The sequence below is a fragment of the Zea mays genome, chromosome 8, assembly GCF_902167145.1.
Source record: "Zea mays cultivar B73 chromosome 8, Zm-B73-REFERENCE-NAM-5.0, whole genome shotgun sequence".
NCBI lineage: Eukaryota > Viridiplantae > Streptophyta > Magnoliopsida > Poales > Poaceae > Zea > Zea mays.
Genome location: NC_050103.1, coordinates 4,866,404 through 4,938,090, shown reverse-complemented (window position 1 = coordinate 4,938,090; position 71,687 = coordinate 4,866,404). Strand labels below are relative to the sequence as shown.

Sequence of the window (71,687 nt, the reverse complement as noted above, 5' to 3'; positions counted from 1 at the left end):
CAAACACATTTAGAGTATAATCCAATTGATTTAGTCCTAGAAACTTACATCTTTCTTGTTCTTCTCCTAGCTTTTCTGTTTCTCCTCCAGCAGAGCTCAGAATGGTACTTTCTCTACAGAAAAAGTTAGAGAGCAAACCAAAGCACCAAACTTGTAGTAAGAGGTGTATGCAACATGGTTGAACACTCAAACCTTACATACTTAACCTTTTTCATCGTTTTACCCAATTTGGCATGTTTGAGGTCGATGTTGTACTCTAAACCATTAAGTCAACTTGACTTGATCTAGATTGACATATCTGAGTTCCAACTCCCTTGTTCATTTCTCGAGCTTGATCTTGAGCCTTATGACTTACACCACATAAATGTAGATGTTACCTCATTGGTTGTAAGTCATGTCCTTATGTAGTGATCCTTGATGCACCATAACTCTTAACTCGATCAACCTTGACTTTGCAAGTCTTCTTCTTCACCCTTGGCTTTGGGTTCCTAGTCTCCTTGACCTTCCCCCGTGCACTCAATACCTCGAAGCTCTTCTTGCATCCATCCTTGGCTTGATCGTTTGTCTCTGAGTTACACACACCGAGTCTCACTTAAGCAATGTCCATCTTACTTGTGATGTCCATTATCTATAGATAATCCAGTCTTTGGACCATCACACTTGTTCACTTGTGTTGAACCCTGTTAGTTTTGCATTAAGCACCTGTTCAACACTTAGCACACTTGTTAGTCCTTTAATTGGGTTGTCATGCAAACCACCAAAACCCACAAGAGAGCTTTCAATCTCCCCCTTTTTAGTGATTGATGGAAACACAATTAAAGCTTACACAATAATAAGATTTAAAGCACAAATTTTGAATTCTAAGTTTATAGAATGCTCCCCTAAATATGTGCTTACATTAAAATATTAACTTTGACCTTAAATGCTAAAATGCACAAATTCTCCCCCTTTGACATCAAACACCAAAACCATATTCAAGCAAGAACATAGGATGATGTCAAGGGACAACAGGGTATTAACAGGGAAAATGCAACACACTAACATTACTCCCCCTTACACATTAAACATATGCAACACAAGCATTGGAGAAAAATTAAGGTACAAATACGCAAAAAGGTCAATACCTCCTTTTGTACCTTTACCATTGTTATGGTGTACTTTCCATCTAAGTAGGCGGAGTTGCTTTTTCATCAATTTAAGATTTCCAGCTTGAAAGCTTTATCTCTAGGGAGCTCCTTCACACTTGTACCTGATCCTTTATCCTGACCTTTTTTTGTTGCTAAGACACCAAACTTAGAACAAGTTATATTATTGTGGCACAAGATGAAGCTTCTATTCTAGTGATTACCAAAAGATACCAATTGAAGCACACTACCAAGGCTACCGATTGAAAGATCATCACTGTCATAGCTCCATGATATTTAAAGATAAGCATCTAGGATCACCAACTATTATAGAGCACGAGCAATCTTTAAATATGCAATTACTCACAACTTTAGATACCAATTACTCGACTTGTGGAGGTACCGAGGTCCTAATTGCTCCATTTCTTGCTCATCTTCCCTTTTCCACCTTGAGACTATATAGGATCACTCAAGAAACAGTTAGTATCAAAAGACACAAGTTATGTGTGCTCCCCCTAAAGTTGTGCATCAAGTATTTGATTGACTTGCACCTTGCACATTCTAGCGTCCTTAGAACTAGAGGGGATCACAACATACCTTGGTCTAGGCATAATATATCAATTGCATCACAAAAACATACCAATTGAATAGATGACATAATACAACTTATGACTAGTGGAAACAATGCATGCCTTAAGATATATAACATTTTAAAAGCAACCTAGGCACGCTTCACACATGATGATCATTGCAACACATATACTAATTGAAAAACAACAAGATCATGCATATAAAGCACAATGTCTAAGCACACCATCATTAAGAAGTATTTTCTTAAGCACACCAAAGGAAACAACATTTTAAAGCATAGAGCACCTAAGCCAAGATACTACCAATTGAAAGGCAAGAACATAGCTATGATCACAATCAACGGAACTTCAAGATATTTAATGAAATTGCATAGTTCCATTCTCCATACCTTTGCCTTTTACCTGAATGCCATGAGATCCATTCTTTTAGGTAGTGTGGAGTGAGAGCACCTGTTGTCACCAATTGAGGGCTCCTTTTGCTCATGCACCTCATAGCTCGAGAGGGTGCATTAGAGACACAACATGGATTTCTTGTTTTGGTATACACAGAGTACCAAGACAAATTAATCATGTGAACATGGACTAAACAAAACTATCATGCTTGCACATAGGTTAATCATTAAAAACCACATAGCATGACTTACAGAAAGATACATGTTTATCCACATACACCAAGAGAGTTAATCATGGTGGATATATCAAATGAAAAGCTACCCATTGAATGATTCAACAGATATAACCTATAAAGCTCACAGTCACGATTGAGCAAGCATGATTATGATCTTGGAAATCATGGATCATTAATTGAAAGATATTCAACACAAGAAATCTCAAAAGCATAACTACTCCAATGATAGGTATAGTGATCCAACTTAAAAGCAATACTGATTAGGAATAATGCACTTAAGATACACGGGTACCGTCCTTTGGAGAGCAAGTTGCAGATTCTCATCAAAGTCCTTTGCTTGATTCACCAATAATGATTAAGGACCTCTACAACTTATTTAACTCGAGATGAACATGGGATTAGTATTGCACAATAATTTAGCCTTGGGTCAATAAATAGACAATAAAATTGATAGCTTAAGCATAGAGTTTAAATTAACCATCTTAAGCTCTCCCAGGGTCGCCAGTCCATCTGGAGGCACCTGCATGGTCTAGTTGGCACAGTTTGGTACCCATCTCGGGATGGGTCCATAACGTTCATCTAAAAGAGCCTTTGGTACCCAAATAGCAATTGTGCTAGTTCTAGGTGATCTCATTACTGATCTAGCACAAGTGTATGATTTAGGTCTCCTAAGCGAATAAGATTGAGATAAATTTACTTGCTTAGGAACCTTACCCTTCTTACATACCTTAGGTAGATGACCATGCTCACCACACATGTAGTAGAAGCATCACTCAACCTGACATGACACTTGTTGTTTGTCTTTTTTCTTAGTGAGGGTCATCTTGGAGGGTGCACGTCTGAAAGGGAAATAGGGTCAAACCTTTTCCTAAATAATTTTGGTGGTTGAATTGCCCAACACAAACAAATTGGACTAACTAGTTTGCTCTAGATTATATGTTCTATAGGTGCCATAGGTTCAACACAAACCAATAAAAAGTCCAAGATAGGGTTCAAAAGAAAGGAGCAAAAGGAATCCGAAGGCAGCCCTGGTCTGGCGCACTGGACTGTCCAGTGTGCCACCGGACAGTGTCCGGTGTGCCAGGGAGATCAACTCTAAACTCCTCAGCTTCGGGTTTCTGGAAATGCCACTCCGCTATAATTCACCGGATTGTCCGGTGTGCCAGGCGGAGCAACGGCTACAGCGCCAACGGTCGTCTGCAAAAGTAAACAGTGAACGCTACAGTGCGTGTCTGCACGCGCAGAGTTAGAGCAGGCGCTAGAAGGCGCACCAGACAGTGAACAGTGACTGTCCGGTGCACAACCGGACTGTCCGGTGGCCCAGTTTGTCAGAGCTCCAACGGTCGAACCCCAACGGTTGGGTGACGTGGCTGGTGCACCGGACAGTGTCCGGTGGCGCACCGGACTGTCCGGTGCGCCCATCGACAGACAGCCTCCCCAACGGCCATTTTGGTGGGTGGGGCTATAAATACCCCCAACCACCACACTTCAAGGCATCCAAGTTTTCAGCCATTGCATTCAATACAAGAGCTCTAGACTTCACTCCAAGACACAAACAAGAGATCAAATCCTCTCCCAAGTCCGGAATCACTCCAAACATTTAGTGACTAGTGTGAGAGAGATAATTGTGTTCATTTGAGTTCTTGTCGCTTGGATCGCTTTTCTTCTTCCCCCATTCTTGTTCTCAAGACACTTGTAATCAAAGCAAGAGACACCAAGTTGTGGTGGTCCTTGTGGGGACTAAGTGTCCCATTTGATTGAGGAGAAAAGGTCACTCAGTCTAGGTGACCGTTTGAGAGAAGGAAATGGTTGAAAGAGACCCGGTCTTTGTGATCACCTCAACGGGGAGTAGGTTTGCAAGAACCGAACCTCGGTAAAACAAATCACCGTGTCACTCTCTTCATTTGCTTGTGATTTGTTTTCGCCCTCTCTTTCGGACTCGATTTTAATTCTAACGCTAACCCCGGCTTGTAGTGTGTGCTTAAGTTTATAATTTTTAGATTCCGCCTATTCACCCCTCTCTAGGCGACTTTCAATTGGTATCAAAGCCTGGTACTTCATTAGAGCTTAACCGCTCGAAGTGATGTCGGGAGATCACGCCAAGAAGGAGGTCGTGACTGGCGAGAAGCCCGCCACAAAGCCACGGGAAGGCTCCATCAAGGGAGTCCGGCTCCAAAGGAAAAGGGGAATCACCTCCCCGCGTCAAGTCGCACCGGAGTGGCGACAAGAAGAAGAAAATGAAGAAGGTGGTCTACTATGAGACCGATTCTTCGTCGCCCTCCACCTCCGGCTCCGACGCGCCATCCATCACTTCTAAGCGCCATGAGCACAAGAAGTTTAGTAAGATCCCCCTACACTACCCTCACATTTCCAAACGCACTCCTTTACTTTCCGTCCCATTAGGCAAACCACCCATTTTTTATGGTGAAGATTATTGTATGTGGAATGATAAAATGAGGCACCATCTAACCTCACTCCACACTAGCATTTGAGATGTTGTTGAGTTTGGAGCACAAGTACCATCTGTAGGGGATGAAGATTATGATTCGGACGAGGTTGCCCAAATCTGGCACTTCAACTCCCAAGCCACTACTATACTCCTTGCCTCTCTAAGTCGAGAGGAGTATAATAATGTGCAAGGGTTAAAGAGCGCAAGGAGATTTGGGACGTGCTCAAGACCGCGCACGAAGGAGATGAGGTGACCAAGATCACCAAGCGGAAAACGATCGAGGGGGAGCTCGGTCGATTCATGCTCAACCAAGGAGAGGAGCCACAAGCCATGTACAACCGGCTCAAGACCTTGGTGAATCAAGTGCGCAACCTCGGGAGCACAAAATGGGATGACCATGAAATGGTCAAGGTTATTCTAAGATCACTTGTTTTCTTAATCCTACACAAGTTCAATTAATTTGTGGTGATTCTAGATACAAGCTAATGTCTCCCGAGGAGGTTATAGGAAAGTTTGTGAGATTTGAATTAATGATCAAAGGCTCCAAACAAATCATCGAGCGAGGCGCCACCTCAACACTAGAGGTGCAACCCGTTGCATTCAAAGCGACGAAGGACAAGAAGGAAGAGTCTACATCAAGTAGGCTTCCCATCAATGCCTCCAAGCTCGACAATGAGGAGATGGCGCTCATCATCAAGAGCTTCCACCAAATCCTCAAGCAAAGGAGGGGGAAGGATTACAAGCCCTGCTCCAAGAAAGTTTGCTACAAGTGTGGTAAGCTCGGTCATTTTATTGCTAAATGCCCATTATCTAGTGATAGTGACAGGGGCGACGATAAGAAGGGAAGGAGGAAGGAAAAGAAGAAGTACTACAAGAAGAAGGGTGGCGATGCCCACGTGTGTCGGGAGTGGGACTCCGATGAGAGCTCCACCGACTCCTCCTCCGACGAGGATGCCACCAACATCACCGTCAACAAAGGCCTCCTCTTCCCCAACGTCGGCCACAAGTGTCTCATGGCAAGGGACGACAAAAAAGGTAAAATCTAGAGCCTCCACTAAGTATGCAACATCTAGTGATAAGGATAACTCTAGTGATGATGAAGATAATTTGCTTGCTCTTTTGCCAACCTAAACATGTAATAAAAGGAAAAATTAAATGAATTGATAGGTGCTATTCATGAGAAGGATGAACTCTTGGATATCCAAGAGGACTTCCTTATTAGGGAAAATAAGAAGCATGTTAAGGTTAAAAATGCTCATGCTCAGGAGTTAGAAAAATGTGAAAAATTGACTAGTGAGCTTAGCATTTGCCATGACACTATCTCCAACCTTAGAAATGAGAATGTTAAATTAATTGCTAAGGTTGAGAAATTAAATGTTTGTGATGATTCTCTTGTCAAACTTAAAAATGATAATGCTAGTTTGATTTCTAAAATTGACAAGTTGAATGAATCACTTTTTAGCCTTAAAATTGAGAATGATAAATTAATTGCTAAAGATTTAAATGTTTGCAATGTTTCTATTTCCAATCTTAAGAATGAGAATGCTATTTTACATGCTAAGATTGATGAATTAAATGCATGCAAACCCTATACATCTAGTGTTGATCATGTCACTATTTGTACTAGATGTAGAGACATTAATGTTGATGCTATTCATGAACACCTAGCTTTAATTAAACAACAAAATTATCACATAGCTCAACTTAGTGCTAAATCCAATGAGCATGACTTAGAAAATGAAAAATTTAAATTTGCTAGAAGCATGCTCTATAATGGGAGACGCTCTGGCAATAAGGATGGCATTGGCTGGGAGACAATGTCAAGCTTAATGCCCCCAAGAAATTATCTAACTTTGTTAAGGGCAAAGCTCCCATGGTTCAGGATAACGAGGGCTATATTTTATATCTTGCTGGTTATCCCGAACATAAGATTAGGAGAATTCATTCTAGGAAGTCTCACTCTGGCTTTCATCATGCTTTTATGTATAAGAGTGAGGCATCTAGTTCTAGGCAATCCACTCATGTTAAATTGCCTAAAAAGAAATATCCTATTGCATCAAATGAACCTAATATTTCATTTAAGACTTTTGATGCATCATATGTTTTAACTAACAAATCAGGCAAGGTAGTTGCCAAATATGTTGGGGGCAAACACAAGGGCTCCAAGACTTGTGTTTGGGTACCCAAGGTGCTTGTTTCTAATATCAAAGGACCCAAAACCGTTTGGGTACCTAATAACAAGGCCTAAACTTGTTTTGTAGGTTTATGCATCCGGGGGCTCAAGTTGGATCATTGATAGCGAGTGCACAAACCACATGACTGGGGAGAAAAGGATGTTCTCCTCCTATGAGAAGAACCAAGATCCCCAAAGAGCTATCACATTCAGGATGGAAATCAAGGTTTGGTCAAAGGACTTGGTAAAATTGCTATATCACCTGACCATTCTATTTCCAATGTTTTTCTTATAGATTCTTTAGATTACAATTTGCTTTCAGTTTCTCAATTATGCAAAATGGGTTACAACTGTCTTTTTACAGTTTTAGGTGTTACTGTCTTTAGAAGAAGTGATGATTCAGTAGCATTTAAGGGAGTGTTAGAGGGTCAGCTATACTTAGTTGATTTCAATAGAGGTGAACTCGACACTTGCTTAATTGTTAAGACTAATATGGGTTGGCTCTGGCATCGCCGACTAGCCCATGTTGGGATGAAGAATCTTCACAAGCTTCTAAAGGGAGAGCACATTTTGGGACTAATCAATGTTCATTTTGAGAAAGACAGGGTTTGTAGCGCATGTCAAGAAGGGAAGCAAGTTGGTGTTCATCATCCACACAAGAACATCATGACGACTGATAGGCTGCTTGAGCTACTCCACATGGACCTATTCGGCTCGATCGCTTACATAAGCATCGGCGGGAGTAAGTATTGTCTTGTAATTGTGGATGATTATTCTCGCTTCACTTGGGTGTTATTTTTGCAGGAAAAATCACAAACCCAAGAGACCTTAAAGGGATTCTTGAGACGGGCTCAAAATGAATTCGGCTTAAGGATCAAGAAGATAAGAAGTGACAATGGGACAGAGTTTAAGAACTCTCAAATTGAAGGCTTCCTTGAGAAGGAGGGCATCAAGCATGAGTTCTCTTCTCCCTACACACCTCAACAAAATGGTGTAGTGGAGAGGAAGAATAGAACTCTACCTGACATGGCGAGGACCATGCTTGATGAGTACAAGACACCGGACCGGTTTTGGGCCGAGGCGATTAACACCGCCTGCTACTCCATCAACCGGCTCTACCTTCACCGAATCCTCAAGAAGACATCATATGAACTCCTCACCGGTAAAAAGCCCAATGTTTAATATTTTAGAGTCTTTGGTAGCAAATGTTTTATTCTTGTTAAAAGAGGTAGAAAATCTAAATTTGCTCCTAAGGCTGTAGAAGGCTTTTTACTTGGTTATGACTCAAACACAAGGGCATATAGAGTCTTTAACAAGTCCACTGGACTAGTTGAAGTTTCTTGTGACATTGTGTTTGATGAGACTAACGGCTCTCAAGTAGAGCAAGTTGATCTTGATGAGCTAGATGATGAAGAGGCTCCGTGCGTCGCGCTAAGGAACATGTCCATTGGGGATGTGTGTCCTAAGGAATCCGAAGAGCCTTCACAAGCACAAGATCAACCATCATCTTCCATACAAGCATCTCCACCAACTCAAGATGAGGAACATGCTCAAGATGATGAAGGAGAAGATCAAGAAGATGAGCCACCTCAAGAGGAGGGCAATGATCAAGGGGGAGATGACAATGATCAAGACAAGGAAGATGAACAGGGTCAAAGGCCGCCACACCCAAGAGTCCAATAGGCGATTCAAAGAGATCACCCCGTGAACACCATCCTCGGCGATATTCATAAGGGGGTAACCACTCGATCTCGAGTTGCTCATTTTTGTGAACATTACTCTTTTGTTTCCTCTATTGAGCCGCATGAGGTAGAGGATGCACTTAAAGATTCGGATTGGGTGTTGGCAATGCAAGAGGAGCTCAACAATTTCATGAGGAATGAGGTATGACATTTGGTTCCACGTCCTAACCAAAATGTTGTAGGTACCAAGTGGGTATTCCGCAACAAGCAAGATGAGCATGGTGTGGTGACAAGGAACAAAGCACGACTTGTGGCCAATGGCTATTCACAAGTCGAAGGTTTGGAGTTTGGTGAAACCTATGCACCCGTAGCTAGGCTTGAGTCAATTCGTATATTACTTGCCTATGCTACTTACCATGGCTTTAAGCTATATCAAATGGACGTGAAGAGTGCCTTCCTCAATGGACCAATCAAGGAAGAGGTCTATGTTGAGCAACCTCCCGGCTTTGAAGATAGTGAGTACCCTAACCATGTGTATAAACTCTCAAAGGCGCTTTATGGGCTCAAGCAAGCCCCAAGAGCATGGTATGAATGCCTAAGAGATTTCTTATCACTAATGGCTTCAAAGTCAGAAAAGTCGATCCTACTCTCTTTACTAAAACCATTGCAAAAGATTTGTTTGTATGCCAAATTTATGTTGATGATATCATATTTGGGTCTACTAACAAATCTACTTGTGAGGAGTTTAGTAGGATCATGGTACAAAAATTCGAGATGTCTATGATGGGGGAGTTGAAGTATTTTCTAGGATTTCAAGTCAAGCAACTCCAAGAGGGCACCTTCATCAGCCAAACAAAGTACATTCAAGACATACACACCAAGTTTGGAATGAAGGATGTCAAACTCATCAAGACACCCATGGGAACCAATGTACATCTTGACCTCGACACGGGAGGTAAATCCGTAGATCAAAAGGTATACCGGTCGATGATAAGATCTTTACTCTACTTATGTGCATCTCGACCGGATATTATGCTTTCCATATGCATGTGTGCAAGGTTCCAAGCCGATCCTAAGGAAGTGAAAGGGAAATGTGCCCTTGGGCCATTTCTAAGTATTTTGGTGATCAAGTGCCAACACAAATGGTTTAAGTGTGAAACTATGCCAAATTGTGGATGAAGTGCAAAGTCAACACAAAGGTATGATTCTAGACTTAGTACATTGGTTTTTGTGTACTAACATATTTGTCTAAGTGCTAGAATCAGAGAAAATACAATTGGAAAAGACTTGGCTCGAGCAGCCAAGACTCTGCTCAGTCTGGGTGCACCGGACTGTCTGGTGGTGCACCGGACTGTCCGGTGGTGCACCGGACACTGTCCGGTGCGCCAGGCTGGCGTCTGGTCAACTAGCTGCTCTCGGGTCTCGACGGCGGCATACAGCTATAAATCACCGGACTATCCGGTGGTGCACCAGACAGTGTCCGGTGAGTTGGCTGCGGCGAAGTCGCCGCTCTCGGGAACCAAGTCAACAGCGTACGGCTATAATTCACCGGACTGTCCGGTGAGGCACCGGACTGTCCGGTGAGCCAACGATCGAGCGCGCCAATGGTCGGCCACGCAATCCGCGCGTGACGCGTGGCCGAGCCAACGGTCGGATGGGAGCACCAGACTGTCCGGTGTGCACCGAACAGTGTCCGGTGCACCAACGGCTCCAAGTCTCCAACGGTCGGCTGCGCTAGAATAGGAAAGAAATCCGCACCGGACAGTGTCCGGTGGTGCACCGGACTGTCCGGTGCGCCAGTCGACAGAAGGCAAGAATTGCCTTCCTGGATTGCTCTCAACGGCTCCTAGCTGCCTTGGGGCTATAAAAGGGACCCCTAGACGCATGGAGGAACACACCAAGCATCCCTTGAGCATTCCTAAGCACCAAGACTTCATTTCCGCGCATTCGATTCTTTGTGATAGCAACTAAAGCTCCATTTGAGTAGAGAACTCTTCGAGTTGTGTTGAGAGCTCAAGTTGTGACTTGTGTGCGTATTGTTGCTCTGATTTTGTGTCTTGTGTGTGTTGCTCATCCCATCCTTACTTCCGTGCTTCTTTGTGATAATCAAATTGTAAGGGCGAGAGGCTCCAAGTTGTGGAGATTCCTCGCAAGCGGGATATAGTGAAACGAAAGCAAAACATCGTGGTATTCAAGTGGGTCTTTGGACCGCTTGAAAGGGGTTGAGTGCAACCCTCGTCCGTTGGGACGCCACAACGTGGAGTAGGCAAGTGTTGGACTTGGCCGAACCACGGGATAAACCACTGTGCCTCTCTGTGTTGATCTCTTTGTGGTTATTGTGTTTTGCAAGAATTCATCTCTAGCCACTTGGCTTAATTGCTCTAACACTTAACCAAGTTTGTGGCTTTAAGTTTAAGTTTTTACAGGATCACCTATTCACCCCCCTCTAGGTGCTCTTAATTGGTATCAGAGCCTTTCTCTTCAAGAAAGGGACTAATCGCCCGAAGGGATGGGTCCTAAGGGAAAGGGGATGGTGATCAACGACAAGGAGAAGAGTCCTTCATCAATGAACCAAAAGACGACAAGCCCACTGACTCGGGCTCAAGTCATAAGAAGAAGGACGGGAAGAAGAAGAGGCGTATCAAGAAGATCGTCTACTACGACGACAGCGACAAGTCTTCTTCTTCCCAAAAGGACGACAACGACAACGACTACGAGAAAAAGAAGACGGTTAACTCGAACTTTTCTTTTGATTACTCTCGTATTCCGCAAAGTTCCAATGCTCATCTGCTTTCCATTCCCCTCGGTAAACCTCCTCACTTTGATGGAGAGGACTACAGATTTTGGAGTCACAAAATGCGTAGCCACTTGTTCTCTCTCCATCCAAGTATATGGGAGATAGTAGAAAATGGAATGCAATTTGATAGTACGGATAGTCCCATGTTCATCAATGAACAAATTCATAAAAATGCACAAGCTACTACTGTTCTTTTAGCATCCTTGTGCAGGGAATAGTACCATAAGGTGAGCGGCTTGGATAACGCCAAGCAGATTTGGGACACCCTCAGGATCTCTCATGAGGGGAATGACGTCACCATGCTCACCAAGATGGAGTTGGTGGAGGGCGAACTAGGAAGGTTCGTGATGATCAGGGGGGAGGAGCCAACTCAAACATATAACAGGCTCAAGACCCTGGTCAACAAAATAAGGAGCTATAGAAGCACGAGATGGACGGACCACGACGTCGTCCGTCTAATGCTAAGGTCTTTCACTGTCCTTGATCCACATCTTGTAAATTCTATTCGTGAAAATCCTAGGTACACCAAGATGTCACCCGAGGAAATACTTGGAAAGTTCGTAAGCGGGCGAATGATGATTAAGGAGGCGAGATACATTGATGAGGCGTTGAATGGCCCAATCCACGAGCCTCAAACCGTTGCTCTCAAAGCAACAAGTAGCAGGGAGGCGCTACTTAGCAAGGTGGCGCAAGTTGAAGCGACGGGGCTCAACGAGGAAGAAATGGCCCTCATCATCAAGCGCTTCAAGACAGCGCTAAAGGGTCGCAAGGAGCAACCCAAAAAGAACAAGACGAAGGGAAATCGCTCCTGCTTCAAGTGCGATAAGGTTGGTCACTTTATTGCTAATTGTCCCGATAATGATAGTGACCAGGATCAAGAAAAGAAGAGGGAAAAGAAGAAGACTTACAAGAAGGCTAAGGGCGAGGCACACCTTGGCAAGGAATGGGACTCGGATTGTTCATCGTCCGACTCCGACAACGAAGGGCTCGCCGCCTCGGCCTTCAACAAATCGTCCCTCTTCCCCAACAAGCATCACACCTGCCTCATGGCAAGGGAAAAGAAGGTAAGCACTCGTAATACTATTACTTACGCTTCGTCAAGTGATGATGAATCTAGTGATGATGAAGTAGACTATGCTAGTCTATTCAAAGGTTTAGATAGAACCAAAATTGATAAAATCAATGAATTAATTGATGCTTTGAATGAGAAGAATAGTTTGTTAGAAAAGCAAGAGGACCTTTTATATGAAGAGCATGATAAATTTGTTAGTGCGCAAAATTCTCTTGCTCTAGAAGTTAAAAGAAATGAAATGCTTTCATGTGAATTGTCTACATGCCATGAATCTATCTCTAGCTTAAAAAGTATCAATGATGACTTGAGTGCTAAGTTAGAAATAGCTAATAAATCAACCTCTTGTGTAGAACATGTTGTGATTTGCAATAGGTGTAAAGATTTTAATGTTGATGTTTGTAGTGAACACCTAGTTTCCATTTCTAAATTAAATGATGAAGTGGCTAGTCTTAATGCTCAACTTAAGACTAGCAAAAATGAATTTGATAAATTAAAATTTGCAATGGATGCCTACACTATTGGTAGACACCCCTCAATTAAGGATGGGCTTGGCTTTAAGAAGTAAGCCAAGAACTTAACAAGTCATAAGGCTCCCATCTCCGCCAAGGAGAAAGGGAAGGCTCCAATGACTAATAGTGCTAAAAAGAACCATGCTTGCATGTATCATGATAGGAGATATTCTAGGAATGTTCATTATGATAGAAGTTATAATGCTTTTGATTCACATACCATGATTGCTTCAAGTTCTTCTATTATGCATGGTAGAAATTTGGCTAGGAAAAATGTTATTCATCATATGCCTAGAAGAAATGTTGTTCATGTACCTAGGAATGTAAGTAATGAACGCTCTACAATTTACCATGCTTGCAATGCTTCCTTTGCAATTTGTAGAAAGGATAAGAAAGTGATTGCTAGGAAATTAGGGGCAAAATGCAAGGGAGATAAGACTTGCATTTGGGTCCCTAAGACTATTGTAACTAACCTTGTAGGACCCAACAAGAGTTGGATACCTAAGACCCAAGCCTAATTTGCCTTGCAGGTTTATGCATCTGGGGGATCAAGCTGGATTATCGACAGCGGATGCACAAACCACATGACGGGGGAGAAGAAGATGTTCACCTCCTACGTCAAGAACAAAGATTGCCAAGATTCAATCATATTCGGTGACGGGAATCAAGGCAAGGTTAAAGGCTTAGGCAAGATAGCCATCTCAAATGAGCACTCTATCTCCAATGTATTTTTGGTAGAGTCGCTAGGTTATAATCTTTTATCGGTTAGTCAATTATGTAATATGGGATACAATTGCTTATTCACAAATGTAGATGTGTCTGTCTTTAGAAGGAGTGATGGTTCATTAGTTTTTAAGGGTGTACTAGACGACAAACTCTATTTAGTTGATTTTGCAAAGGAGGAGGCCGGTCTAGATGCATGCTTAATTGCTAAGACTAGCATGGGCTGGTTGTGGCATCGTCGTCTAGCACATGTAGGGATGAAGAACCTTCACAAACTTCTAAAGGGAGAACATGTGTTAGGTCTAACAAATGTGTATTTCGAAAAAGATAGACCTTGTGCAGCTTGTCAAGCAGGTAAACAAGTGGGAAGTGCGCATCACAACAAGAATGTGATGACCACATCAAGACCCCTGGAGCTGCTGCATATGGACCTCTTCGGACCCGTCGCCTACCTTAGCATCAGGGGAAGTAAGTATGGTTTAGTAATTGTTGATGATTTTTCCCGCTTCACTTGGGTATTCTTTTTGCAGGATAAATCTGAAACCCAAGGGACCCTCAAGCGCTTCCTAAGGAGAGCTCAAAATGAGTTAGAGCTCAAGGTGAAGAAGATAAGGAGCGACAACGGGTCCGAGTTCAAGAACCTTCAAGTGGAGGAGTACCTTGAGGAGGAAGGAATCAAACACGAGTTCTCCGCTCCCTACACACCACAGCAAAATGGTGTGGTAGAGAGGAAGAACAGGACGCTCATAGACATGGCGAGGATGATACATGGAGAATTCAAGACGCCCGAGCGGTTTTGGTCGGAAGCTGTGAACACGACTTGCCACGCCATAAACCGAGTCTACCTTCATCGCCTCCTCAAGAAGACGTCATACGAGCTACTAACCGGTAACAAACCCAATGTTTCGTATTTTCGAGTTTTTGGGAGTAAATGCTACATTCTGGTGAAGAAAGGTAGAAATTCAAAATTTGCTCCCAAAGCTGTAGAAGGATTTTTGTTAGGTTATGACTCAAATACAAAGGCATATAGAGTCTTCAACAAATCATCGGGTTTGGTTGAGGTCTCTAGCGACGTTGTATTTGATGAGACTAATGGCTCTCCAAGAGAGCAAGTTGATCTTGATGATGTAGATGAGGATGATGTTCCAACGGACGCAATTCGTACCATGGCGATTGGAGACGTGCGACTACAGGAACACGAGGAGCAAGATCAACCTTCTTCCTCAACGACGATGCACCCCCAACTCAAGATGATGAACAGGTACCTCAAGAGGAGGCGTGGGATCAAGGGGGAGCACAGGATGTCCAAGATGAGGAGGAAGAAGCACCACAGGCCCCTCCAACTCAAGTTCGAGCGATGATTCAAAGGAACCATCCCGTCGACCAGATTTTGGGTGACATTAGCAAGGGAGTAACCACTCGCTCTAGATTAGCTAATTTCTGTGAGCATTACTCTTTTGTCTCTTCTATTGAGCCTTTCAGGGTAGAAGAGGCCTTGCTAGATCCGGACTGGGTGTTGGCCATGCAGGAAGAGCTCAACAACTTCAAGCGTAATGAAGTTTGGACACTGGTGCCGCGTCCCAAGCAAAATGTTGTGGGAACCAAGTGGGTGTTCCGCAACAAACAGGACGAGCACGGGGTGGTGACGAGGAACAAGGCTCGACTTGTGGCAAAAGTTTATGCCCAAGTCGCAGGTTTGGACTTTGAGGAGACTTTTGCTCCTGTGGCTAGGCTAGAGTCGATTCGTATTTTGTTAGCCTATGCCGCTCACCATTCTTTCAGGTTGTTCCAAATGGACGTGAAGAGCGCTTTCCTCAACGGGCCAATCAAGGAGGAGGTGTACGTGGAGCAACCCCTTGGCTTCGAGGATGAACGGTACCCCGACCACATGTGTAAGCTCTCTAAGACACTCTATGGACTTAAGCAAGCCCCAAGAGCATGGTATGAATGCCTTAGAGACTTTTTAATTGCTAATGCTTTCAAGGTTGAGAAAGCCGATCCAACTCTTTTCACTAAGACATGTGATGGTGACTTATTTGTGTGCCAAATTTATGTCGATGACATAATATTTGGTTCTACTAACCAAAAGTCTTGTGAAGAGTTTAGCAGGATGATGACGCAGAAATTCGAGATGTCGATGATGGGCGAGTTGAACTACTTCCTTGGATTCCAAGTGAAGCAACTCAAGGATGACACTTTCATCTCCCAAACGAAGTATACGCAAGACTTGCTCAAGCGGTTTGGGATGAAGGACGCCAAGCCCGCAAAGACTCCAATGGGAACCGACGGACATGTCGACCTCAACAAAGGAGGTAAGTCCGTTGATCAAAAGGCATACCGGTCTATGATAGGGTCTTTACTTTATTTATGTGCTAGTAGACCGGATATTATGCTTAGCGTATGCATGTGTGCTAGATTTCAATACGACCCAAGGGAGTGTCACCTTATGGCCGTTAAGCGAATTCTTAGATATTTAGTCGCTACGCCTTGCTTCGGGATCTGGTATCCAAAGGGGTCTACCTTTGACTTAATTGGATATTCAGACTTCGATTATGATATCTGCATGGCTACAATCTGAGCAAAGTCCCACTTCTATGTGACAATGAGAGTGCTATCCGCATGGCGGACAATCCTGTTGAACACAGCCGCACAAAGCACATAGACATCCGACATCACTTTTTGAGAGGCCACCAGCAAAAGGGAGATATCGAAGTGTTTTATGTTAGCACCGAGAACCAGCTAGCCGATATCTTTACCAAGCCTTTAGATGAGAAGACCTTTTGCAGGTTGCGTAGTGAGCTAAATGTCTTAGATTCGCGTAACCTGGATTGATATAGAGCATACATGTGTTATATGCCTTGATCATGTTCCTTTATGCACTTTATTGCTTACTTACGGTGCTCAAGTTGTGCAAAGGATCCCCGGACCTCACAAGTCCATGTGCGAATGATGCACATACTTAGGGGGAGAAATGCTACAACTTGACCCTTTGAGACTAACCGTGTGCTTGAGTTTTATTAATTTAGTCTCAAAGGAGGATTGAAAGGGAAAAGGTGCACTTGGACCATGCAAGACTTCCACTGCACTCCGATGAGAGGGTAACTTACTCCAAGTTCATCTTTGTGTTCTTATTGCCTTCTTACTCTTATTTGAAGATTTTGGTGAGGCAATGGGGATTAAGGGCCAAGATTGATCCCGTTTTGGTGCTTGATGCCAAAGGGGGAGAAAATAAGGCCAAAGCAAGAAATGGATCAACTACCACTTGCGAATTTTGAAAATAATAGAATTAGAGTGTTTGGTTTGTCAAAATACTCTTATTGTCTCTTATTGTCAAAAGTTGGTCTCTTGTGGGGAGAATGTTTGATTATGGGAAAAAGGGGGAGTTTTTGGATTCTTGATCAATTTCTCTTGGAATACCTCTCTCTATGTCTCAACAAGTGTGTTTGACTTAGAGATAGGAAATTGAGTTTGATTTACAAAAACAAACCAAGTGGTGGCAAAGAATGATCCAAATATGCCAAATTTGAATCAAAACAAATTTGTGTTCTCATTTGCATTGATGTTGCACCTCTTTTAGTTGCTTTTTGTTGTGTTGGCATAAATCACCAAAAAGGGGGAGATTGAAAGGGAAATGTGCCCTTGGGCCATTTCTAAGTATTTTGGTGATCAAGTGCCAACACAAATGGTTTAAGTGTGAAACTATGCCAAATTGTGGATGAAGTGCAAAGTCAACACAAAGGTATGATTCTAGACTTAGTACATTGGTTTTTGTGTACTAACATATTTGTCTAAGTGCTAGAATCAGAGAAAATACAATTGGAAAAGACTTGGCTCGAGAAGCCAAGACTCTGCTCAGTCTGGGTGCACCGGACTGTCCGGTGGTGCACCGAACAGTGTCCGGTGCAACAGGCTGGCGTCTGGTCAACTAGCTGCTCTCGGGTCTCGACGGCGGCGTACGACTATAAATCACCGGACTGTCCGGTTGTGCACCAGACAGTGTCCGGTGAGTCGGCTGCGGCGAAGTCGCCGCTCTCGGGAACCAAGTCAACAGCGTACGACTATAATTCACCGGACTGTCCGGTGAGCCAACGGTCGGGCGCACCAACGGTCGACCACGCAATCCGCGCGTGACGCGTGGCTGAGCCAACGGTCGGATGGGAGCACCGGACTGTCTGGTGTGCACCGGACAGTGTCCGGTGCGCCAACGGCTCCAAGTCTCCAACGGTCGGCTGCGCCAGAATAGGAAAGAAATCTGCACCGGACTGTCCGGTGCGTCAGTCGACAGAAGGAAAGAATTGCCTTCCTGAATTGCTCTCAACGGCTCCTAGTTGCCTTGGGGCTATAAAAGGGACCCCTAGGCGCATGGAGGAACACACCAAGCATCCCTTGAGCATTTCTAAGCACCAAGACTTCATTTCCACGCATTCGATTCTTTGTGATAGCAACTAGAGCTCCATTTGAGTAGAGAACTCTTCGAGTTGTGTTGAGAGCTCAAGTTGTGACTTGTGTGTGTATTGTTGCTCTGATTTTGTGTCTTGTGTGTGTTGCTCATCCCATCCTTACTTCCGTGCTTCTTTGTGATAATCAAATTGTAAGGGCGAGAGGCTCTAAGTTGTGGAGATTCCTCACAAGCGGGATATAGTGAAACGAAAGCAAAACACCGTGGTATTCAAGTGGGTCTTTGGACCGCTTGAAAGGGGTTGAGTGCAACCCTCGTCTGTTGGGATGCCACAACGTGGAGTAGGCAAGTGTTGGACTTGGCCGAACCACGGGATAAACCACTGTGCCTCTTTGTGTTGATCTCTTTGTGGTTATTGTGTTTTGCAAGAATTCATCTCTAGCCACTTGGCTTCATTGCTCTAACACTTAACCAAGTTTGTGGCTTTAAGTTTAAGTTTTTACAGGATCACCTATTCACCCCCCCTCTAGGTGCTCTCAGGAAGTTCACCTTAGGGCCGTGAAAAGAATCTTGAGATATTTAGTTTATACCCCTAAGTTTAGCCTTTGGTACCCCAAGGGATCCTCTTTTGATTTATTAGGATATTTAGATGCTGATTGGGCAGGGTGTAAAATTGATAGGAAGAGCACATCAGGGACTTGCCAGTTTCTGGGGAGGTCCCTGGTGTCTTGGGCTTCAAAGAAACAAAACTCTGTAGCTCTTTCTACCACTGAAGTCGAGTATATTGCCGCAGGCCATTGTTGCGCGCAATTGCTTTGGATGAGGCAAACCCTCAGGGACTATGGCTACAAATTTAGCAAAGTCCCTCTCCTATGTGATAATGAGAGTGCAATCCGTATGGCGGATAATCCCGTTGAACACAGCCGCACTAAGCACATAGCCATTCGGTATCACTTTTTGAGGGATCACCAACAACGGGGGGATATCGAGATTGCTTATATTAACACCAAAGAACAATTAGCCGATATCTTTACCAAGCCTTTAGATGAGAAAACCTTTACCAAACTTAGGAATGAGCTAAACATTCTTGATTCTCGGAATTTTGATTGATACTTTGCACACATAGCTCATCTATATACCTTTGATCATATCTCTTTTATGTCTATGACTAATGTGTTTTCAAGTATATTCTCATGCTTAGTCATAGAATTGAAAGGGAAATGGAGTATTCGGCAAAGACGACGCTTCCACTCAACTCCATCGGTATTATCTACTCTTTGCTGGTGTTCCGCCATCTCTCCACATTGGTATAATCTTCACTCATATATTGTTTGCCAAAGGGAGAGAATTTACAAAGGGCTCATATTTCACTCAAAAGTATCCGTTTTTGGCGATTAATGCCAAAGGGGGAGAAAGTAGTGGCCCAAAGCAAAAGGACCGCACCACCACGCCAATTTCAAAAAATTTTGAAACAAGTTTAAGTTTTTTGTTTTTCAATTGGTATCCTTGAAATGAATATTTATCTAAAAAATTCTATCTCAATTGGTAAAACCCTCTTGAACACTAAGAGGATAATTTCATTAAGGGGTAGTTTTGTTTAGTCAAAGGAAAAGCATTTGAAACAGAGGGAGAAAATTTCAAAATCTTGAAAAAGCTTCTTACAATCTTACTCATATACCTTTGACCATTTGCAAAAAGGATTTTGAAAAGAATTTTACAAAGGATTTGCAAAAACAAAACTAGTGGTGCAAGCGTGGTCCAAAATTTTAAATAAGAAGAAAACAATCCATGCATATCTAGTAGAAATAATTATATTGGTTTCATTCCAAGCAACCTTTGCACTTACCTTATGCAAACTAGTTCAATTCTGCACTTATACATTTGCTTTGGTTTGTGTTGGCATCAATCACCAAAAGGGGGAGATTGAAAGGGAAATAGGGTCAAACCTTTTCCTAAATAATTTTGGTGGTTGAATTGCCCAACACAAACAAATTGGACTAACTAGTTTGCTCTAGATTATATGTTCTACAGGTGCCATAGGTTCAACACAAACCAATAAAAAGTCCAAGATAGGGTTCAAAAGAAAGGAGCAAAAGGAAACCAAATGCAGCCCTGGTCTGGCACACCGGACTGTGTCCGGTGCACCAGGGAGATCAACTCTAAACTCCTCAGCTTCGGGTTTCTAGAAATGCCACTCCGCTATAATTCATCGGACTGTCCGGTGTACCACCGGACTGTCCGGTGTGCCAGGCGGAGCAACGACTATAGCGCCAATGGTCGTCTGCAAAAGTAAACAGTGAACGCTACAATGAAAGTTCTAGAGACAGACCAAGATTTATAATTAGAACCATCGCCTAGAAGAAGTTCTAGAGTTAGCTCTTGTGACGACATCGTCATCTCCGGACGGCTAAGCCCACACTGGAGAGGCCTAGCTTTGATACCAATTGAAAGTTCCCTATGCCCGAGAATAGGATCTAGATGTCGCCTAGAGGGGGGTGAATAGGCAAATAATAATTATTACTTTATAACTGGAAATTCTTACTCTACTCGAAGGCTGGATCGCAGTGGAATGGAAGACCCTTCGAGTAGGTTGCAGCGGAATTGAAGTTCCTGTCTTAAAATACCCTGCACTTAGAAGATAGCTTGTACCACATATAAATATTGAAGTGCAAGTATAAACAACAAATAAGACAGAGAAACAGCACACAACACAGAGCAGAGCACACAGACACATGGATTTATCCCGAGGTTTGGCCAAGCCTGAAATGCTTGCCTAGTCCTCGTTGGAGTTAGCCACACCTTGGCTTGGAGTCTATTTCAACTCCTTCCTCCGTTTGCTCAGATCTGTTAGTGCGACAGATAGAGCCTTCCACTATGTTGATATCAGTTACAATGATGCCGTGGATGCTTACAATCTTCTCGATAGCACTTCGGCAGAGTAACAATGCGCTCAAGATATTGCTCTAGCTCTCAGCAACACTTCCCCTCTCTCTAAAGGCTTATAACTTCGCCTCTACACAAACTAGAGAGATACACAAGAGAGGGAGAGAGAGAATTGATCCAAATGATGTATGCACTTGTTGGCTACACTTGTGTACTTGTTTGAGGCGCCTAGGGGTCCCTTTTATAGCCCCAAAGGGCCTAGGAGCCGTTGGAGCTTCATTTGGAAGCTCCCAGCCTTCCCTGGTTGCGGGTGCACCGGACAGTGAATAGTAACAGATCTGATTGATAGTTTCCTTCTCTGGAACAGCTAGCCGTTGGTGCACCGGACAGGTTACTATTCACTGTCATGTGCACCGGACAGATCACTATTCAATATCCTGTGCACCGGACACAGCTACTATTCACTGTCCTGTGCACCGGACAGGTCACTATTCACTGTCCTGTGCACCAGACAGAGTTACTATTCACTGTCCTGTGCACCGGACAGCTACTATTCACTGTCCTGTGCACTAGCCAACAACACACTAAGTGATTTTTCCTCCATTCTTTCTCCGTTTGACTTCAACTTTTGGGAGGATTTTCCTGAGACTTAAACAAACACATTTAGAGTATAATCCAAATGATTTAGTCCTAGAAACTTACATCTTTCTTGTTCTTCTCCTAGCTTTTCTGTTTCTCCTCCAGTAGAGCTCAGAATGGTGCTTTCTCTACAGAAAGAGTTAGAGAGCAAACCAAAGCACCAAACTTGTAGTAAGAGGTGTATGCAACATGGTTGAACACTCAAACCTTACATACTTACCCTTTTTCATCGTTTTACCCAATTTGGCATGTTTGAGGTCGATGTTGGACTCTAAACCATTAAGTCAACTTGACTTGATCTAGATTGACATATCTGAGCTCCAACTCCCTTGTTCATTTCTCGAGCTTGATCTTGAACCTTATGACTTACACCACATAACTGTAGATGTTACCTCATTGGTTGTAAGTCATGTCCTTATGTAGTGATCCTTGATGCACCATAACTCTTAACTCGATCAACCTTGACTTTGCAAGTCTTCTTCTTCACCCGTGGCTTTGGGTTCCTAGTCTCCTTAACCTTCTCCCGTGCACTCGATACCTTAAAGCTCTTCTTGCCTCCATCCTTGGCTTGATCGGTTGTCTCTGAGTTACACACACCGAGTCTCACTTAAGCAATGTCCATCTTACTTGTGATGTCCATTATCTATAGATAATCCAGCCTTTAGACCATCACACTTGTTCACTTGTGTTGAACCCTGTTAGCTTTGCATTAAGAACCTGTTCAACACTTAGCACACTTGTTAGTCCTTTAATTGGGTTGTCATCCAAACCACCAAAACCCACAAGAGAGCTTTCAGCTGGCAAGAGCACGACTTTCTAGGTCGTTTCAATACGTGCCGCACAACAGGCTAGCCCACTATGGTTATCTCTACTAACTATTAAGATAGGAGTGTAGACTACCCCCGCCCCCCGCCCGCGAACGCCAGGATTTTCGCATCGCGCCTCTGCCTCTCAGGATTGTCGCGCCTCTGCCATTTTCGCCGCCGGAGGGACGCCATGCCCCGGAAGGACGGGAGCGCTCCAGAGAGGCTGTTCCCCTGGAGGCTGAGGTCGCGCAGCACCGCGAGCGAGGGGAGCGACTGCGGAAGCGTCCCCGCCAGGCCGGCGTTCTTGAGGTCGAGGTTGTCGACACGGCCCTCTTGCCCCAGCTCGGATCTGTCGCCGCTGGAGGGACGCCATGCCTCGAAAGGATGGGAGCGTGCTAGAGAGGTTGTTCCCCTAGAGGCTGAGGTTGCGCAGCGCCGCGAGCGAGGGGAGCGACGGCGGGAGCATCCCCGTCATGCCGGCGTTCTTGAGGTCGAGGTTGTCGACGCGACCCTCTTGCCCCAGCTCGGATCCGCCTAGGCGCGCCACGACACCGTCCTCGCCGGCCCCGCCGGCACGGTGCTCGTCCTCACCGAGCTCGCCACGCTATCCTACACCCCCTCCGGATCCGCCAAGTGATGAAGCATCCCCTCTCTTTGCCGTCCAAGCCGCGGAGCCCCATACTGGCCTCTGACGCCGTCTTCGCACTCTGCGACGTCGGCACGCCGTGGCGCATCCAGTGGAAGCTCTTCTCCTGCCCGCTTGCCATGCTCACAGGGGGCTATGCGCCCGTGGAGTGAGCGGCGTGGGGAGACATCTTCGAGGTCCTCAAGCGTCCCCGGCTCCTGGCTGGGGCGGCGGCCGCTGGGTCATTATGATCGGCAGGCTCAAGTCCTCCTTCGCCATGGACGCATCGTGCTCCACGGTCTTAATACTTCGCCTAGATCTGGCCACCATGGAGTGGGAGGAAGCTGGGCGCATGCCGCCCAATATGTACCGCTGCTTCACTGGCCTTTGCGAGGCTGCCTCGCAGGGAGGCGCCATACCGACCGCTGCTACCGGGGGTAACAATAAGGTCAAAGTTTTCGGAAGCGATGGGAAGGTGTGGTTCGCAGGTAAGCGAGTGCGCGGGAAGCTTGCAATGTGGGAGGAAGATGTGATGGAGAGCAGTGGCAAGTGGGACTGGGTGGATGGTCTTCCTGGCTATAGTGATGTAGAGAGTTTATTTTAGTACAAATAGCAACCGTATGTCCTACCTGATCTAAACCGCAACACTAATTTTATTATGTGATGTTTTCCACTATGCGAGGTTGTTGGTATAGAATTTATGTTGTATATTTGATCAAATAATTTGTGTGCCGTTGCAGCGTATGGCCATTGTACAGGCTCTTTGGCTCGTGTGTTGCGATAGTCGTGATGGCTACTGCGCAAGTCACGAAACATGATGGCACGGTTTTTCGTTGTACCGTAAACACTAATGACTAACCCAATGACTTAGATTACTTGATTTGTTTTGTATGCTTTGTGCTGAAGGTGTTTCTTAATTCTAGCATGGCAGACAGGAAGTGAACGTGGAGTTGAAGAAGGAAGTTGATGTATGGGGTATGATGTTGTTTGTGTGAAGTTTCCGATAGTGAGTATATTGGTAGTTTCTTGTTTTTTTGCTTTCTACATATGACATCTTTGCTATTTTAAATTTTCATGGATGACTGGTAAATATAACTGATAAAATTTTATATGTGTTCATGTCCTTATCTGATTATGCCAGCTCTCTTAATCATGCAAATTCTAAAATGATCATATCATGTTTGTAAATGTATATATTGATTCCGTAGCAACGCACAATCATATATCCAGTGAATACGCAGATAAGACGTGCCTCCGATTTCTCTTAGGGCATCGGTAGAGAGATTCTGATCAGCCGTGATGGCCTGTTCTAGTTGCATAATTGCATTGTTGGACCATGACAAGGCCGCCTTCACCGGTACACAACACTCAGTGCTACAGCTGACTGGCGATCAAGTCCAGACAACAGTAGCGCCCCCTACCCCAGCGCCGAGCCAGGACCGGCGAGGAACACAAGTCAACTAGTCAAGTCGCCGTGCGGCTCACCAGCTGGCAGCCAGCGAGCCAGCAGCGGCACCTGGCGATCCGATCCAACGAGCCGCAGGGCCACGAACACGACCTCACTACCGCATCCTGCCGTCCAACCCATCCAGCTCACTCCGCGACCAATGGCTCGGGCCCCAGGAGTCAGGACGCCCGCGTTAAGCAAACGACCGAGCCCCGCCGCGCCGTCCCGCCAGCGCGCAGTTAAAAACGCGGGTGCACGCAGCGCACCCGTCGCTTCGCTTCCTTGCTGGCTGTGGCTGCTTCGTCCGTCCCACCCAATCGGCCTCTCCCCTCCGCTCCCCAGCAGGAGCAGCCAGCCCAGCCCTGACGCTTCCTCCCCACCCGGCGTGCAATCGCTCCCAGTCCTGACTCGTTCGCTGGACCGAACACCGCCCGGTGGTGCTCTTCCGCCGTGCTTCTCCGGGCTCCTCCTCGCCGCCCGCCGCCCGGCGGCGCCGTCCTGGTGGTTCCGTGGGGCGCCGGTCGGGCGCGATCGGCCGTGCGGCCACCCGGCTCTCAGTCTCAGGAGAGGTGAGCCGATCCCGTCTCTATTCGTCTGGTGCTGGTGGCCTGCTCGGGTGCTGTGTTTCTGTTTGTGTTTCTCTGTTCTAGGCGTCCCTGGCTCTCGGGGCAGACTGCACAGCGTGTGCGGGGTGCGTCCACGGTGGTGGATTCTCTTAGCGCGGAGGAGAGCGCGATGCCTTGGGTTCTGATCATGCTTGTGTTTTTGTCTGTGTTTTGTGGTTAATGCAGATATATTGTAAAATGGAAGTACTGCGTGATATGCACCTGCCACCAGGATTTGGATTCCATCCTTCGGATACTGAACTTGTTTCTCACTACCTGAAGAGGAAAATACTTGGCCAGAAAATTGAGTATGATCCTATACCAGAGGTTGATATATATAAGCATGAACCATGGGATTTACCTGGTAGGTCGAACCATGCTTTCATAGTTTTGGTAGGTCGATTAACCAAAAAAAAAAAACTATTGAGTTTGGCCTTAGATGTGATAACAAGTTGAGTCCTATAAGATCTTGTGAATCGTAGACAGGTAGACGAGAAATGTTTTTAAATAATGTTTAGCACTGATGCAGATTTTTTGTTTTACATTAAAGTGATGCCTGTCAATCTGTATCCTCTTTATCTAGTATCTGTTCTTTAACTCTGTGTATGAAGTTTTCTGCTATTTGCACCACTTATGAATGCAATTCAAATTTTCTCTCTTATTGCATGGCTCATATCCTGATCTTCTGACTTCTGATGGTATTCGCAGCAAAGTGCAATCTTCCAATCGAGGACAACAAGTGGCATTTCTTTGCCTCTCGTGACAGGAAGTACCCTACTGGCTCTAGGTCAAACAGGGCAACACTCGCTGGTTACTGGAAATCAACTGGGAAGGACCGAGCCATAAAGCTGAAGAAGCGAACTCTAGGAACAAAGAAGACTTTAGTCTTTCATGAGGGTCGGCCTCCCTCTGGCAGACGCACTGAGTGGATTATGCATGAGTATTACATAGATGAGAACGAATGTAAAGTCAGCCCTGATATGAAGGTATTGCAATGTTGATTGTAGTACATGTTTCTGAGTTATATAATAATGGTTTCAGAGAATTGTATCTTGAAGGGTATATATTAGATCTTGTTTCTTGGATTTATATGTTATAGGATTTACTGTAGATGTCATAGGTAGGCTGTGCCACATGGGCTGGCACCTGGTCCGATTTACTGTTTGGTGTGCCTTCAAGCCATCTTGCAGACAACTTGCAGTTGCTTGGCTACATGATTATCCTATATTATGTTGCCTAATGTTGAGGTCCAGTATGCTAATGTACCTTTTCTTTTTCTGCAGGATGCTTTTGTCCTCTGCCGTGTTACTAAGAGAAGTGACTGGGAACTGGATAATGAGGTGGGCAACAGGTACCCTCATCTGGAACAACTAGATGCTGCTGCTGCATCAGTTGCCAGCACTGTAAAGCCAGAAGATGCGGTTGCCACAGTTATCTGTCCAGAAGAATCTAATCGTGCTGCTACACCAGTTGGCAGTGATGAACTATCTAATGATGTTGGTCAGGAACCTATCACTCCTGATTCATCACCTCCAAACGGTGGTAAAGAACTGGAAGTATGGCTGGAAGAACTGTTGGATCCTTCACCTTCATTTAACCTTGTAGCTGATACTCGTTCTGCTGATGTGTCTCTGACTGACCAATATGCTGAATCGTCCGTAAGTTTCTGAGGCTCACAGTAGTTTTAGACTTCTTTGAGTAAATCACACTGGCAGTCTGTAATATCCAAATTGTTAGGGTGAACAAAAGGAGAAATTGTTTCTTTTATATATGTGTGTGTATCTCCATTTATCATCACATGTGACTGATCATGTTTAAAAATGAGTAAAACTTCACTAAGACACAACTAAACCATTGCATCATATTGGACTTTTGGTTGTGCATTTAATTATAAAATTTAGAACCTGAGGTTTGAAAATAGTTTAATTCAAAATTTTGAAATTTGAACTCAAGCTATGCATAAAAAAATAGAGGAAAAAAATGTTAATAAAGTCATTTTTCCTTCTATAAATAAATAAACGGGAAGGGAATAAATAATAATAACAAATAAATAATATCATACCAAGTAAAAGAAGCATTAGAACTATATTTGATATTTGAAAGTCTGAGATTCAAACCAACAATTTAAATCCATTTGAACTTTGAAATGAAAAACATAAAAGAAAAAAAAAAGAGAAAAGAGGAAGAAACCTAAATGGGCCTGGCTCCTCAATTCAGCCCACTAGCTCTTGCACGCCAAAACCCTAGCCGCCTTGACTCCTCTCCGCCTCAGCCGCTTCTTTGGCCGTCTCCGCGTGTGCCAGCTCCCTGGTGGACTGACGTGTGGGCCCGAGTACCCAATACTCGTCTTCAACCGTCAAGCACGTATGGTGGAGCTTCGCCGTGAATTTCGGAGCTGCTGGCGGCGCTGACCTGCGACCGGATGCCAGCAACGAATCCTCGCGCCGCTATCCGTTTACCCAGTCGCTCGGGCGCTCAGGCTCTCTGCCCGCGCGACATCGCTTTGACCAGGCGCCACGCCGAACTCCATGGAGGCCGCACCTGCCGCGCGTTTTCTTCTCGCCTCTGCTGACCGCAACGGATTCTTCCCCAAATCGCGCTGGCCGTGGAATTCGGCTCTCGGTTTTCGATCTCGTCCCCGCCACTCTACTATATAAACCGAACCCCGCATCCTTGATAGTGCCGAGCGCCCAATCCACAACTTCGTCGTTGTGCGAATCGAACCATGGCCCCGCTCCTCCTGGGTTGCTGTGCGGATATTGTGTGGTCACGGATGATCACCGGTGTGCAGGCAAGCTTTCCGCGTCGTTGGTGGGCGGGTTATGGCCTCGGGTCACCGGCAATTGCTCACCGGAGCCATATCGCCGCCGCGAATCCACTCACCGCTGGGGGCAGCGGCATCTGTGCTACCAACCGTCAGTAAGTCCGTCCCCATCGTGTTCGCCGCAGTCTCTATTACCTCTACGCCTGTTCGTGTTTAGGATTGGATCTCCGGTGGGCCGATTCACCAGCTCCGGCGATGGCACCGCCGTGGGTGGCTGCGCCGTCGTGCTGGGTGCCGGCCTGGGTAGACGATGACTGACGACGCGTCCTCCATCGATCTTTAAATCAACGGTCCAGTGGATGGCGTGGCTCGGCCACCGTTAGATTTCGATCCAGCGTCTAGGGTTAGATCGGATTGGCGGTGGGATATTGACCGTAGATCCGCGAAGCAACGGTTTAGATTAGATCACGTATACCCTTCGTCCACATAGAATCTCGGCCGTGGATCGCTTGATCGACGGCTCTGGTCGCGCACTGTTTCATTAAATCGAAGAAGTAAATCGGGGCCCTTGGATATCTAATCCGACGGCCTATATCACCCCGTACCCCTTCGCGGCGCATTTTGCACAATAGCCCCTCGGGAATCATAGATTAGAACCCGCTGTCCAGCTCGGGGTGTTTCCTGAGTCTGGGGATTTATTGCACCAGGGCCCCTGGACTTTCTGGTAATGGTGCGCTCAGTCCAGATAATTAGAAAATCAGATAAATTCATTAGGAAAATACTTTTTAGTGTAAAAATAAATGCTAGAACTTGTTTAATTTATATAAAATGCATACTTGGTCCAAATTGACCCATTTCAGTCTCTATAATTTTGTAAAAATGTTGTTTATCATATATTGCCTCTGTTTTTACATGAAAATAATAATAAAATTGATCTCTTAATCAATCCCATATCAAGTACAATAAAATCTTTAGAAATTCATAACTTAAAATCTATGATTACGATTTGATCCGTTCAAGTTGCGTTAGTCTCGTAGCTTCGCGTAGATTATTATTACGCAGTTTATTGTTATGTTTGGTGTGATGTTAATTTTGCCTATACATGTTTGTTTGTATTGCTACGTTTAGCGGTGAGGACACGTGTCATCTGAAGAGCAAGTTGGTACCTGAAATCTCAAGTCCCAGGCAAGTTGTGCCCTTGATCACTTCTTTTTACCCAGCCATGTTCTGATTAATCATAATGATCTGCATAGGTTAATTTTGATGGGACCTAATAGGTTACCCTAGTTTGATTATCTTTATACCTTGTTACCACTGAACTTTTTGGGTAGTACTTGCTAGTGCTTTATGTGGTTTTGGGTATGAAGATACATTACTCATGATTATACTTTTGTTATCCGTTGTTATTTATCGTTCATGATAAGATCATTATGTTAATTGGAACATGGAGCGACCACCCGGGAAAACAGTGCTACCACAAGGGTTTAATGGGACGCCCTTGGCTGATTAATTAGGAAAGCTAGTGGAGGACTACCTTACCCGAAAGGGGCAAGGGCAGTAGGGGAGTGGTCAGTGTAGGGAGGCCCTCGGGAGGATTTTGCTGCGATGGCGGTCCTGCAAGGGATTCCTGCATTGGAGCTTCCTATAAACTGTAGCGGGTTTTCTGAAGCTAGTGGAACTTTGTAAAGGCCTCGTAGTGTTACCCTGCCTCGCCTCCTCGGTAGAGGTGTATGGGAAGTCGCGATCCCTTGGCAGATGGGTAACATGACTTGTGGGTAAAGATGCGCAACCTCTGCAGAGTGTAAAACTGGTATACTAGCCGTGCTCACGGTCATGAGCAGCTCGGACCCTCACATGATTAAATTATGGAACTTAAACTCAATTTGTCATATGCATTGCATCGCAGGTGAGGTTGTTACTTTTGTTCTACTATTTAATTGGGTTGGTATTTACTTATACTTAGTAATTGCTAATAAAATTTTGACCAACTTTAAAAGCAATGCTCAGCTCTAACCATCCTCTTTGGTAAGCCTTACACTTCACGTGAGCTCCCACCTTTGGCGAGTTCATGCACATTATTCCCCACAACTTGTTGAGCGATGAACGTATGTGAGCTCACTCTTGCTGTCTCACACCCCCCACAGGTCAAGAACAGGTAACCGCAAGATGAGGCGCATGGAGGATGCTGTTCGTGAGTGGTCTAGGTCGTCGTCTCCCAGTCAACTTTGGGTTGCTGGACCGTTGTCTCCATATAATGTAATTATTTGTTTATTTTGTACAAAACTTCGATTATATAGTAAAGATGTGACATTCGATTCTGTGCCATGATTCATCATATGTGTGAGACTTGGTCCCAGCACACCTGGTGATTATGTTTACGCCCGGGCTTTGGACCCCTAAAACCCGGGTGTTACAGAAGTGGTATCAGAGGAATGTTGACTGTAGGACGAAACCTAGATAGAACCGGACAACCATTGTCTACTTACCTCTGCTACTCTGATTCTTTCTAAACTTATCTTAATCTTTTCTCATATATTTCCGCTTTACTCTGATTATTCTTATTTTTTCTTTCTAAAAGACAAAAGTGGATTTCACACTTTGAAATCCTGTGCCTAAAGTGACTTTCAGGAATAGGAGACCTAATCTTAGGAACAAAAACAAAACTAATTTTATCTCTATGAACTTGAATGTTTGTTCTTATGATACTTGTCTGATTTGGATCTTTGATTGAGTGTGATGGGTTGTGGAGTAATATCCATAATTACATCTGCATATACACCTAGGCAAAAAAAAGGGTTTATGAGATAATTAAGACAACCTAGATTATCTTCATTGGAATATATCTAGCTTAATAGATTTATCTTATCTTGAAAGATACTCCATTACCTTAGTAGACTCATCTTGAAAAGATTTTTATCTTATCTGACTGACCTCAAAAGATTCTACCTTATTCCTATGGATTCATCTTGCCCTAATAAGCATATTTACCCCACACTAGTGTAACAACCATGATTTAATCCAAAGTAATTAGATATTGTTTAATCTAATGATATCGATCTAATCTAGACTCCATCTAATCTACTATGGTCCAATCTAAAGTGAATTACTTAACGAACTAGTTAATACTAGTGAAATAGATTATACCCCGCTGGCCATGTTTTAACTTAAATTAGTACATCAAACCAAACCACCCATGAACAAATAACTTACCCGCATATTCATGGTGACCATCCATCCCATCTTAGATGTTGTCATAATGCACTTATCTTATGCCACCAACCTGTTAACCATCTGTCCTTACCTACAAGTATCCTAACTACGTACCCCTAATTCGGATAAATACTTCAAGAACGAAGATCGAAGATGATCGACCTCATCAAATCAAGGAAGGATAAGATTCAAGATAGATCTTCAAAGGAATCAGGATTCACAATCTTGGATAGAGTCTTTCCTAGCCCTACCCTTTCTTACCCAAACCTATAAATGCTTTAAAGATATCTTTTATCCTGCATATAAAAGTGGCTATACTCATATATACCCATGCTCTCCTAATCACTCACTAATAATATAAAAAAAAAGGTTCTTGATTTTTGAACTAATTAGAAACTAAAAGCTAAATTGCAAACCATTCTTCATATATTCCTTTTCTTACAAATCTCGAGGACGAGATTCCTGTTAAGGGGGGTAGGATTTGTAATATCCAAATTGTTAGGGTGAACAAAAGGAGAAATTGTTTCTTTTATATATGTGTGTGTATCTCCATTTATCATCACATGTGACTGATCATGTTTAAAAATGAGTAAAACTTCACTAAGACACAACTAAACCATTGCATCATATTGGACTTTTGGTTGTGCATTTAATTATAAAATTTAGAACCTGAGGTTTGAAAATAGTTTAATTCAAAATTTTGAAATTTGAACTCAAGCTATGCATAAAAAAATAGAGGAAAAAAATGTTAATAAAGTCATTTTTCCTTCTATAAATAAATAAACGGGAAGGGAATAAATAATAATAACAAATAAATAATATCATACCAAGTAAAAGAAGCATTAGAACTATATTTGATATTTGAAAGTCTGAGATTCAAACCAACAATTTAAATCCATTTGAACTTTGAAATGAAAAACATAAAAGAAAAAAAAAAGAGAAAAGAGGAAGAAACCTAAATGGGCCTGGCTCCTCAATTCAGCCCACTAGCTCTTGCACGCCAAAACCCTAGCCGCCTTGACTCCTCTCCGCCTCAGCCGCTTCTTTGGCCGTCTCCGCGTGTGCCAGCTCCCTGGTGGACTGACGTGTGGGCCCGAGTACCCAATACTCGTCTTCAACCGTCAAGCACGTATGGTGGAGCTTCGCCGTGAATTTCGGAGCTGCTGGCGGCGCTGACCTGCGACCGGATGCCAGCAACGAATCCTCGCGCCGCTATCCGTTTACCCAGTCGCTCGGGCGCTCAGGCTCTCTGCCCGCGCGACATCGCTTTGACCAGGCGCCACGCCGAACTCCATGGAGGCCGCACCTGCCGCGCGTTTTCTTCTCGCCTCTGCTGACCGCAACGGATTCTTCCCCAAATCGCGCTGGCCGTGGAATTCGGCTCTCGGTTTCCGATCTCGTCCCCGCCACTCTACTATATAAACCGAACCCCGCATCCTTGATAGTGCCGAGCGCCCAATCCACAACTTCGTCGTTGTGCGAATCGAACCATGGCCCCGCTCCTCCTGGGTTGCTGTGCGGATATTGTGTGGTCACGGATGATCACCGGTGTGCAGGCAAGCTTTCCGCGTCGTTGGTGGGCGGGTTATGGCCTCGGGTCACCGGCAATTGCTCACCGGAGCCATATCGCCGCCGCGAATCCACTCACCGCTGGGGGCAGCGGCATCTGTGCTACCAACCGTCAGTAAGTCCGTCCCCATCGTGTTCGCCGCAGTCTCTATTACCTCTACGCCTGTTCGTGTTTAGGATTGGATCTCCGGTGGGCCGATTCACCAGCTCCGGCGATGGCACCGCCGTGGGTGGCTGCGCCGTCGTGCTGGGTGCCGGCCTGGGTAGACGATGACTGACGACGCGTCCTCCATCGATCTTTAAATCAACGGTCCAGTGGATGGCGTGGCTCGGCCACCGTTAGATTTCGATCCAGCGTCTAGGGTTAGATCGGATTGGCGGTGGGATATTGACCGTAGATCCGCGAAGCAACGGTTTAGATTAGATCACGTATACCCTTCGTCCACATAGAATCTCGGCCGTGGATCGCTTGATCGACGGCTCTGGTCGCGCACTGTTTCATTAAATCGAAGAAGTAAATCGGGGCCCTTGGATATCTAATCCGACGGCCTATATCACCCCGTACCCCTTCGCGGCGCATTTTGCACAATAGCCCCTCGGGAATCATAGATTAGAACCCGCTGTCCAGCTCGGGGTGTTTCCTGAGTCTGGGGATTTATTGCACCAGGGCCCCTGGACTTTCTGGTAATGGTGCGCTCAGTCCAGATAATTAGAAAATCAGATAAATTCATTAGGAAAATACTTTTTAGTGTAAAAATAAATGCTAGAACTTGTTTAATTTATATAAAATGCATACTTGGTCCAAATTGACCCATTTCAGTCTCTATAATTTTGTAAAAATGTTGTTTATCATATATTGCCTCTGTTTTTACATGAAAATAATAATAAAATTGATCTCTTAATCAATCCCATATCAAGTACAATAAAATCTTTAGAAATTCATAACTTAAAATCTATGATTACGATTTGATCCGTTCAAGTTGCGTTAGTCTCGTAGCTTCGCGTAGATTATTATTACGCAGTTTATTGTTATGTTTGGTGTGATGTTAATTTTGCCTATACATGTTTGTTTGTATTGCTACGTTTAGCGGTGAGGACACGTGTCATCTGAAGAGCAAGTTGGTACCTGAAATCTCAAGTCCCAGGCAAGTTGTGCCCTTGATCACTTCTTTTTACCCAGCCATGTTCTGATTAATCATAATGATCTGCATAGGTTAATTTTGATGGGACCTAATAGGTTACCCTAGTTTGATTATCTTTATACCTTGTTACCACTGAACTTTTTGGGTAGTACTTGCTAGTGCTTTATGTGGTTTTGGGTATGAAGATACATTACTCATGATTATACTTTTGTTATCCGTTGTTATTTATCGTTCATGATAAGATCATTATGTTAATTGGAACATGGAGCGACCACCCGGGAAAACAGTGCTACCACAAGGGTTTAATGGGACGCCCTTGGCTGATTAATTAAGAAAGCTAGTGGAGGACTACCTTACCCGAAAGGGGCAAGGGCAGTAGGGGAGTGGTCAGTGTAGGGAGGCCCTCGGGAGGATTTTGCTGCGATGGCGGTCCTGCAAGGGATTCCTGCATTGGAGCTTCCTATAAACTGTAGCGGGTTTTCTGAAGCTAGTGGAACTTTGTAAAGGCCTCGTAGTGTTACCCTGCCTCGCCTCCTCGGTAGAGGTGTATGGGAAGTCGCGATCCCTTGGCAGATGGGTAACATGACTTGTGGGTAAAGATGCGCAACCTCTGCAGAGTGTAAAACTGGTATACTAGCCGTGCTCACGGTCATGAGCAGCTCGGACCCTCACATGATTAAATTATGGAACTTAAACTCAATTTGTCATATGCATTGCATCGCAGGTGAGGTTGTTACTTTTGTTCTACTATTTAATTGGGTTGGTATTTACTTATACTTAGTAATTGCTAATAAAATTTTGACCAACTTTAAAAGCAATGCTCAGCTCTAACCATCCTCTTTGGTAAGCCTTACACTTCACGTGAGCTCCCACCTTTGGCGAGTTCATGCACATTATTCCCCACAACTTGTTGAGCGATGAACGTATGTGAGCTCACTCTTGCTGTCTCACACCCCCCACAGGTCAAGAACAGGTAACCGCAAGATGAGGCGCATGGAGGATGCTGTTCGTGAGTGGTCTAGGTCGTCGTCTCCCAGTCAACTTTGGGTTGCTGGACCGTTGTCTCCATATAATGTAATTATTTGTTTATTTTGTACAAAACTCCGATTATATAGTAAAGATGTGACATTCGATTCTGTGCCATGATTCATCATATGTGTGAGACTTGGTCCCAGCACACCTGGTGATTATGTTTACGCCCGGGCTTTGGACCCCTAAAACCCGGGTGTTACACAGTCCATAAGCTTCTCCCAATGTGTTCAAACATGTCCCTAAAAAACTTATAAAATGTAAATGTGGGATCCTTAAACTTACTAATGCGCCACTTGACACCAAATTTCCCTGCTCATTTCATAGCTGTCTACGTGGCATGCCAACATAGCCATCTCTCTTCCCCTCTGTTGCAGACTTGATATCCAGCAATTGGCAATGAGGCAATCTCCGGTCCATCCCCAGTCTCAACTATATTACTTAATGATTACAATGGCTTGGACCTTGAGTTTCACACTTGGTATGTTTATGGACCTAGATCTACATTTTAGTACTTTAGTTACCAAGAAGGTACGACAAAAGTATGGATACTTTAGGTACCAAGAAGGTACCTCGGGAACAAATTTTTTGGCTTAGTTAAAAAAATCCTCTCGTTGTGCCTCATCGATTTCGGGTTACGATGTCCTATGCGCCACCCTCCGGTTGGGCTGTTGTAGAGTGAACAGTTGACAACGGCCTGTTAGTGATGACGGGCAGGGTTCGAGGATTTTCTTTCTCGGTCGGGACCAATATTTCGGTCTCTTTTTAGTCGCGCTGAGTAAGGTTTGCATCAAAGCACTTCTGCCATAGGAACACAGAAGAAGTCTGCCAACATGTGGATACCAATTACTACATCACTTGCTTCCATAAAAACAATCAATGCTTCTATGTAACAATGTTTTCTACATTACATCAGGCCCTACTTTGTCTTAGCACTAAACCTCCAGTTGTCTCATTGCAAGTTTATAATCACTGATGGGCTAGTAAAAGAGTAGGGACTAGGGACACCAATATCTAGTATGCCGTGGGGCACCCCAAATTTGGATTTGTTTTTTATAGTTGACGCCCTGTTTGGTAGAACTATCTTAGGCCTTGTTTGGATGCACTTGTTGCAACTTGGCTCATTGCAAGTTCCACCTTGATCCATGGATTAAGGTTGATATGAGTGCATCAAGCTCTTCCTGCTCTTGATTCTCTGAGAGAAGTAATTATGTGCCAGGAAGTGGATTCTCTAAGATAAACTATAGGCAAAAGGCTACTTTTTCAGCTCCTAGTCTATTAGTTCATTTCAGAATTCAGAGAACCACTTTACTGAATCAACATAGAATTCTACCCCTTCTTCCTGGCACTCAAACCAGCCACCGCGAGGGAAGAATCCACCCAACCCGAAGCAGGCAAATCATCAGATACAGCAGCCGGATCATCAGAGATAAATGACGTAATAACAGGATCCACCAGTGTTGGAAGCGGGGGAGACCCAGGCGCCGCCTGCTCAACAACCGAAGCAACGGAAGGAGCTGGCGCATCAACTGGTCTCTCCCGCGCAGGAACCAAAGCATCATCAACCATTAATGCTGAGTCTGAAGAGAATGTAGGCGCATGCCCCATCAATTCTGGTGCAATAACAGGCGTGCCAGCCGCCGCATTAACACTGGCGCGCGGCAAACAAGACTGAACTGGAGGACGAGCACGCGCGGGATTTTCACACCTCAATAGCACTGGAAACGAAGCATTAGCCATTACTGCTGGCGCACTAACCGGCTCATCCAGGGATGGGATCCGAGGTGAGGGAGACACAGGCGCCGCCGGCTCAAGAACCGAAGGAACAGAGAGAGCTGGCGCATCAACTGGTGTCCCTCTCAAGAAGCGAAGGGTGAAAGATGTGTCTCCCGCCCCTCTGCCCCCCTCCACCCCTTCTTCCCGGCGCTCAAACCAGCCACAGCCCCACGCCGACGTCTGCTCCAGGCCCGGCAGCCACAATCCTCCCCTCCCCAACGTCGGGTTCCCCCTCCCCCTCCCTCTCTCCGACCTCGTTGCCTGCTGGCCGTTCCAAGGCCCAGCGTTGGGGTGATGATGGTGGCATTCATGAGGGTCGGCTGCCTTCTTACAAGGATGTGCTGGTCTCCTCTTCCTCCACCCCCCTCGCCACTCCCCCCGTTGCTGGTGATGGCTGGGTGACGGTGGTCGATCGTCGTGCTCGCTGGCGTCGTCCTCGCCCGCTGGTGCCTCTGCACAGGCCCGTCCCTGCCGACCTGCGTGGGAAGTGTTTCAATTGCTTCTCCCCCTCTCATCGCGCGGTGGTGTGTCGTCGGCCGGTGAGGTGCTTCGTCTGTAGGCTGCTGGGGCACCGTGCTCACGTGTGCCCGCGCCGGCAAACAACACCTCCCAGGCCACGGCGTTCCAGGGTGTGGCGCCCTGTCTCCCTTCTGCCTCCCATGGGTCCCCCGGACTGCGCTGCTGGAGATCATTCGGGTGGCAGCGGTGCTGGTCCTGGTGGCGGCATTGGCTCGGGATCCAGTGGCGGGGGACACAGGCGCACTCGCCGGGGACATAGGCGGCGAAGGAACAGCAGTGCGGCTGGTACTGATGGTCGTGGTGGACCTTCGGGTGAGCTGCCCCAGCCCCCTCCGGAGGACGTTCGCGCCATTTCTGGGACCCCTTCCCCGCCACGTCGTTTCATCAAGCGCACCAGGAAGATCGCCCAGGCTGAAGATGATCTCCGGCGTGCTCTTCTCATCTCCGTTGTGGGTCTGAGGTGTTCTGGCCGCACCGCGGAAGTCTCTGATGCGCTCTCTCTGAAATTTGATCTTGAGGATGATGCGCTCGACCTTCGCCTGGTTGCGCCGAATACCTTCCTCGCCCTTCTACCCAACGTGGAGCTGGCTGATCGGATGCTCAGTGAGGGTCAGACCTTCTTTGCACCTCCTCTTCGGGTGCACATTAGGAGGTGGTCTCGTCAGTTCTTGGCCTCCGGTGGAAGAGAGATGCCTTTCCTGCTGGATATTGAGCTTCGCGGCCTCCCATTTCATCTCCGGGATGTTCATTCTGCTGAGCAGCTTCTCGTTGGACACTGCCTGGTTCATGAGCTGCTTCTTGGTCCTGGGGAGGTTGTTGATTTGTCTTCTTTCCGGCTGCGTGTTTGGTGTGCTGATCCGGATAATCTGCCTTCATCTTTGGATCTTCATGTGGAGGAGCCGCCTGTGGACGTTGGGCCGTCTTACCCACGCACGATGACTTATCCTATTTCAATCCTGGTTTCCAGACCTGGGAGTTCGCCGGAGCAATTTCCGCAGCCTCCTCCTCCACCTTCACCGCCAGCTTCGGACAGGCAGGATGAAGATCGTAGCAGCAATTCCGGGAATCAGCGGAGGCGACGTCTCAACTCCCAGCCTTCAACCGGTCGGTCATCTGTTCTTGCGCGCCTGGGGCCGCGCGTCCAGGTCAATCCGGCGGCTGGCAGGGCATTGATTACCGCATGCAAGATTGCCTCGGCTCCTGGGAGAGGGACACCAGTTGATGCGCCAGCTCTCTCTGTTCCTTCGGTTCTTGAGCCGGCGGCGCCTGTGTCTCCCTCACCTCGGATCCCATCCCTGGATGAGCCGGTTAGTGCGCCAGCAGTAATGGCTAATGCTTCGTTTCCAGTGCTATTGAGGTGTGAAAATCCCGCGCGTGCTCGTCCTCCAGTTCAGTCTTGTTTGCCGCGCGCCAGTGTTAATGCGGCGGCTGGCACGCCTGTTATTGCACCAGAATTGATGGGGCATGCGCCTACATTCTCTTCAGACTCAGCATTAATGGCTGATGATGCTTTGGTTCCTGCGCGGGAGAGACCAGTTGATGCGCCAGCTCCTTCCGTTGCTTCGGTTGTTGAGCAGGCGGCGCCTGGGTCTCCCCCGCTTCCAACACTGGTGGATCCTGTTATTACGTCATTTATCTCTGATGATACGGCTGCTGTATCTGATGATTTGCCTGCTTCGGGTTGGGTGGATTCTTCCCTCGCGGTGTCCCAGTTTTCACCAGCTCCCCCTCAACCGCGGTACTACATGCCTCTGAAGGTTTATTTTAGAAGGGGCCGGAAGTCGCAACAGCATCGGATGGATACCTTGTCTGGTCCTCGGACTGTTTCTTGCTGCATCTCGGACATTGGTCTGGCTGTTGAACCTTCGCAGACACCTGAACTGGCTACTCCTATTCATCCTGGGTCTTCCTTCAGTTCCATGGTTATAAAGACTGCGGATCGCATTTTACCGGCTCCTCTTCCTGCCAGACCGGGGAACGATAATTCTTCTGCTGCACCTCCACGCCGTAGTAGGCGCATTGCTGGTATTGGGGTGGAATATCAGTCTGCCTTTGGTGATGGTCAGAACAGATTCAGGAAGAAGGTGATGAGAGCACTGCAGGTGATCGATGTGAATGAAGGCATCAGTCAGGAGGCCTTGCAAAATACAGCAGACTTTTTGATCAGCCCCTTCCCCCGTCTCATGTCCAGGCGCTTGCTGCTCTCTTCGGCTGGACAGACCCTGGGCTGGTTATGTGTTGAGCCGCTGTTCATGCCTGTTGCTTTGTTTTGGCTCTGGTTGTTTTCACCATAGTTACCCATGAATCCGTCCAAAATTGTAAGCTGGAATGTCCGAGGTTTAAATTCCAAGGCACGTCAGGATACTGTTCGCAATCTGATAAACTCCTTCAAAGCTAATGTGGTTTGTATTCAGGAAACTAAAATGGCTGTAATTTCTTTGCATACAATTTTGACCACCCTTGGGAGTAATTTTGTGCACAAGCTAGCCCTTCCCTCGGTTGGGTCTAGCGGGGGGATTCTCGTGGCCTGGAGTAATGAGATTGGTCCGGCAAGCGCTTCTAGGGTGGATCATTATAGTGTGACTATTCAGTTCAGTCCACGTGACCAGCAGCCTTGGTGGTTAACATGTGTTTATGGGCCTCAAGGAAACAGCGACAAAATTCAGTTTATGCAAGAGCTTCGCAACGTGAGATCTGCTTGTCCTGGGCCTTGGATTTTAATGGGCGACTTCAACCTCATCTACAAGGATGATGATAAGAGCTCTGGCAATTTTAATAGGCACCTCATGGACAGATTCAGAAGACTCATCAACGATTTGGGGGTGAAGGAATTGGCTTTACATGGAAGGAAATTCACTTGGTCTAATCGTCAAGATCCACCCACTCTTGTCAAGCTCGATAGAATGTTTTGCTCGCCAGACTGGGAACAACTCTTTCCTAATTGCCTTCTGCAGAGTGCTAGCACTGACGGGTCTGACCATTGCCCTCTGCTCCTTGGGCTTCATGATTTATCTCCTGGGCGCAGGAGGTTCCATTTTGAATCTCACTGGACAAAGGCACCTGATTTTCTGTCGACAGTGGAGGTTGCTTGGAACTCTGTTTCTTCATCCCCTTGCCCTTTTGTCACCCTCTCCAAAAAATTCAGTGCCACGGTCAAGCATCTTCAGAGCTGGTCTCAAAAAAGGACGGGACATATTACCTCTCAACTTGGGATGGCAAGGGAGATCATGCATAAGTTGCAGTCTGCTCAAGATTTCAGACCCTTGTCGGTGTTAGAAATGTGGTTGGTGGATCAGCTGGATGGTCGCATTGTGGCCCTCTCATCGCTGCAGCGTTCTATGGCTCGGAGTCGCTCCAGGATCTCATGGTTGGCTGAAGGGGATGCCAACACTGCCTTTTTCCACCTCCATGCTAAATACCGGAAAGGCAAGAATTTTGTTGGCAATCTGATTTCTGATGATGGATCGGTGAAGACATCTCATGGGGATAAGTTGGAGGTTATCAGTGATTTCTTCCACAAGCTGCTGGGATGTTCACCTGACCGGGCGCACACCATTGACCTGGCTCAGCTTGACATCCCTGCCCATAATCTGACATCGCTGGACAGTCCGTTTACTGAAGATGAAGTCTGGAAAACAGTCCTATCTCTTCCTCTAAATAAGGCTCCCGGCCCGGATGGTTTTACTGGGAAATTCTATAAGACGTGCTGTCAGATCATAAAAGGGGATATTATGGCTGCTGCTACAGCTGTTTGGAGCAGAAAATGGGTGAATTTAGATCTGCTAAACTCAGCCTACATCCTTCTCTTGCCCAAGAAGGACGATGCCTGCCAGGTCAAGGATTTTCGGCCTATAAGCTTGGTTCACTCCTTTGCTAAGCTCATCACTAAGCTTCTAGCAAATAGATTGGCTAGTCACCTTGACAATATGGTATCTCAGAATCAAAGTGCTTTTATTAAGGGCAGATCCATTCTTGACAATTTTATGCTTGTTCAGCAGACAACCATTATGCTCCACCAGAAAAATTGTGCAAGGATACTACTTAAATTGGATATCACCAAAGCGTTTGATTCTGTCTCATGGCCGTTTCTCCTCGAAGTTATGAGGCATTTGGGCTTTGGGCAAATTTGGTGTGATATTATCAGCACTCTTCTTGCATCTGCTTCTTCTCAAGTTCCTCTTAATGGTGCGCCAGGGCAGAAAATTCTCCATAGAAGGGGTCTTCGGCAGGGTGATCCTCTCTCCCCAATGCTTTTCATCCTGGTTATGGATGTTTTGTGCTACCTAACAAAAAAGGCAGCCGCTGTGGGATTGTTGGAGCCGTTATCAGGAAATTCAGACCACTCCCGTATATCTCTTTATGCTGATGATGTGGTAATCTTCCTTCACCCGGTGGCATCTGATGTTATGACCACCATGGATATCCTTAGGATTTTTGGAGAGGCTTCTGGGCTTAAAACAAATATGGCAAAGAGCAGCGTCTTCCCCATCCGGTGTGCTGCTGAAAATCTGGATATCATTCACAGCTTGCTGCCTTGCACCGTTGCCAGCTTCCCCTGCAAGTATTTAGGGGTACCTCTTTCCTTGAAGAGGCTTGGGAAGCAGCACCTCCAACCGTTCATTGATAAAATTGCGGGTCGTCTTCCCAGCTGGAAAGCTGATTTATTAACCAAAGCTGGAAGATTGATCCTTGTCCAAGCGGTCTTGTCGTCAATGACTATTTACTTAACTATGGCCATGGATTTACCTCCTTGGGTGATTAAAGCGATTGACAAAATCAGAAGAAGTTTCTTGTGGAGAGGAAGGAAGAATGCTTTGGGAGGTCATTGTATGGTAGCCTGGAGCAAGGTTACTAGACCAAAAAAACTTGGGGGGTTGGGCATATCGGACCTGAAAAAAATGAATTGGGCTCTTAGGCTGCGCTGGCTCTGGTTGCAAAAAACTGATCCTGACCGGCCTTGGGCTTCCTTTGATATTAAAGCTCACCCTTCAGTGAAGGCCTTTTTCTCGGCAGCGGTTTCCTCGGTGGTGGGCAACGGTAAAAACACTTTGTTTTGGACTGATAAATGGATTGATGGTCAGAGTCTTTGTCAGTTGGCCCCTCACCTGGTCAAGACGGTCTCTTCTAGGGCTAAAAAGAGGAGTGTGCACAATGCTCTCACAACAAGGGGATGGGTGCAGGACATTCGAGGTGCTATCACCCTTAATGTTCTAGCTGATTTCTTCAAAGTGTGGGATCTCACCGCTCACTGGGAGTTACATCAGGATCATGATGATAAGCACATTTGGCTTCTCTCTAGCTCAGGTCTTTATTCCACCAATTCGGCATACACTGGTTTCTTTTTTGGATCAACAACCTTTAACCCCTGGGAGAGGATTTGGAAGGCTTGGGCGCCTGGTAAATGCAAGTTCTTCATGTGGCTTGTGGCTCATGGTCGCTGCTGGACTGCTGACCGTCTGGCAAGAAAGGGGCTGCCTCACCCTCAACTCTGCCCGTTGTGTGATCAGGAGGAGGAGACCCTAAATCATCTACTAGTTTCCTGCGTCTTCTCACGTGATGTTTGGTTTCAGATTTTGAAGATAGTCCGGTTGCAGCATCTTGCTCCTAACCTTGCGACCTCTTCCTTTGAGGATTGGTGGGAAGGAATTGTCACGGTCCCGGGTGATCCAACATATAAGGGGCTGTTAAAGGGCCTCAATTCTTTGATCATTCTTGGGGCTTGGGCCATTTGGAATCACCGCAACCGTTGTGTCTTCAATGGGGAGCAGCCTTGTTCTACCATGGTCATCAAGTGGGTCAAGGAGGAGTCTCACAATTGGTGTAGGGCTGGAGCCAGTGGATTAGATAGCATCCTTTCCGCTCCAACGCACTAATCGGCGTCCTTCTTTCTTGGTCATGAGGGCAGTTGGTCATAATTTCATTGTACTGCTAGCTATCCCTGTGTGTGTGTGGGTGTGTGGGTTAGTTTGGCTTGTATGAGGTTTCTTATCCTCACCTTTTTTCCTCTTAATATAATGATACGCAGCTCTCCTGCGTTTTCGAAAAAAAAAATCAACATAGAATTACTTCACTTGTTTGTAAAACCTGTGTTGCGAGCTCTGCCAAACAAGCCCTTAGATTAGCATAATGTTGTTGTTTTCCTTGGAAAGTTCTAAAATAAATAAAATAAATCTCTGCAAAAATATGAAGAGTTTAGTTTGTTTGATGTTCAGAGATTTCTGGTTTTTTTCTCATTTATTAAACAAAACCTATAACTACGCTTTCTGTTTCCCTTGCCCCTAACAATCAGTACTTCTTTTCTATTTCTGCACATTGTCAATTATTTCTCTGTTGTTGTATTGCCCGTGCTCTTTGGTATTTTGACTGAGATTTTTTATTCGCTGCTTTCAAAAATAGTGTGCTTGTTTTTACTGATCCAACACCCTTTGCATTTGTTTTCCTTGTAGAATTTGCAGAATCCTGGTTCTGTGTCTCGGAATATTGGACCAGGCCATGCTAGCCCTATCCAGGATGGAACAGATGCTACAGACTACCTATTAACTGATGATCTTCCCGAGGATCTTTACAGTATGTTGTATCCTGGTACTGACCAGTTCTATGATAGTATGTTCTTGGAACAAGCTGGCCAGGAAGGTATTGCTTTTCCTACCAACCAAGCGTACTACATGATGGGAATGGAATCCTATGCTCTTCCAACCAACTTGAACGGAACTCTGAATGCTGAATTGCAGTCAGACCAGGAAAATAACACGACGAATCTGGCAAATGGAAATACTGACACTGGAGTTACAATACAAAGCCGCAGAGCAACCACATCTCCTGCTAACATTTCACTAGCAGCTGGCAAGATTAAAATGCAGGTTGGAATTAATAGGATGGTCACAAGTAGTTCCGTATCCATCAACCAGACCATGCGGTTTACAGATAACAGTGGCCGACGTCTTGATCTCAAGACTGATGATGTTGAGCACCAGAAGAAAACTACAAACAGTGCCATTTCTGCCAAGCAGTCTAGGGCAGCCAATCCTGAAGGCCACAGTAGTCAAGGCTACCTCAAGGGCTTCAAAAATACATTCAGATGTTCATCAGCTGGATTCAAGGCATACATATCTTTTGCCTTTTTTGTGGTTGGAGTCGCTGCTGCTGCAGTGCTGCATCACCACCGCTCCTGTGCCAACCTATAAATTTGAATCACCAAACACCAGCATGCTTAGTTGTAGTTCTAGTGGTCAGCGGCAGCATTGGCTTGAGGGCAGGTATCTTCCCAGATTCATCCTTGCAGTAGTTCGTCGGCTTTACTTACTTGCATTGGACTGGAGTAGTAGTTGAGTTCCTCAGCTTATATCACGGGGGTTACTGGCCTGGACAATGGAGATACATTTGTGCGACCACTGATTCCCAGTTATCTCCACATGTTTTTTGTGGTGCTGTACATATTAAGTTTTTTTCTCGTTTTGATCGTCTAGTTGCTAATGGGTGCCTATTTAAAAAAACGAAAAAAAGAGGGAAAATTGGTGGGGGCATATGAACAAAAGAAAAGAAAAGAAAGAAAGATGTACTTTAGGTTATCCTTAGATTTGTAAAGCTGAACCATGTTTATAAATGATAGTGGATGACTACATTATTAAACTAGAGACCACTGCATTGTCTGCATCTCTTTTGTTATAGCATCTGTTTGAACAAGTGAAGATGGTCTCTCGCTTGAGTCAAGCGGCTTGACTACAGAATTGTACTCCAGTAGTTCATTTGAATTCTGCTGTCGAAGAGTTCGGTAAGTACAGATTTCAGAATTTCCTATGAATGTATCGTTTGTTTCATATGCTGCATTTCTGGCTGGCATACGCCGATTGCTGATGCCTACTTGCATAATTGCATGCAAGAGCTGCAATTTCGGTGAAATTGAGGAAACAAGTTACGCTAATTTGGTTAGTTCAAAAATGAACTAGGATCGATACCGTGTGGACACGGGGTGAAAACGGAACTGTAGTTTTTGGTTACTAGGAAGTAGTTACCGAAAATACGGAAACAAAATCGGTAGAAAAAATCGGAAACGAAAACAGTTTGGGACTCTCCCGACCGTTTTCGAAAATTAACGTATTTATTCGGTATTTTACTGTCGGTAATAAATTCAGTAATTTTTTTAAAAAATATTAAATCTGATATATATTTGTAACTTTATAATACATTTGTCTTAACTTAGAAAAATATGAAACTAATTTTATTATTTTCTTAAAATCAAGATGTATCTAACGGCGTATAGGTGAGAAATGTTTAAAACTTTTATGGATCTTATTTATAGTTTCTTTCTAATTATTACATTTGTATTTGTGAGATATTTCTTTAATATTTTGTGAGATATGCTTTAATCTTCATGGATTTATGAATATTTATATATTATTACTATTTTTTTGTCGGTGTATGACTTGTGTGAATTTTTGAAAAGTCAATTGAGGGTACATGTTAAGATTTTTACTGGTGTATTTTATATTTCGACCGTAACCGGTGTGTTTTCCATAACGAAAGTAGTGTTTTCGTATCGAACTTTCGTTTCCAATGTTTTTGAATTATCGATGTCATTTCCATTTTCGATTGTTCTCGAGAAAAAGGTGAAAACTGAAATGGCTGTTTCCGTTTTCGATTGTTTTCGAGAAAAGAATGTGAAAACTAAAATGGAGTTCCCAAACTAGTGTTTACCGATAGTTTCCGACCGTTTTCACCCCTAACCGTACGCAAGTTGGATATCTTACACGCCGAAGGCACTTGTCACACTCAGTTTTAGAAGGTAAACCGAACATCATCGCACAACGCTTGAATAATAACATAAAGAAGTATTGCTTTATTACATTACGATGTCAGAGACATCCACATACTCATTGTCGGCGTTTCGAGACAGGGGGGTCCCTAAGCCGACGAGTGAGTGTGCTGCGTGCCCCAGCCCAGATGGGTCGAGCGCGTGGGCGAGCGCGGAGGGGGGAGAGGCGAGGCGGCCGGAGCCGAGCGTGAGAGAGGTGGAAGTCCCGCGGCCTTCGTGTTCGTCCCGCGCCCAGGTCGGGTGCGCTTGCAGTAGGGGGGTTACAAGCGTCCACGCGGGTGAGGGAAGCGAGCGGCCCCAAGAGAGCGCCTGTCCCGTCCTCGGTCCCGCGCGGCCAACCTTCTCTGAGAAGGCCCTGGTCCTTCCTTTTATAGTCGTAAGGAGAGGATCCAGGTGTACAATGGGGATGTAGTAGAGTGCTACGTGTCTAGCGGAGGGAGAGCTAGCGCCCTAGGTACATGCCAATGTGGCAGCCGGAGAGATCTGGGCACCCTGCTGGCGTGATGTCGTGGCTATCGGAGGTGCGGCGGAGCCTGATGGAGGGACAGCTGTTGGAGCGGTCGAGTCCCTGCTGACGTTGTCCTGCTTCCGTAAGAGAGCTGGGGGCCGCCGTCGTCATAGAGCTCGTGGAGCGCCATCATTGCCCCTCTGGCGAAGCTGGCCGGACGAGACGCCGGTCTTGTTCTCCGTGACCCGAGTCGATTCGGGGTAGGATGATGATGACGCTTCCTGTTGACGTGGCGGTCTGTGCTCTAGGCAGGGCGACGTGGGGTTTCCTCCGAAGCCGAGGTTGAGTCTTGCCTTCAGTTGCCGTGGCCGAGCCCGAGCCAAGGGGTCGGGCGAGGCGGAGGTCGTTCGGCCGAGGCCAGGGCGGAGTCCGAGCCCTGGGGTCGGGCGGAGCGGAGTTCGTCGTCTTCTGGGTCTTAGCCCGAGTCCGAGCCCTGGGGTCGGGCGGAGCGGAGTTCGCCGTCTTCCGGGTCTTAGCCCGAGTCCGAGCCCTGGGGTCGGGCGGAGCGGAGTTCGCCGTCTTCCGGGTCTTAGCCCGAGTCCGAGCCCTGGGGTCGGGCGGAGCGGAGTTCGCCGTCTTCCGGGTCTTAGCCCGAGTCCGAGCCCTGGGGTCGGGCGGAGCGGAGTTCGCCGTCTTCCGGGTCTTAGCCCGAGTCCGAGCCCTGGGGTCGGGCGGAGCGGAGTTCGTCGTGGCGCCCTTGGCAAGGCCTGATTGCCTGTCAGACTCACTCTGTCGAGTGGCACTGCAGTCGGGGTGGCGCAGGCGGCGCTGTCCTTCTGTCAGACTGGCCAGTGGAGTGGTGGAGTGACGGCGGTCACCTCGGCTCTGCCGGGGGCGCGTGTCAGGATAGAGGTGTCAGGCCACCTTTGCGTTAAATGCCCCTGCAGTTTGGTCAGTCGGTGTGGTGATTTAGTCAAGGTTGCTTCTGAGCGAAGCCAAGGCCTTGGGCAAGCCGGTGATGTGTCCGCCATAAAAAGGGGGCCTCGGGCGAGACGGAAGTCTCTCGAGGTCGGCTGCCTTCGGCCGAGGCTAGGCTCGGGTGAAGCGTGATCGAGTCACTCGTGTGGACTGATCCCTGACTTAATCGTGCCCATCAGGCCTTTGCAGCTTTATGCTGATGGGGGTTACCAGCTGAGAATTAGGCGTCTTGAGGGTACCCCTAATTATGGTCCCCGACAGTAGCCCCCGAGCCTCGAAGGGAGTGTTAGCACTCGCTTGGAGGCTTTTGTCGCACTTTTTTGCAAGGGGACCAGCCTTTCTCGGATGCATTTCGTTCCGGTGGGTGCGCGCGAGCGCACCCGCCGGGTGTAGCCCCCGAGGCCTCGGAGGAGTGGTTACACTCCTTCGAGGTCTTAATGCTTCGCTTTACGCTTCGGCTGGTCTGGTCGTTCCCTCATGCGAACTGGCCGTAGCCCGGGTGCACGGTCGGGGCCCAAGCTCTCGGGCTGGTATGTTGACGCTGTCAACGATTTGGCCGGAGCCGGTTTTTGCGAGAGCAGCCCCCGAGCCTCTGCACAGGGCGAGAGGACGATCAGGGACAGACTCGGCTTTTTACATACGCCCCTACGTCGCCTTTCCGCAAGGAGGAGGGGGGGAGCGCGCCATGTTACCCTCGATGGGCACCGAACATGGTGTCTCCGGTGAGCTGCAAGCGGGTAATCCGAGTGGACGTCCGTGCCCCGTTCGTTGGGGGTCGGCTAGGGGCCCAGAGGCACGCCCAAAAGTACCTGCGGGTGATTTGCCGGACCCAGTCCCCTGGCGACGGGGTCCGAGGGCTCGATGCCTCCCTCCGATGGGATTCCGTTACAAGATCGTTCCCGCTGGTCTCGGAAATGTCCTAGGGTACCTCGGGAGCGCAGCCCGAGCCTTGGTTATGTATCGAACGTACCCCTGGTCATCCCTCGCTCGGTGTCTGAGGCGACTGTGAACCCTTCGGGGGCCAGCCTTCGAACCCCTGATCAGTAATGGGCGCGGAGCCCGAGTAGCCTGAGGCGGCCATGGAGCCCTTCGGGGGGCTGGCCTTCGAACCCCTGACCAGTAGTGGGTGTCGGGCCCACGCGATCTGAGGCGGCTGTTGAACCCTCGGGGGGCCAGCCTTCGAACCCCTGATCAGTAATGGGGGGCTTGGAGCCCGGTTCCTTCGTGGAGAAGGATCCCTTTCGGGGTATCCCCCTTCCCCGGTCCCTGTTGCAAGAGATAGAGAAAGAGGAAAACGGAAAAGGATACGAAATCGGACGGTGTGGCGTACCTTTTCTGACGCGGTTATTACGGCGAAGGTGAAGTGTCGCGTGCTCCTTCTGCCGGAAGCGCCGCGTGTCTCGCCGCGGAGTTAATGCGACGGGGCGAGTGGTTGGCGGGGCGGCCGTTGCGCGCGGGTGATCCGTTCGAGGAACGGGTCACGGGTGCACTGTCTTCACGCCGTGAGAGGAGGCTCTCTTGCTGTCTCAGGATGGGACGTGAGCCTGGCTGACGACGTGACCGCTGCGCCCGCCCGCCTGCCACCGCCATTACTGCCGGCCCACTTTCGGTCGCTTTGACCGACGCGCCAGTCTGGCGCTGTTGGGTCGCCTCGAGTCGTGGCATAGGCTTCGCAACCGAAGAGGCGCGATGGTGGCGCAAGTGGCGGTGCGGTTGCTTGCATGCAGCAACTGGCATGCCGGTTGCTCGACGCGTGGGCCTGGGTTCCAAGCTGGCGTGTCAGAAGTCGGAGAAGCGCGTCCATCTGGCGCGGTTGCATGCCGCCTGCATGGCTGCCCGCCCCTTCTGCCCGTTGGTCTGGGCGAAAATGGGGGGTCGCCTGTAACCGCTGGACGGTCGTGCGCACCATGCGCGGCGGTTTGGCTTCTTCTGCCCTGAGCCGGCTTGCATGACATGCGGGACCTAGCCCCCGAGTCGCAGGGGAGGGCCTTGGAGCGTGTTGGAGAAGACTCGGCCCGCGGCGCCTGGGGGCGCACGTAGGGGGAGTTGCCTTTAAAAGGAGGGAGGCTCCTTTCGTAAGGCAACCATGTCTTCTTCCTCCCTTAAGTGCCGGGTCTTCCCGTCTTCCAAGCCCCCGGATGGGGGATATCCGCCGCCTTTCCGCCTCCTCGTTGGAGGAACGCAACTCCATGGGAGTTGGTACCTCTCAGCCATCGTTCGGCTTCAAGGATTTTCATCACACAGCCTGGTTGCTCCCTTCCGCCGGTGGCCACCCAAGACGGTGACCTCCAGCTCCTGGATGGGGAGAGACAGACCAGGCTGCGGTCCCGCCCTCAGCGTCGGGTGCGTTCGTCATCCTCGCTGGGGCGGGGGCCGAGGCGAGCCGGGGCTCTACCTCGCGTGCGGGTCGGCGAACCACCTCCTCTTCCAGCTTCTGGTGGTGGCAATCGTCCTTCCGCGCTGCGACGGAGTCGCCCTCCAGTCATGCCGGGGAAGGCGAACTGTTGCTGTCCAGCTAGGATGCAACATTCCGTCTTCCCCCTCGCATTCGGGGCGAGGACGGCAGCGAGGATCTACCGGAGCGCTCGGAGGCGGCCCGCTCTTTGGCTTTGATGGCTTGTTCGCATCCCTTGAGTGGGACTGCGAACAAGAGCCTTCCGGTGACTGCGTTCACCCGGGGCCATGGCTGCCGCTGCAGGCCCGAGGTCGCTCATACCCTCGGGGACGGAACCGGAGTCCCGTTTGGGTTGGCACCTTGGATGCCAGTGTTTTTGTCCATTGTGGCTGTCGAGGCCTGAACGTGTATGTAATTTCGGCACGGAGCCGTGTTTTTTCCTCATTTCCGAGCACTAAGTCTTGCCTGTTTGATTACCCGAACCGCTTTACCAAGCATGAGTTGCCCCTGTGTCAAGGTGACGGGTGAGGTATCCGTATCCCGGAGGCGTAGGAATCCCTCGGCCCGTTCGGCCTTGTTATGTGAGGCTCCTCTAGCTTAGTTGAAGAGACCCCTCGGCCGCCCTTTGGCGGATCGAGGCCGGGGGTAGCGATATCAGTATGAACAGAGGCGGAGTTGACTCGAGAATGGGGAACCTGGTTGGCCGGAGCCTAGCCGTGTTGCCCGTCAGCGGAGCCGACGCCCAAGTCGGTCAGTCGAGGCCTCGGATCGGGCTAGCGCCCTTGGAAGCCGGTTGCCCGAGGCCTCAAGGGTAACCGGTTGAGCCGCCTGCTCGGGCCGGATTCCTGGAGGAGCCCCTGGACCTCGGCGCCGCCCGAGGCTGGGTCGGGCTTTGCTGAAGATGTCGTCGATGCCGAGGGTGCTATGGCTCCCTTCGGCGTGAAGACCCGAGCCTGCAGGATCAGATCATCTTGTAGCGTGTGCTTTCTGCGGCCGCCGAGGCCAGAAGAACACACCCTCGCCCCGCTTGCGAAGCTGCGTCTTTTTTCCTCCTGTTTCGAGCATCTGGACTTCGTCGGTAACAGGGATGTTTGTGTGAGCGAGAGTTGCTTTTCGCGGAAGGGACGAGTGAGGTATCCGTATCCCAGAGGCGTGGGAATCCCTCGGCTCGGTCGGCCTTGCCGCTTACGCGTACTTTCACCCGTCCATGAGGCCCTGTCCCCGACTTAGTCGAGAAAGCTTGAAGGACTGCTTCGGCAGGAGAGCTTCCGAACGTGATGACTCGTTTGGTCCACGGAGTCGCTTTATCCGAGCGCAAGTTACTTATCGCAGAAGGGGACGAGTGAGGTATCCGTATCCCGGAGGCGTAGGAGTCCCTCGGCTCGGTCAGCCTTGGCTGCTTACGTGTACCTCGTCGTTTCCAGGATCCGCTTTCCGAAGTAGTCAAGAGGCACGGAAAAAACCCTGCTAAAAAGAGATCCTTTTTCGAGGAAAAATTCGACGCAGAGGGGGTCTCCCCCCTTTTAGCCCCCGAGGGAGGGTCGGGCTTTGCCGGGGCTAGGCCGACCCTTCCTTGACAACTAAACTTTGCGTAGGTGCGAGGTATATGGACAACTTGAAAACATCTTAAGGGTAGAAGCGACGTAGCTGTTTGATGTTCCAAGCGTTGCCGTAGATCTCGCCTTGATTGTTGGCCAGCTTGTATGTTCCGGGCTTCAGAACTTTGGCGATGACGAATGGCCCTTCCCAGGGGGGCGTGAGCTTGTGCCTCCCTCGGGCGTCTTGTCGCAGCCGAAGCACCAGGTCGCCCACCTGGAGTTCTCGGGACCGGACCCCTCGGGCGTGGTAGCGTCGCAGGGACTGTTGGTACCGCGCCGAGTGTAGCAAGGCCCTGTCCCGAGCTTCCTCCAGCTGGTCCAGCGATTCCTCTCGGCTAGCTTGGTTGCTTTGTTCGGTGTAGGCCCTCGCCCTCGGGGAGCCGTATTCCAGGTCAGTGGGCAAGACAGCTTCAGCCCCGTAGACCAGGAAAAACGGCGTGAAGCCCGTGGCACGACTCGGCGTCGTCCTTAGGCTCCAGACCACCGAGGGGAGTTCCTTCATCCATCGCCTGCCGAACTTGTTGAGGTCGTTGTAGATCCGAGGCTTGAGCCCTTGTAGAATCATGCCGTTGGCACGCTCTACCTGCCCATTCGACATGGGATGAGCCACGGCGGCCCAGTCCACCCGGATATGGTGATCTTCGCAAAAATCCAAGAATTTTTTGCCGGTGAACTGGGTGCCATTGTCGGTGATGATGGAGTTTGGAACCCCGAAGCGATGGATGATGTTGGTGAAGAATGCCACCGCCTGCTCGGACCTGATGCTGTTCAGAGGTCGGACCTCGATCCACTTGGAGAATTTGTCGATGGCGACCAGCAGGTGCGTGTAGCCCCCGGGCGCCTTCTGCAAGGGGCCGACGAGGTCCAGACCCCATACAGCGAAGGGCCAGGTGATGGGTATTGTCTGCAGAGCCTGAGCGGGCAGGTGTGTCTGCTTCGCATAGAATTGGCACCCTTCGCAGGTGCGGACAATTCTAGTGGCGTCAGCCACCGCCGTTGGCCAGTAGAAGCCTTGCCGGAAAGCATTTCCAACAAGGGCTCGGGGTGCTGCGTGGTGGCCGCAAGCCCCCGAGTGTACTTCTTGCAGCAGTTCCCGACCTTCGGCGATGGAGATGCATCGCTGGAGGATGCCCGAGGGGCTGCGATGGTAGAGCTCCTCTTTGTCGCCCAGCAAGACGAATGACTTGGCGCGTCGCGCTACCCGCCGAGCCTCGACTTGGTCGAGGGGTAGCTCTCCTCGACGGAGATATTGCAGGTACGGGGCCTGCCAATCTTGGTCTGGCGTGGCCCCGCTCTGCTCTCCCTCGATGTTCAATGCCCCGCCCTCGGGGGCCGAGGGTACCTCGGGCTGAGCCGAGGGTACCTCGGGCCGAGCCGAGGTTACCTCGGGCTGAGCCGAGGGTACCTCGGGCTCGGGCGCGTCGTCGAGCTTGACGGAGGGTTGATGCAGGTCCCGGGAGAAGACGTCCGGGGGGACTGTCGTTCGCCCCGAAGCTATCTTCGCCAGCTCGTCTGCGGTTTCGTTGTAGCGCCGAGCGATGTGGTTGAGTTCGAGCCCGAAGAACTTGTCTTCCAGGCGCCGAACCTCGTCGCAGTAGGCCTCCATCTTCGGGTCGCGGCAGTGGGAGTTCTTCATGACTTGGTCGATGACGAGCTGCGAATCACCGCGGGCGTCGAGGCGTCTGACCCCTAGCTCGATGGCGATCCGCAATCCGTTGACCAGAGCTTCGTACTCGGCCACATTGTTGGACGCCGGGAAGTGGAGGCGCAGCACGTAGCGCAAGTGCTTTCCGAGGGGCGAGATGAAGAGCAGGCCCGCACCGGCCCCCGTCTTCATCAGCGACCCGTCGAAAAACATGGTCCAGAGCTCCGGTTGGATCGGAGTCGTTGGTAGTTGTGTATCGACCCATTCGGCCATGAAATCCGCCAACACTTGGGACTTGATGGCCTTCCGAGGGGCGAACGAGATCGTTTCGCCCATGATCTCCACCGCCCACTTTGCGATTCTGCCCGAGGCCTCTCGGCACTGGATGATCTCCGCCAGGGGGAAGGATGACACCACAGTCACCGGATGGGACTCGAAGTAGTGTCGTAGCTTCCGCCTTGTCAGGATCACAGCGTACAGCAGCTTTTGAACTTGTGGGTAGCGGATCTTGGTCTCGGACAGCACTTCGCTGATGAAGTAGACCGGCCTCTGAACGGGCAATGTATGCCCTTCCTCCTGCCTCTCGACCACAATCGCGGCGCTAACCACCTGAGTGGTCGCGGCAACGTAGACCAAGAGGACTTCTCCGTCCGCCGGCGGCACCAAGACCGGCGCCTTTGTAAGGAGTGCCTTCAGGTTGTCGAGGGCTTCCTCGGCCTCAGGGGTCCAAGCGAAACATTCGGCCTTCCTTAAGAGGCGGTACAGAGGCAGACCTCTTTCGCCGAGGCGTGAGATGAAGCGGCTCAGGGCCGCGAGGCATCCCATGACCCTCTGTACCCCTTTTAAGTCCTTGATGGGTCCCATGCTGGTGATGGCCGCGATCTTCTCCGGGTTGGCCTCGATGCCTCGCTCGGAGACGATGAAACCTAGGAGCATGCCTCGGGGCACCCCGAAGACACACTTCTCAGGATTAAGCTTGACTCCTTTCGCCTTGAGACACCGGAATGTCACTTCAAGGTCGGAGAGGAGGTCGGAAGCCTTCCGAGTCTTGACGACGATGTCATCGACGTAGGCCTCGACCGTGCGACCGATGTGTTCGCCGAACACATGGTTCATGCACCGCTGGTACGTCGCACCTGCATTCCTCAAGCCGAACGGCATGGTGACATAGCAGTACATGCCGAACGGCGTGATGAAAGAAGTCGCGAGCTGGTCGGACTCTTTCATCCGGATCTGGTGATACCCTGAGTAGGCATCGAGGAAGGACAGGGTTTCGCACCCAGTAGTGGAATCCACGATTTGGTCGATGCGAGGCAGAGGGTAGGGAACCTTCGGACATGCTTTGTTGAGACCAGTGTAGTCTACACACATCCGCCATTTCCCCCCTTTCTTCCTCACAAGCACAGGGTTGGCAAGCCATTCGGGATGGAATACCTCTTTGATGAACCCTGTTGCCATTAGCTTGTGGATCTCTTCGCCAATCGCTCTGCGCTTCTCCTCGTCGAATCGGCGCAGAGGCTGTCTGACGGGTCGGGCTCCGGCCCGAATATCCAGCGAGTGCTCGGCGACATCCCTCGGTATGCCGGGCATGTCCGAGGGACTCCACACAAAGACGTCGGCGTTCGCGCGGAGAAAGTCGACGAGCACTGCTTCCTATTTGGGGTCGAGCCCGGAGCCGATCCGGATCTGCTTGGTGGTGTCGCCACTGGGGTCGAGGGGGACGGCCTTGACCGTCTCCGCTGGCTCGAAGTTGCCGGCATGGCGCTTCACGTCTGGGACCTCCTTGGAGAGGTTCTCCAGGTCGGCGATGAGGGCCTCGGACTCGGCGAGGGCCTCGGCGTACTCCACGCACTCCACGTCGCATTCGAACGCGTGTTTGTACGTGGGGCCGACAGTGATGACCCCGTTGGGGCCCGGCATCTTGAGCTTCAGGTAGGTGTAGTTGGGGACGACCATGAACTTCGCGTAGCATGGCCTCCCTAGCACGGCGTGGTAGGTTCCTCGGAACCCGACCACTTCGAACGTCAGGGTCTCCCTTCGGAAGTTGGAGGGTGTCCCGAAGCAGACTGGGAGGTCGAGTCGCCCGAGGGGCTGGACGCGCTTCCCAGGGATGATCCCGTGGAAGGGCGCAGCGCCTGCTCGGACGGAGGACGGATCGACGCGCAGGAGCTTGAGGGTCTCGGCGTAGATGATGTTGAGGCAGCTGCCCCCGTCCATCAGGACCTTGGTGAGCCTGACATCGCCGACAACGGGGTCGACGACGAGTGGGTATTTCCCCGGGCTTGGCACATGGTCGGGGTGGTCGGCCCGGTCGAAAGTGATGGGCTTGTCGGACCAGTCTAGGTAGACTGGCGCCGCCACCTTCACCGAGCAGACCTCCCGGCGCTCTTGCTTGCGGTGCCGAGCCGAGGTACTCGCCGCATGCCCTCCATAGATCATGTAGCAGTCGCGGACCTCGGGGAACCCCCCTGAGGGGTGATCTTCGTTCTTGTCGTCGTCGTGGGCCCTGCCACCCTCGGCGGGTGGCCCGGCCCTGTGGAAATGACGCCGAAGCATAACGCACTCCTCGAGGGTGTGCTTGACGGGCCCCTGATGGTAGGGGCACGGCTCCTTGAGCATCTTGTCGAAGAGGTTTGCACCTCCGGGGGGCTTCCGAGGGTTCTTATACTCGGCGGCGGCGACAAGGTCCGCGTCGGCGGCGTCGCGTTTCGATTGCGACTTCTTCTTGCCTTTCTTCTTGGCGCCGCGCGGAGCAGACGCCTCGGGGGCTTCTTCCGATGGGCGGCCCTGGGGCTGCTTGTCCTTTCGGAAGATAGCCTCGACTGCCTCCTGGCCAGAGGCGAATTTGGTGGCGATGTCCATCAGCTCGCTCGCCCTGGTGGGGGTTTTGCGACCCAGCTTGCTCACCAGGTCGCGGCAAGTGGTGCCGGCGAGGAACGCGCCGATGACATCCGAGTCGGTGATGTTGGGCAGCTTGGTGCGCTGCTTCGAGAATCGCCGGATGTAGTCCCGGAGCGACTCCCCCGGCTGTTGCCGGCAGCTTCGAAGGTCCCAGGAATTCCCGGGGCGCACGTATGTGCCATGGAAATTGCCAGCGAAGGCTTGGACCAAGTCGTCCTAGTTGGAAATCTGCCCCGGAGGCAGGTGCTCCAACCAGGCACGAGCAGTGTCGGAGAGGAACAGGGGGAGGTTGCGGATGATGAGGTTGTCGTCGTCCGTTCCACCCAGTTGGCAGGCAAGGCGGTAGTCCGCGAGCCACAGCTCCGATCTCGTTTCCCCCGAGTACTTTACGATAGCAGTCGGGGGTCGGAACCGGGCCGGGAATGGCGCCCGTCGGATGGCCCGACTGAAAGCCTGCGGACCGGGTGGTTCGGGCGAAGGACTCCGATCCTCCCCGCTGTCGTAACGTCCCCCACGCCTGGGGTGATAGCCTCGGCGCACCCTTTCGTCGAGGTGAGCCCGACGGTCGCGTCGATGGTGCTCGTTGCCGAGGTGGCCCGGGGCCGCAGGCGCGGTGTTGCGCGTGCGCCCGGTGTAGACCGAGGCTTCCCGCATGAATCGGGAAGTCGCGGCATGAGGTTCCGAGGGATATCCTTGCCTTCGGGATGCAGTGCTCTCGGCCCGCCGGGCCGCGGCGCCTTCCAGGAGATTCTTGAGTTCTCCCCGGATCCGCCGACCCTCGGTGGTTGACGGCTCCGGCATCGCGCGGATGAGCATTGCTGCGGTTGCCAGGTTCTGACCGACCCCGCTGGATGCGGGCGGCGGCCTGATCCTGACGTCGTTGGCGACGCGGTGCTGGAGACCTTGGGGCAGATGACGTATTTCTCCGGCCAGGGGTTGGCCCACCCATGCCTGTCCGACGTCCCGACGGATCGGCTCAAGCGCTCCCGTTCCCTCGTTGAGCCTGGCCTGTGCCTCGCGGACTTGCTCGAGTTGTGGGTCGTAACCCCCCGCCGGAGCGGGGACCACAGCTAGCTCCCGTGGGATGTCAGCGCGAGGTACCGGCCTAGGGAGATCACCATCCTCCGGCATACCAAGATGGTTGCCTTCGGTGGGATCCCCCAGCTCGATGTGGAAACATTCGCGGCTCGGGCCGCAGCTCTCGTCGCCAAGGCTGCGGCTTCCATCGGAACAGTCGGACAGACAGTAGTCACACGCGGTCATAAAGTCCCGCACGGCACTGGGGTTGCCAAGTCCGGAGAAATCCCAACCGATGCTGGGGTCGTCATCTTCCCCGGACCCAGAGGGCCCGTAGGTCGAGACGTCCGTCAGTCGGTCCCAAGGCGACCGCATACAGAACCTCAGTGGGGTTGCACTCGCCTCAATGAGAGCGCCCGCCAAATCGAGGTCGTTTGGCGGGTGGAGGCCGAGTCGAAATGACGCAAGATGGGAGTTAGTCGTTACCTTTTGGTCGACGAGGAGCGACGTAGTCACATCGGGGACTGGTTGCGCCGTCATCTCTGGTTCGAGGGCGACGTCCTGCAGGCTTTCCGCGAGCGCGCCGGCGTCGTCTTCTTGCTCAGGGTCAGCGTGCCGCGGGGGGACGGCGCTCGCCTCCGTCTCGAACACGAGGTCGACGTCCGGTGTGCCTTCCGTCGGGGCGTCGGGGGCGTCGATTCGCTCGACGGCTGACGAAGCGCGGCCTCCCGTCTGGCCTTGACGGCTCCGCCTTCCCCTCCGTTGGCGGGGGAGAGAACGGAGCGAGCCCGAAAATAGCTCTTCCACCACGCGGGGAAGACGTCGTCGATTCCGCCGCCGGCGGGCGGGTTGTCGGCCGCCATTGTCGTGGTCGCACGGCGGTGGGAGAAGTATCATGTCGTAGCTGCCGTCGAAGGACATGAACTCGAGAGCCCCGAAACGAAGCACCGTCCCGGGCCGGAGAGGTTGCTGGAGACTGCCCATCTGGAGCTTGACGGGGAGCTATTCGTCAGCACGCAGCAGGCCCCTACCTGGCGCGCCAACTGTCGGCGTTTCGAGACAGGGGGGTCCCTAAGCCGACGAGTGAGTGTGCTGCGTGCCCCAGCCCAGATGGGTCGAGCGCGTGGGCGAGCGCGGAGGGGGGAGAGGCGAGGCGGCCGGAGCCGAGCGTGAGAGAGGTGGAAGTCCCGCGGCCTTCGTGTTCGTCCCGCGCCCAGGTCGGGTGCGCTTGCAGTAGGGGGGTTACAAGCGTCCACGCGGGTGAGGGAAGCGAGCGGCCCCAAGAGAGCGCCTGTCCCGTCCTCGGTCCCGCGCGGCCAACCTTCTCTGAGAAGGCCCTGGTCCTTCCTTTTATAGTCGTAAGGAGAGGATCCAGGTGTACAATGGGGATGTAGTAGAGTGCTACGTGTCTAGCGGAGGGAGAGCTAGCGCCCTAGGTACATGCCAATGTGGTAGCCGGAGAGATCTGGGCACCCTGCTGGCGTGATGTCGTGGCTATCGGAGGTGCGGCGGAGCCTGATGGAGGGACAGCTGTTGGAGCGGTCGAGTCCCTGCTGACGTTGTCCTGCTTCCGTAAGAGAGCTGGGGGCCGCCGTCGTCATAGAGCTCGTGGAGCGCCATCATTGCCCCTCTGGCGGAGCTGGCCGGACGAGACGCCGGTCTTGTTCTCCGTGACCCGAGTCGATTCGGGGTAGGATGATGATGACGCTTCCTGTTGACGTGGCGGTCTGTGCTCTAGGCAGGGCGACGTGGGGTTTCCTCCGAAGCCGAGGTTGAGTCTTGCCTTCAGTTGCCGTGGCCGAGCCCGAGCCAAGGGGTCGGGCGAGGCGGAGGTCGTTCGGCCGAGGCCAGGGCGGAGTCCGAGCCCTGGGGTCGGGCGGAGCGGAGTTCGTCGTCTTCCGGGTCTTAGCCCGAGTCCGAGCCCTGGGGTCGGGCGGAGCGGAGTTCGCCGTCTTCCGGGTCTTAGCCCGAGTCCGAGCCCTGGGGTCGGGCGGAGCGGAGTTCGCCGTCTTCCGGGTCTTAGCCCGAATCCGAGCCCTAGGGTCGGGCGGAGCGGAGTTCGCCGTCTTCCGGGTCTTAGCCCGAGTCCGAGCCCTGGGGTCGGGCGGAGCGGAGTTCGCCGTCTTCCGGGTCTTAGCCCGAGTCCGAGCCCTGGGGTCGGGCGGAGCGGAGTTCGCCGTCTTCCGGGTCTTAGCCCGAGTCCGAGCCCTGGGGTCGGGCGGAGCGGAGTTCGCCGTCTTCCGGGTCTTAGCCCGAGTCCGAGCCCTGGGGTCGGGCGGAGCGGAGTTCGCCGTCTTCCGGGTCTTAGCCCGAGTCCGAGCCCTGGGGTCGGGCGGAGCGGAGTTCGTCGTGGCGCCCTTGGCAAGGCCTGATTGCCTGTCAGACTCACTCTGTCGAGTGGCACTGCAGTCGGGGTGGCGCAGGCGGCGCTGTCCTTCTGTCAGACTGGCCAGTGGAGTGGTGGAGTGACGGCGGTCACCTCGGCTCTGCCGGGGGCGCGTGTCAGGATAGAGGTGTCAGGCCACCTTTGCGTTAAATGCCCCTGCAGTTTGGTCAGTCGGTGTGGTGATTTAGTCAAGGTTGCTTCTGAGCGAAGCCAAGGCCTTGGGCAAGCCGGTGATGTGTCCGCCATAAAAAGGGGGCCTCGGGCGAGACGGAAGTCTCTCGAGGTCGGCTGCCTTCGGCCGAGGCTAGGCTCGGGTGAAGCGTGATCGAGTCACTCGTGTGGACTGATCCCTGACTTAATCGTGCCCATCAGGCCTTTGCAGCTTTATGCTGATGGGGGTTACCAGCTGAGAATTAGGCGTCTTGAGGGTACCCCTAATTATGGTCCCCGACACTCATTAACTTAAACCGTAATCAAAGTGGAAACACAAAAATAACAAGGCCTTCATAGGGAGCTGACAGTGGGTTTACCGCTAATCTAATCTAGAACTCCTCGAAGTCCTAGAACTCCTGAAAGTCCTGTGCATGACATTCATCTTCTCCTGAGCAGTGGTTGCAATGTAGACAACTTTGTGTTTTATGTTTAAGCAAGGGTGAGTACACATCAATGTACTCAGCAAATGTCCTGTTTGGCTATGGTGGACTAGCTTTATATGGGGTGAGGCTCAAAGCAGTTGCTTTTAATATGCCAGGTTTTATCATTAGTGTAAGCCAAGTTTTAACATTAATCTCAAGTTATTACCCATGAGATATCTCCTCATAGAGGAAATATCAGATTCCATGACCAGAGTTATCATCATTAAACCATCACCTTAAATGTATCCAGAGTATCTCTAATCAAAGGAGCTCCTAAGGCCACTCATAACTGTGAGCATGACTGATATATTAATTTCTAACCCTATGCAGAGGTCGCACACTTTACCCACGAGCCGTGATCCCTTTTTGCCTCGAGTTGTACAAACCCTTAAACACTTCCAAGGCGAGTCGGCAAGACTTCACTACATAACTCTTACAAAGATTTCCTAGATGTCATAGTCGTCCGTTAGGTTTCTCTACTTTGATAAACACAGTACCTCTCCCCGCAGGGGTGACTAATAAAAGCAAAACGAAAGAACCTCAGCACCCAGCCTCGACAGAGCAAGTACTGAGCCCAGACCCCATTGACAGCATGACGGGAAAGCAGACTACACCTCAAGTTCCTCTAATTAATCAGCTAAGGGTGTCCCATACCACCCTCATGGTTGCACTGTTTTCTCGGGTGGCCATCCAACAAATAGGTCCTTACAGAGAGCTACTCGGAAAACATTCTGAGTCCCATTAGTGTCACAAGTTCATCATCATAATCAGAATATAAAGCATTGTACCATAATTGTATCTCATCATGTTCATTGATTAAAGTAGAGCAATAGCATAAAGCTAACCATAATAACCCAAAAGGTAATCAAGGACAAGGTAAATAGAAAGCTAGTCAATCCTTAGGTTTCAATTATGTAATGCGGGGAAATGAATTATCATGTAAATAGGACATAAGTAGGTCGGAGGACACTTGACTTCACCAACTGTTGCTTAGAGACTTCTCCTATAACTCCTTCGAAAAACATAGACTGCTCGCTGTCTGCGCAAGGCATTCATTCATTAAATATACTTGGGGAACAACAAAAGAACAATACACCAAACACATGCAACAGTTCGACAAAAGGTACATACAAAGAGGTGTTCCCTATGCCTAGGGTAGATCACTACACAAAGTGATCCATTATTCTCTAACCAAGTCTATGTTGTTATAACACTTGCTCAAATATAATTAGTTCGGTGATGGGATTACTCATTAGATAGTGTTAATCCTATAAACTTGAGTATTTGAACATTTGTTATAGTCTCCTATCTTTATTTCATTTTTATTAAGGTTCCAATAACATCATATTTAAATTAGAGACCAACTATGAATGGAGATATCAAAACAGTGGATTAATATACTTCCAGTAGATAGACAAAACAAAATGAACAAAATACAATTTGAAGCACTTAATTTGGAGTTCATATGATGAAGTTATGAATTTTGCAAGCTTTGGGATTTAAAACTCTAATTTAAATACATTTTCCTGATTAAATAAAGATCTAGGGGCCTAACTGTAAGATTCCAGGGACTCGGGTGAAAGAAACGGGGACGACATGTTTATTTTCGGGAAACCAAGGGTTTCTTTAATAAAAACGCCATGCGAAGGGGTATCGGGTCACACGGGTCGCAAATCCTTGATCCACAATCGCGATTAAAACTGGGAGGGGCGGGTGCGCAGGCGTGGGGCGCGTGCGACCGACAGGTGGGCCCAGGGGTCAGAGGCTCGAGCGCGGTAGTGGGGACTAGCGGGCTGAGCCCAGCGACTAGTGGCTCGGGCGCACGACGGGGCGCGTGCGGGTGTGGGTGCATATCCTGACGGGCGAGGTCCGCTTGTCAGTGACCCGAGAGGAGGCGAGAGGGGTTTGGCGCGGGGAGGCTAATAGTGGGCCCCAGGTGTCGGGGTCGCCGTCTACCCCCCGCTCGTGCATGGCGCGGGCGCCATAGCCGGGGTCGGTGGTGTACGTGGGAAGGGGGGACGTTAGGTGGCAACGGCTGGCCGAAGGACCACGATACGACTGTGCAATGCCAGCGTCGACCCTCACTATAGGTGTACATTCCGGCCGCCCGTCCCGGCCCAAGCCCGAAATGGCCCGACCGTTTAAATTTCGGCCCGGCTCGGTCCGTTTGAATTTCTGGTCATGTCGGGCCGGCCCACGACTTGGCACGTAATTTCTTAAGCGTGCCGGGCTCATTTTGGGCGGCCCAAAATTATAAAAGCCCAAAGTTCAATTTTTGCCCCCGAAATTTACATCAGAGCCCTAAATTCAAAACAAATTTAATAAAACAAATAAAGGATAAGACAAATAAATTTGACCAAAAGCAAACTTAATATTTGTATTAAGTTACCAGAGCTATGCAATGACTACCTCGTTTAAAAATTATTTTGTTAGAAGGAAAAAGAGTATAATCAGCTCTACACAAAGTTTGTAAGTTCAGTTCGTTATCTAATGTTCATAATAAAATTAAAATTACATCACATTCTCTAATTCAAAGCTACAAAAAACATCTAACTAGCATCATCTCTATCTTTGTGTTCTTTATCAAGTACATGAAAGTGTGGAATGAAGTGTGGTTTTAATGAATATATGGGCTTTTTCGTGCTTCTATTTGGGCCATTTCATGCCTGTCTTAAACGGGCAGTGCTCGTGCCCACCCATGGGCCACGACCTCGGCTCAAACCTAGCCCGATATATCGGGTCGTGCTGGCCCGACACTAAAATATTTTGGGTCGTGTCGTGCCTAGTGTTGGGGATTTGTTCTGAAATGTTATGAGTTAAGAACAAGACAACACAAATGTTAATGGTTAAAGGCCTTCGTCCTCCGAAGCATTATCTCTCTCAAGATATAATGATCTTTAGACGAAGGTCATGAAGGGCATACCTTCATCATCTCAATATGTAATGAAAAGTAGAAGCATGAGTTACATATAAAGAATACAAATAATCATCTTAAATCATCAGATTATTTATATTCTTATTAATTAACCATGAATAAACATCAACGATATTGAGTTACATTTGTACCTTCGGCTTGACAGAAGGTAAGAATCCAAGTGTGACGTGCGAGTGAATACAGGTCAGCGTGAACAGTACAAGGGTACTATTCACCTATTTATAGGCACGGAATGCAACCCGGTCAAAATTACATTTATGTCCTTAATAACTAATTACAAACATGACACAAGTTATCATGGACTAAACAGTCTTTTCCTCTTTAAGTCGGTGCTGCCCTTCGTCTCAAGGCGTGTCGTCATATCGAAGCTCCCCGGATTGTAGCTTTGGCATATACCTTCGCGTTATGTCTGCTTGTATATCGTCCTACCGAAGGTGTTTTTGCTTAGAGGACCTTCGGCGAAGAAGAAGGCCCCCAATAGTAGCCCCTTCGCGGTGCTAGATCGTTTTTCGTAACGAGCTCGGTCCGCGAAAAATCTCAAAGGCTTCGGAATGCCGAAGGTCTAAAAACACCTTCCGTGAGCTCGTTGCCGAGAAACGATTAAAATACTCAAAGCGTCGGGTGGTCCACCGTTCAGCGGACAAGAGCGATCTGGCGGTTCACCTTCCAAGCGCCGAGTGGTCCACCGTTCAACGGATGTAGGCGATTTGGCAGTTCACCTTTCCACCTGCAGCACTATATAAATAGACGGGTTGGTGCAGAGTTACCACAACATTCATTGCCATTGCACTGTTGTGCTGTTAAAAAATTTAACCATAGCCGAAGCTTTTTCACTGTGCTATCAAGCGAACACTTCATCATTTTAGAGTTAACTTCGTCAAAAGAGTGAGCTTCGTCAAAACTTCTAAAAGAAACATCAACTTCATTAAAACCGCAAAAAATCCATCAGATGGCCAGAGTGCGCTCGACTGCAAGGGTGACTCGTGAAGGAGAAGAGACCAAGGTCACCGAGACAGCACCAATTTCCGAAGTCATGAAACAATCAGGTCTAGTTGTGACGGAGGGAACTACTGACGAAGATACCCCTATTACCGAAGCTGAATAGACCGTTGCTGAAGAAGAAGATATTAAAGAGGATGAAGAAGATTATAGTATTGATCCCAACAAAACCCAGCCATCTAGATTTTGAGAAATCTACTGTGTCTGAAACTGACATGCCCATGATGATGAAGCTGGGCTACTTTGAGGAAGCTAAAAGGAAACTTGTCCGATTTGCCGGAGAAGAAACCACCCTAGCACCGAAAAATGATGAAGTAGTGGTTTTCAAGAGCTTTTTCAGAGCAGGACTGCGACTTCCTCTGAATGAGATGATAGGGGAAGTATTGAAAAATTTCGAAATATATCTTCATCAGCTCACGCCTAACGCCATTGTTAGGCTTAGCGTCTTCATCTGGGCCCTCTGAAGCCAAGGGAACAAATCGGCACCAGGGACTTGGTGCAGGAATACCTAGCCAACCAGGCGTATCCAACATCAAGTGACTGGGGGATGCCGAAGATGAAGGGAACAAAGAAGAAATATGAACTTGTTCAATTACCTTATCGCTTCAAATTTGAAAAACAGTTCAAGCAACCTTGCCAAGAATGGCTGGAAATGATTAAAACTATGTGTAATGAAATATTGGGAAACTATACAAAAAAAGAAGACCAATTGATGACAGCAGCCTTCGGCACCCGGCCACAACGAAGGTTAAACCGGGTGATGGATGCTCTAAAATTTGAATACCCTGATTATGCGCATCTTAGCTAGGGTGCCGAAGGGGCAAAAAGGGAAAAGGATTGTCAGCGTTCTGAACAGACAAGCTGCCAGAATGGTGAAGGAGGATGAGAAGACTTTAAAGAAGAGAAAATCCACTCCTGAGCCGAAGGTGGCTGCTTTGAAGAAAAGAAAAGCTGCAACTCCAGAGCCGAAGGTGACTGAGGTAGAAGAGGAGACTCCCTCGACACCTCCTGCTGCCGAAGTGGCAGAAATTTTAAAGGTAATGACCGAATCTTTACCTATCAAGCTGCTAAGTCCTCTGGGACCGGAATTGACGAAGCTTTTACAAAAGAAGGACGAGCCTTCGGCTGCAAAAAAGGTGGATGGGCAGAAAAAGCGAAGGATCGGTACTGTAATGGAAGCCATTGAACGGGTGCCACCATCGGCCTCAGCATCTAAAATAACACCTATTGCAAGCGCCGAGGCCACTGCCGAAGCAAACATCTCTGGCGAAGCTGTAGCTGTCGCCGAAACTACCAACTTGGAGAGCACACTATCTGGAATTGATAAATTACTATTGGGTATGGCTGCGGAAGAAACAACTACGACTACAGATTAGGTCATGGCCCCAGATCCCGACAAAGGAAAGAAGATTGCCGATGTTACTTCGGAGGAAAAAGACTTCGACCTTCGAAACCTGGTCGGGCAAGAATTATTCGAGGCCAAAAAGAAGGAGCTACAGGAATATGGCATTTCCTGTGGCTACCAACCAGGAGCCATGCTCTTTGGTGGGATCGATGAAGGGGCTTTAGGATGCATTTGCGACCGCACCGGAGCAAAGATAATCGGCACTCTATCGAAGAGTGTCGGTTTTCTGAAGCTCGAAGCTGATATTAGCAGCTACCGGCGACAACATATCATCGGCAGTTTGTTTTATTCCAACTTTAAGGTAAAATTCTTGTGTTAAAGCAATTTTTTTTATTTTAGTGATGAAGCAAACTTGTTCATGAAGGTTTACTTCTACAGAGTATGCTACTAAGCAAAGCACTGCGAATGCAGCAAGACCTCGAAAACAAAAAGAACGAAATTATAATAGAGGGTTTAGAAAACAAAATTAAAGACTACGAAGCTTCTCTTGAGAAGAAAGATTTCCTGCTTCAGGCAATGGAGGGTTCACTTGCAGAAGCCCAAGCCAATAACACTAGATTAGACGAGGAACTTCTCCAAAAATCAAAGAGCTTCAAATAAGAGAGAAAAGATTTGCAGACAAAATAGAAAGCTGAAGCTGACAAAAATACAAAGCTGCAACAATCTTCGAAAGAGCTTCAGAACATGTGTTTGGGTTTTGGCAGTCGCTGCGTACAACGATTGAAAAAAGTTTTCAACTCAGTTGGAGCCAGTGCTGAAAAGTTTACCCCTTCGGCCGAAAACATATCAAGCACCTTCGAACACATTGAAGGCGAAGTCAAGGCGCTTGATGAAGTAATAGAGGGGCACGATGACTTCTGTGCCCTGCTAGCTTCTCACGGCACAGCTGCAGCATTTCTGAAAGCTGGCTATACGCACGCAAAGATTGTGAATAGGCCAACCTTCAGCCTATCTTCAACAGATTTGGTTGATATCCCCAGCGAAGCCTAGAGCATAGGGAGCAGGTTTATAACACAAATTTGGGCGAAGGGTGGTCGGGATTTGGGTGGTGACGAGGCCCGAAGCTTGCTTAAGCCGGTATGAAACTTATACCTGTTGCTTACCTTTTCTTGTAATTACTTTTTACCTTATACGACTTTGTTGTGTGCAGGATGATGGTGCCGAAGATTAATAGTCCGAAGCTCATTCCGAAGGCTGCTGAAGCTGTTTTTAGGTCTGCCTGCATAGATCTTAGAAGCATTTGTATTATCTTTGTAAAAGACATTGTAATCGAGAATTGAACATTACTTTGTATATTTGTTCATACCTTGTAATATATTTTAACTTTCCATACATGTATAAATTGCTTTGCTGTGGACAAAACTTGTATATTTTGAGCCGAAGGCAAAAAACACCTTCCCTTTTTTCGTACACAACGAAGCATATCCTTGCTTCTTCGTGCTAATCGAAGCATTGTTATCAAAGCTGAAGTATCTGTTTGTGCTTCATGTTATGATGATGATGATCCTACGAATGTCTACATGAATGTATATGAATGCAATGAATGATGTAATGTAATGTGCATATGAATGTCTCGAACACACACACGAAACCATACCCAGACTCTGCATCCCCTTAGGAATGACTTTTGAGTCCTTTAAGCTCTGCATCCCCTTAGGAACGACTTTTGAGCTTATTCACCTTCTATTTCGGTGGCATTTAAGTTCTGCATCCCCTTAGGAACGACTTTTGAACTTCTTCACCTTATATTTCGGTGGTATTTGGCTCTGCATTCCCTTTGGAACGACTTTTGAGCAGAAAACTTATTCTGCGCTCCCTTAGGAACGACTTTTGCATCTTTGTCAAATTTTTGGCTCTGCATTCCCTTGGGACGACTTTTGAGCAAAAACTTACGTTGCGCTCCTTTAGGAACGACTTTTTTGCAGCTTCGTCATGCTCTGCATCCCCTTGGGGACGTCTTTTGAGCTTCTCCCTATTTTTTCTTTGCACTCGATGGTGCAGGCTCAGATTTTACATATTACATCTTTGGGGGATTTGGCCCTCGTAGGGCTAAATAAGAATGAAAAAATTACAAGCTATGGCCCCATTAAAAACCTTTCTCCCCTCTTGAAAGGAAAATGGTGCCATAGAAAAATGAAAAAGATTACATTAAATTACACATAGTATCGCCGAAGCTCATCCGTATTCCAAGGTCTGGGTATGTCGTTGCTGTCCATATCCTTCAATCTATAAGAATCGGGTCTTAACGAAGATACTACCAGAAAAGGACCTTCCCACTTCAGTTGCAACTTGCCCACTGTATCTGGGTTGGCCACTCTTCGAAGCACCAGATGTCCTGGCTTGATGTTCTTCAATCGAACTTTTCTATCACGCCACTTTATTGTTTTGGCCTGATATTTATTGATGTGCTCTATAGCCTGAAGTCTGGTCCCTTCTATAGTATCTTTTGTCATTTGATAATCAGTTTCATCTTCTGTCGAAGCTGTTGTTCTTATTGACTCTGTTTTTGCTTCTTCTGGAGTTATTGCTTCGTCACCAAATAGGAGCTTGAAGGTGTAAATCATGTTGACCTTGATATAGTTGTGTTGTGGCTCCACACCACTTTAATCAATTCATCTGGCCACTTTTCTCTGGGCTGGTTGAAGATTAGCTTCATTATCCCTGTCATTATAATGTCATTTGCTCTTTCTACTAGCCCATTTGATTCTGGATGCCTGACTGATGCAAAATGAATATTTGTACTAATTCGATCACAAAAATCTTTGAATGTTTCGTCATCAAATTGTGTACCATTGCACACAGTTATTGCCTTCGACACACAGAAGCGACAAACAATATTCTGCCAGAAGAATTTTTGGACCGTGACCGAAGTTATTGTAGCCAAAGGCTTCGCCTCAATCCACTTAGAAAAATATTCTACTGCCACCACAACATACTTCAAGTTGCCTTGTGCTGGTGGGAGTGGACCTAACAAATCTAGGCCCCATCTTTGCAATGGCCAGGTTGGCTGTATTAACTTGGTTAGCGACGAATGTTGTTTCTAGTCTCTTGCACATTTTTGACAATTTTCGCATTTTTGAACCAAATCTGCTGCATCTGAAGCTGCCTTCGGCCAATAAAATCCTTGTCTGAAAACCTTTACCACCAAAGGTCTAGACCCAATGTGAGATCCACACAAACCTGCCTGTATTTCCTTCATCAGCTCTATACCTTCGGTTCTGGATAAACACTTGAGAAGTGGAGAGCAGACTCCATGTTTGTATAACTCCCCTTCTATTATGACATATGGTCTTGTCCTTGCTTCCATTCTTTTATTATAAACTTCGTCATCCGAAAGACATTTACCTTAGAGGAAAGATATGATTTCAGTCCTCCAATCTTCACTATGTACAGGTGATATTACGAGCACTGCTCTCTCTCCAGAAGTTCAACCGAAGGTGCTTTTATTGTCTCAAAGAATACTTCCGAAGGTAGAGGGAGCCTCTGTGCTGCTGACTTAGCTAGCAGATCTGCATGCTCATTTTCCCATTTTAGAATATTTTTTATAGAAAAACTTTCGAAAGAAGCCTCTAACCTTCGGACTGTGTCTAAATATTTTTTTCAAGCTTTGGATCCATTGCCTTGCTGCTTTTGTCTACATGGCCAGAGATGACTTGAGAGTCAGTTTTAAGGATCGCCCTTCTTATTCCCATTGCCTTTAGCTTTTGAAGCCCCAACAGAAGGGCTTCGTACTCAGCAATGTTATTTGTACAACTAAAGTCCAGTCTTGCTGCATAGCATGTTCTGACTTTAGAGGGCGCTACTAGAACAACAGCTGCTCCTGCACCGATGGTTCCCCAAGAACCATCACAGAAGACTGTCCAGGCTTCGGCGTCTTTTGTTATTTCTTCTCCCTGGGCCCCTAGCGTCCAATCAGTAATGAAGTCCGCTAACGCCTGAGACGGAATTGAGGATATGTGTACATAGTGAGAGCACCTAGAGGGGGGGGGGGGGGGGTGAACAGGTGATCCTGTAAAATCAAACACTAAATAGCCACAAAACTTAGTTATAGAAGTGTTAGTGCGACTAAGTAGCTTTGAAGCGAGTTCTTGTGAACACAATAATCACAGAGAAAGCAACACAAGAGGCACAATTTTTATCCCGTGGTTCGGCCAAGTGACACTTGCCTACTTCCACGTTGTGGCATCCCAATGGATGAGGGTTGCACTCAACCCCTTTCAAGTGATCCAATAATCAACTTGAATACTGCGACTTTCTTCCTTATAGTCTTTCTCCCGTTTGCGAGGAATCTCCACAAGTTGGAGCCTCTCGCCCTTACAATAAAGATCACAAAGAAGGCACAAGAGTAAGGCTAAGAGAGCAACACACACAACACACAAATCTGCAGCACACACACGCACACAAGCCAAGACTTGAGCTCGAAACGTAGCACAGAGAGTTCACAACTCGAACGGAGCTCAAATCACTAACACAATCGATCAAATGCGTGGAGGTGGAGTGTGGGAGTCTTAGAATGCTTAGTGAATGCTTAGATGTCTCCTCTATGCGCCTAAGGGTCCCTTTTATAGCCCCAAGGCAGCTAGGTGTCGTTTGAGACCAACAAGGAAGGCTATCCTTGCCTTCTGTCGAGTGGCGCACGAGACAGTTTGGTGCGCCACCGGACAACTACTGTAGCTTGTCCGGTGCGCGATTTCCTTCCAAATCGGGCACATACGACCGTTGCAGCTCCGGGCCCGTTGGCGCACCGGACACTGTCCGGTGCCCCCCGCCGACCGTTGGAGCTGCCACGCGTCGCCCGCAGATTTCACGGCCGACCGTTGGCGCTGGCGACCGTTGGCTCACCGGACAGTCCGGTGCACCATCGGACAGTCCAGTGAATTATAGTCGTACGTCGCTGTCAAAAACCGAGAGCGGCGAGTTCACCGCGGACCAGCCTGGCGCACCGGACACCGTCCGGTGCACCACTGGACAGTCCGGTGTGCTAGACTGAGCAGAAGATTGGCTGGACAGAGCCAATCTTTTCCCTTTTTTTCTTCTTCTTTAGTCACTGTTTCTAGCACTTGGATAACCATGTTAGTACATAAAACAATTCACCAAGTCTAGAAACATACATTTTGCCTTGATTTGCACTTCTCACTTTATTTGGCACATAAGAACTTAATTAAACATGTTGGGCACTTAATCACCAAAACATTGTAGAAATGGCCCAAAGGCACATTTCCCTTTCAATCTCCCCCTTTTTGGTGATTTATGCCAACACAACCAAAAGCAACCAAAAGAAGTGCAACATTAATGCAATTGAGGACCAAATTGTTTTTACTATAATTTGGCATATTTGGATCGCTTTTTGCCACCACTTGGTTTGTTTTTGCAAATCAAATTCATTTTCCTATCTCTAAGTCAAACACGCTTGTTTGGGCACAAAGAGAGATATTCCAAGAGAAAAATTGATCAAGTGCCAAAAACTCCCCCGTAAGAGACCAAATTTTGCAATTAGAGTATTTTGACAAAATCAAATTTTAACTCTACTATTTTCAAAATTCTCAAGTGGTTGGTTGATCCATTTGCTTTGGCCTTAGTTTCTCCCCCTTTGGCATTAAGCACCAAAACGTGATCATTTTTTCCCCTTTAAACCCCATTGCCTCACCAAAAATGTCAATTTAAGAGCAAAAAGGCAATGAAATTGCAAATATGAACTTGGAAGTAAGGACACTTATACCGGAGTGCAGTGGAAGTCTTTTCATCGTCCAAGTTCATTGTTCCCTTTCAATGCACCTTTGAGACTACATCAAATGTACTCAAACAAACATGTTAGTCTCAAAGGTTCAAGTTGTAGCACATCTCCCCCTAAATATGTGCACCATTTGCATATGAACTTGTGAGGTCCGGGGAGATCTTGTACAACTTGAGCACCACAAATAGATAATACAAAATGCATAAAGTAACATGATCAAAGGCATAGAACACATGTATGCTATAGATCAATCTAAGTTACGCGAATCTAAGACATTTAGCTTACTACGCAACCTGCAAAATGTTTTCTCATCCAACGGCTTGGTAAAGATATCGGCTAGCTGGTTCTCGGTGCTAATATGGTACACCTCGATATCTCCCTTTTGCTGGTGGTCTCTTAGGAAGTGATGCCGGATGTCTATGTGCTTAGTGCGGCTGTGTTCAACAGGATTATCCTCCATGCGGATAGCACTCTCATTGTCACATAGGAGTGGGACTTTGCTCAGATTGTAGCCATTAGCCAAAGTCCCGGAGGGTTTGCCTCATCCAAAGTAGTTACGCGCAACACTGTCCTGCGGCAACATACTCGGCCTCAGCGGTGGATAGGGCAACAGATGTTTGTTTCTTTGAACTCCAGGAC

At 48.4% G+C, this 71,687-nt stretch overlaps 1 protein-coding gene and 1 pseudogene across 2 annotated transcripts; both read left to right on the top strand.

Moving 5' to 3' along the window:
• The first annotated feature begins 22,664 nt into the window (after positions 1-22,664).
• On the top strand, positions 22,665-23,703 carry LOC103636703 (SKP1-interacting partner 15-like; annotated as a pseudogene).
• A 1,098-nt stretch (positions 23,704-24,801) lies between these two features.
• On the top strand, positions 24,802-44,794 carry LOC100281057 (uncharacterized). Of its 2 annotated transcripts, none has more exons than XM_008656677.4 (5): positions 24,802-25,115; positions 25,338-25,515; positions 25,860-26,137; positions 26,435-26,809; positions 43,616-44,794. In XM_008656677.4, exons 2-5 carry the CDS (start codon positions 25,350-25,352, stop codon positions 44,342-44,344), a joined length of 1,548 nt encoding a protein of 515 aa, XP_008654899.1. In that variant the 5' UTR covers positions 24,802-25,115; positions 25,338-25,349; the 3' UTR covers positions 44,345-44,794. The 2 variants fall into 2 exon arrangements, with proteins under 2 accessions (XP_008654899.1, NP_001358365.1); NM_001371436.1 differs by having other exon boundaries at positions 24,818-25,115; positions 43,607-44,687.
• Positions 44,795-71,687: the final 26,893 nt, after the last annotated feature.

Excerpts from the sequence above, each read along its gene's own strand:
- LOC100281057 (NM_001371436.1), top strand. The coding sequence starts at position 25,350 with ATGGAAGTACTGCGTGATATGCACCTGCCACCAGGATTTGGATTCCAT. Across the intron at positions 25,516-25,859 it reads TGAACCATGGGATTTACCTG|CAAAGTGCAATCTTCCAATC; the intron begins GTAGGTCGAACC and ends TGGTATTCGCAG. Across the intron at positions 26,810-43,606 it reads ACCAATATGCTGAATCGTCC|AATTTGCAGAATCCTGGTTC; the intron begins GTAAGTTTCTGA and ends TTTTCCTTGTAG.